This window comes from Rhinopithecus roxellana, chromosome 11 (genome assembly GCF_007565055.1).
Source record: "Rhinopithecus roxellana isolate Shanxi Qingling chromosome 11, ASM756505v1, whole genome shotgun sequence".
Taxonomy (NCBI): Eukaryota; Metazoa; Chordata; class Mammalia; order Primates; family Cercopithecidae; genus Rhinopithecus; species Rhinopithecus roxellana.
The window spans coordinates 95,140,562-95,212,650 of NC_044559.1; the positions used below are offsets into that span (position 1 = coordinate 95,140,562).

General features: G+C 43.5%; 1 protein-coding gene and 1 pseudogene across 4 annotated transcripts; one reads left to right on the forward strand and one right to left on the reverse strand.

The window, feature by feature from the left end:
- Positions 1-9,783: 9,783 nt before the first annotated feature.
- On the reverse strand, positions 9,784-37,185 carry MAP3K8 (mitogen-activated protein kinase kinase kinase 8). 4 transcript variants are annotated; one of them, XM_030940662.1, is made up of 9 exons: positions 36,770-37,185; positions 33,469-33,699; positions 31,622-31,980; positions 23,631-23,798; positions 21,757-22,018; positions 20,520-20,626; positions 13,700-13,852; positions 12,439-12,685; positions 9,784-10,954 (listed from the first exon to the last, which is right to left on the reverse strand). In XM_030940662.1, exons 3-9 carry the CDS (start codon positions 31,955-31,957, stop codon positions 10,824-10,826), a joined length of 1,404 nt encoding a protein of 467 aa, XP_030796522.1. In that variant the 5' UTR covers positions 31,958-31,980; positions 33,469-33,699; positions 36,770-37,185; the 3' UTR covers positions 9,784-10,823. The 4 variants fall into 4 exon arrangements, with proteins under 4 accessions (XP_030796522.1, XP_030796523.1, XP_010355343.1 ...); XM_030940663.1 differs by lacking the exon at positions 36,770-37,185 and adding an exon at positions 36,400-36,519; XM_010357041.2 differs by lacking the exon at positions 33,469-33,699 and having other exon boundaries at positions 36,770-37,184.
- A 30,078-nt stretch (positions 37,186-67,263) lies between these two features.
- Positions 67,264-67,860, forward strand: LOC104657281 (annotated as a pseudogene).
- Positions 67,861-72,089: the final 4,229 nt, after the last annotated feature.

Sequence of the window (72,089 nt, forward strand, 5' to 3'; positions counted from 1 at the left end):
TGGGATTGGTCGTGTCCCTTGACCAAAGGTCGTTGTTCCCTTCAAGGTGGCCTCTTCTACATGAATGTCCTTCTGATTCCAGTAATTACACTCTTCCCTAAATCCCTCCAACCTGGACTTGGTAAAAGCTCTGCTACTACCAGCCCAGAGCTACCAAATTATCCCTCATGCTTCCCTTAGACTGCTATCTCTAGAAAGAGTGCTTTTATGAATAGATTTTTCTAACATTACCTTAATTTGAATGTCTTATCTCTTTTCTTTTGGAACTCTGTATCAGACACAGTTTACACACCTCCTCAGGTTCCCCTGGCCCCAGCTATCTCCCGTGCCCTTGGTTGCTCACTCATGGAGACCCCCACCACCAGCCATCACTCCTCTCAGTGCCACATCATCAGCTGGACTGACAACCCCCAAGTCTCCACCCAGGGGGATGCCCAGCTCCAACACAGCCCCCATTGCTCCCACTCCGATGGGAGTTGTAGCAGCTCTGATGCCCAGGCATGACCAGACCTAGAAGGCTCTAGTCTTTCCTTTCACTGATGGATTTGGAGGAAGTGCTGATGTGTAGCATGTGGAAACTGGCTTTCCCAGCAGCTGTGCAAAAGTGTCTGGAGACACAAGCCAGAAAGACAGGAGAGTGAATACTCACGGGAGAACCCTGACCAGTGGGAGACAGGAGAGAGGAGAGAGAGAGAAAATAGATTCCTCTCCCTTTTCCCCTTCTATGGGCTGTACTGGGACACTGTGTTCTCTATAGCTTCTCTGAAGACAACCCGTGTGACTAAGCAACTAGCCGTGTGTTTTCCTGAAGCCATGACCAGTTCTGGAACATGTCTCCTTTTATTTGCTTCCCCTCCCCTTCTGAGGTGATTCCCTCTTCCCACTTCCCACTTCCCTCTTTCCTTACTCTCACTAACCTGGAATTGGGCCTCCCATGACATGTTAGCAGTTAATTAAGCTTTGCCTGATGCTCAGTTTTCTAGGAAGCCTAGTCCAAGAAAGACTCTTAACTAGCAAAAAATAATTAAATGAATAACAATTAATTAACTTAATTTAATTAAAGAAGCTTGAGGCCAGCCATAGTGGCTCACACCTGTAATCCCAACACCTTGGGAAACTGAGGCAGGAGAATCACTTGGGCCCAGGAGTTCAAGACCAGCCTGGGCAACATCGCAAGACCCTATCTTTACCAATTTTTTTTTAACTAGCAAGTTGTGGTGGTGCACATCTGTAGTCCTAGCTACTTGAGAGACTGAGGTGGGAGGATCCTTTGATTACAGGAGATCGAGGCAGCAGTGAGCTATTATTATGCTACTGTACTCCAGCCTGGACAATGGAGAGAGATTTTGTCTCAGAAAAATAAATAAATAAAAAATTTTTTAAAAGGAGTTTGAGCCGGGCACAGTGGCACATGCCTGTAATCCCAGCACTTTGGGAGGCTGAGGTGGGTGGATTACCTGAGGTCGGGAGTTCGAGACCAGCCCGGCCAACATGGTAAAACCCCATCTCTACTGAAAATACAAAAATTAGCTGGGCATGGTGGCACGTGCCTGTAATCCCAGGTACTTGATAGGCTGAGGCAGGAGAATCGCTTGAACCTGGGAGGTGGAGGTTGCAGTGAGCCAAGATTTAGCCATTGCACTCCAGCCTAGGGAAAAATAGCAAAACTCCGTATAAAAAAAAAAAAAAAAAAAAAAAAGGAGTTTCCCTGAGGCCGGGCATGGTGGCTCACGCCTGTAATCCCAGTACTTTGAAAGTCTGAGGTGGGCAGATCACGAGGTCAGGAGTTCAAGACCAGCCTGACCAACATGGTGAAACCCTGTCTCCACTGAAAATACAAAAATTAGCTGCACGTGGTGGCACACGCCTGTAATCCCAGCTACTCAGGTGGCTGAGGCGGGAGAATGGCTTTAACCTGGGAGGCCGAGGTTGCAGAGAGCTGAGATCGTGCCATTGCACTCCAGCCTGTGTGACAGAGTGAGACTCCGCCTCAAAAAAAAAAGAAAAGGAATTTGAATGCCATAGAGTTAGTTCACTGTATCTACCCATAACTACATCCCACAATTCTCTCTCTCTCTCTCTTTTTTTTTTTTTTTTTTTGATACAAGGTCTCACTCTGTCACCCAGGCTGGAGTGCAATGGCACGATCTCGGCTCACTGAAGCTTCTGCCTCCCAGGTTCAAGCGATTCTCCTGTCTCAGCTTCCTGAGTAGCTGAGATTACAGGCGTGCGCCACCACACACAGCTAATTTTTGTATTTTTAGTAGAGACAGGGTTTCACCGTGTTGGTCAGGCTGGTCTCAAACTCCTGACCTAAAGTGATCCACCTATCTTGGCCTCCCAAAGTGCTGGGTTTACAGGTGTGAGCCACCACGTCCGGCTGTATCCCACAATTCTTGAACCCATTGCAGGTATGGCAACATTCTGTGTCATTGTTCACCTTAATGAGCCGCTCGTGACTTTATTTTCTTGCACCAAATCTCATTGATTCCTCTCCTTTAGTCTCACCTTGATTTTGCATTCATGGTAGAGTCTCTTCTTTATTTTATTTTATTTTTATTTTTATTTATTTATTTATTTATTTATTTATTTATTAATTTATTTATTTATTTATTGAGATGAAGTCTCACTGTGTTGCCCAGGCTGGAGTGCAGTGGTGCGATCTCGGCTCACTGCAAGCTCCGCCTCCCGGGTTCAAGCGATTCTTCTGCCTCAGCCTACAGGTGCGTGCTACCACACCCAGCTAATTTTTGTATTTTTAGTAGAGATGAGGCTTCACCATATTGGCCAGGCTGGTCTCGAACTTCTGTTCTCATTATTAGCCTGCCTTGGCCTCCCAAAGTGCTGGAATTACAGGTATAAGCCACCGTGCCCAGCCGATCCTGTCTTTACAAAAAAATTAACAGTTAACTGAGTACGGTTGTGCGTGCTGGTAGTCCCAGCTACTCAGGAAGCTGAGGCAGGAGGATCACTTGAGCCCAGGAGTTTGAGGCTGCAGTGAGCCGTGATTGCAACACTGCACTCCAACCTGTGGAACAGGACCCTGTCTCAAAAAATAAATTGGGCCAGGCGTGGTGGCTCACGCCTGTAATTCCAGCACTTTGGGAGGCCAAGGCGGGCGGATTACTTGAGGTCAGGAGTTCGAGACCAACCTGGCCAACACGGTGAAACCTCGTCTCTACCAAAATTACAAAAATTAGCTGGGCATGATGGTGCATGCCTGTAATCCCAGCTACTTGGGAGGGTGAAGTAGGAGAATCGGTTGAACCCAGGAGGCAGAGGTTGCAGTGAGCCGAGATCTCACCACTGCACCCCAGCCTAGGTGACAGAGTGGTACTCTGTCTCAAAGAAAAAAGAAAAAAAAATTAATTAATGAATTCATCTAATTGAATTACATACTTCCTCGTAATTTTTGGGAAATAGTCTGTCAAAAAAACAGATGGGCTGGATGAGGTGGCTCATACCTGTAATCCCAGCACTTTGGAAGGCTGAGGCAGGTGGATCATGAAGTCGGGAGTTCAAGACCAGCCTGGCCGATAGAGTGAAACCTCGTCTCTACTAAAAAATACAAAATTAGCTGGGCGTGGTGGCATGCGCCTGTAATCCCAGCTACTAGGGAGGCTGAGGCAGGAGAATCACTTAACCTGGGAGGCAGAGGTTGCAGTGAGCTGAGATCACGCCATTGCACTCCAGCCTGGGCAAAAAGAGTGAAACTCCATCTCAAAAAACAAAATAAAACAAACAAAAATGTAGAGAGCTATGTATAAAGTATGCTACCATGTGCACCTTTGTTGTTGCTTATAAAGAAGAGTGTTATATAATCATTATATCATCACATATGTTTGTGTATGCATAGACTATCTTTGCTAGAAGCAATTGCTTCTGCAGAACAGAATTGGGGAATGTAGAATGTAGGGAAGTGTATAGAGGAAGAGGGACAAGCTGAAGAGGCAAATGAGGAAGGCAAAAGCCAAATCTTTCTGTTCCCTCTTGCTTGCTGGCCAGACCAAAAAAGGACCTTTCAGTTTCAGTAAAAAAATCTGAATTAATTCCTTTGTTCTTTCTCTTTCTTCCCTAAGTAACTTAATTAAGATAGAAACAATCGGTGCTTTCTTGCTCGCTGGTTCTGGCAAGGGCTCACAAATTAGTCCACACAGGGAAACTGTGAGAGATTCTGGGAGCCTCCTAGGCTTGGAATCACCTCCTAGCCCTCTGTCCTTTTGGGAGCAAAACTTGAGCAAGATGCAAATTTCCAGTCAGAAGAAAGATATAGGTAGCAAGAGATGAGTTGTGTGTGTATGCGAGGTTGACACCATTTCCTTTTCCCACAAGCCCAGACATTGACAGAAGACTGTCTTAGTGCCAGCTGTTGTCAGCCTATAGCCTCTCTCTATTATCTTTTTTGTGTGTGACAAGGTCTTGCTGTGTTGCCCAGGCTGGAGTGCAGTGGCATGAGCATGTCTCACTGCAGCTTTGAACTTCTATGCTGAAAACTTCTGCCTCAGCCTCCCAAGTAGCTCGGACTACAGGCACACGCCACTGTGCCTGGCTAATTTTTTATTTCATTTTTTGTAGAGATGGGGTCTCTTTCTGCTGCCCAGGTTGGTCTTGAACTCCTTGCTTCAAGCGATCCTCCTGCCTGAGCCTACCAAAGTGCTGGGGTTATAGGCACGAGTCACCATTCTCAGCCCTCTTTCCATTAGTATCAGTCCCGTGGGCTTACTGTCACTGGAGCATTTGCAAAAAGCAAGAATGAACCAAAAGTTAACTCCACTACAAGCTCCAAGCCTTCCTTCAGTAGTGCCTGTTACCTCTCTTTTTGTTGAAAATATTCTTCTTCCTTCTCATCTACCTTGATGCCTTGGAAGAATGTTAATTAGGCTGAAAAGAGTCAAGTCTATTCAGATTTATAAATGGACCAGTATGAAGATATGCTCCAATGAAATGCTCTCTGAAATTCTACATATATATGGGAAAGATAAAGTGGAATTTCATTAAGCTTCATAGAAGAACATTTAGCATTAATGAATTAAAACAATAATAATAGCCAATATTTGTAGGGAAAGTCCATATATCCTCTAATCTTTAATGTTATTCATGTAATGATACAATTGCTAGGCCAACTCAGGGTACCTTTGTGTAGAGCCGTAATGAGAGACCGCTATGCTCTTAGCTGATTGTGCATTGATTTGTATTTCCAGTTGACCTCCTTGCACAGTCACCAGGATGAACAAGATGTCATTCAATCAGCGATTATGCTCCAGGCAGCCAGCCAGCCAGTTATTATCACCTTTGGTTCTGTAATATGTGGTGAAGCAGATATCTCGAAATTGGTTGAGTGCTCAGAATTTATCCCAACCCTGAAAACAAACACAGCGCATGCTTATATGTGCTGGCTATGAGTGGTAATCTCTCACTGTGATTTTGAAGGGTGACAAAACAGATTTCCCACATTGAGGTTAAACATAGGCAATGTGGGAAGAAATCTGTACTCCAAGTTCCAGTTGTTGAAAATGCAGCTGTTGCTCCCGGAGCTGAGGACCATTGCCCAACAGAACAGGGACATGATTCTCCCTCCTGTCCACACTTGTATCTGCACACCCTGCCTAGAGAGAGCTGAGCACAAATCCGGATGAGGGTGTTTCACAGATGAGTACAAAAATACTTCATGATAAGATCTTATACCTAGAAAACCCTAAAGAAAAAAAAAATCCTACATTTGATAAATGAATTCAGGAAAGTTTCAGGATACAAAATAAACATACAAAAATCAATACCATTTCTTTGTATCAGTAACAATCAAACTGAGAACCAAAGTAAGAAAACAATCTCATTTACAATAGTTACTAAAAAAAAAAAAAAAAAAAAAAAAAAAAAAAAAAAAACCTAGGCATATATTTAACCAAGGAGGTAAAAGATCTCTGTAAAGAAAACTACAAGACACTCCTGAAAGAAATCAGAGATGACACAAACAAATGAACAAATATCCCACGCTAATGGGTCGAAGAATTAATATTGTTAAAATGACGATTCTGCCCAAAGCAATCTACTATCTACTGATTCAATGCAATTCAAAACGCCAATGTCATTTTCACAGAATTTTTAAAAACCCCTAATATTCATATGAAACCACCAAATAGCCAAAGCAATCCTAAGGAAAAAGAACAAAGCTGAAGGCATCACATTACCTGACCCTAAATAATATTACAAGGCTGTAGTAACCAAAACAGCATGGTACTGGTATAAAAACAATTGCATAGATTAATGGAACCCAGAATAGAGAACCCAGAAATAAAGCTATGCATCTATAGCTAACTGATCTTATACAAAATCGATAAAAACATTAAAAAAAGAAAACATATAACATATAAAAAAACATAAAAAAACAAAAACGTGGAGAAATAGGAACACTTTTACACTGTTGGTGGGACTGTAAACTAGTTCAACCATTGTGGAAGACAGTGTGGTGATTCCTCAAGGATCTAGAACCAGAAATACCATTTGACCCAGCCATCCCATTACTGGGTATATACCCAAATGTTTATAAATCATGCTGCTATGAAGACACATGCACACGTATGTTTATTGCGGCACTATTCACACTAGCAAAGACTTGGAACCAACCCAAATGTCCATCAATGATAGACTGGATTAAGAAAATGTGGCACATATACACCATGGAATACTATGAAGCCATGAAAAGGATGAGTTCATGTCCTTTGCAGGGACATGGATGAAGCTGGAAACCATCATTCTCAGTAAACTATCGCAAGGACAAAAAACCAAACACCACATGTTCTCACTCATAGGTGGGAACTGAACAATGAGAACACTTGGACACAAGTGTAAGTAAGGGGAACATCACACACTGGGGCCTGTCGTGGGGTCGGGGGAGGGGGAAGGGATAGCATTAGGAGTTCTACCTAATGCAAATGACGAGTTGATGGGTGCAGCACACCAACATGGCACAAGTATGCATATGTACCAAACCTGCACGTTATGCACATGTACCCTAGAACTTAAAGTATAATAAAAATAAAAAACAACAAAAACAAAAAAAAAAGCTTGGTAAATGACTACTTTGCATTTCCCCTCTCTCTGGCCCAAAGCAAACTTTTTTTTTTTTTTTGAGATGGAGTTTTGCTCTTGTTGCCCAGGCTTCAGTAACTGCAGCGGCGCAATCTCGACTCACTGCAATCTCCACCTCCCAGGTTCAAGCAATTCTCATGCCTCCGCCTCCCAAGTAGCTGGGATTACAAGCATGCACCACCATGCCTGGCTAATTTTTGTATTTTTAGTAGAGATGGGGTTTCACCATGTTGGCCAGGCTGGTCTTGAACCCCTGACCTCAGGTGATTCGCCTGCCTTGGCCTCCCAAACTGCTGGGATTACAGGTGTGAGCCACTGCGCCGGGTGCAAAGCAAGCTTTTGAAACCTGATGCTGATGCCTAAACCATGTTCTTTTAGTCATCATCTTCTTATGCATTGGCGATTCAATGGACATTTAGAAAGCCAGCTCACAGGCAAAAGGTAAAATTTCAAGTAAATACTTGATGAAAAAAGCCTTTTTGGAGGCAGATGGGGATATACATTAAATCGAAGAACCTCCTAACAATTCCAAAATGGAACGTGCTTCCTTTCAGCAGAGAGTGGATAAGTTAGAGGGGCTAGAGTCTTCTCTCACTTGTGTCCCCTTCAGGGCCCAGCACAGTTCCTTGCCCAGAGTTGGTCCTCATGAGACTTCAACTCTCCATTAATAGGCCTGCTCTCCTGCTGGGCACATTCCCTCCTGGGTGCCCATGGGGCATGGCATCAAGCAATCTTTACTCCTGGTCACATTGCAGGCCTATGAAAAATATCCCCCAGGCCCTCCAGAAAACACTGACTTTCATAACTTGCTGTCAATAAAAGACCAAATTGCTTGTGTCTGCCAGACAGTGAGCATGCATCAGCAAGGAACCCAGGGGACTGACAGAATCCCTTCCAGGTCCCACCGTGGTGCTCAGTGACATGGCAGTCATCAGTAGAAACTTAGCACCACGGACACTGGCTGATCCCCAGATGAGAAGCATCTCTCCAAGGCTAGGCAAATTCCCATCAGGTCCAGTAAATTCCTGGTACAGTCTCCATCATCTGCTTCTGAATATTTTACAGACCTCAAGGAAAATACAAAGGAGGTGGTGACAATCAGAAGATAAGACACTAGCACTGGTTGTGTGACCTCTAGCAAGCATGTAATCCCAGCACTTCGGGAGGCCAAGGTGGGCAGATCATTTGAGGTCAGGGGTTCCAGACCAGCCTGGCCAACATGGCAAAACCCCCTCTCTACTAAAAATACAAAAATTAGTTGGGCATGGTGGTGCACGCCTGTAATCCCAGCTACTGGGATTATCGAGGCTGAGGCAGGAGAATTGCTTGAACCCGGGAGACGGAGGTTGCAGTGAGCCAAGATTGTGCCACTGCACTCTAGCCTGGGCAACAGAATGAGACTCCATCTCAAAATAAATAAATAAATAAATCAACTAAGATAAAAGGGGGAGGGGTGTGGGATGAAAAACTACATATTGAGTGTAACATACACTACTCAGGTGATGGGTCCATTAAAGTCTTATAATTCACCACTATATAATTCATTCATGTAACCAAAAACCACTTATACTCCAAAAGTCATTGAAATAAAAAATACATTTAAAAAAATTAGGGGCAGAACTACGGAGGCGCCCATGCAAGTGAGGAGTCCTGAGGCTGAAGCTTTATTAGCTTCATGGTCAATCTGCCTCTGCCCTTACCAGAAGGGCAGAAAAGGAAATTGTTTCTTCTGCAGTGTTAATCTCTCACTTACAAGCAGCAACGTACAAGGGAGAACATGTGTATTGGAGTCAGAAAGGCCTGGGTTCAAATACCAGCTATTTCTTCACTTGCTTTGGGGTCTTGAGGAATGTTACTTACCCTCGCTATGCCTCAATTTCCTTCTCTGAGAAAAAAGAGGTAGCAATCCATATGTCATGGGTATTTACATGGATTACAAGGGATGGCATGTTCTACATAACACATGTAGAAGTGTTTAATACTATTAGCTATGTAGATGATAGACTTCCATTCAACAGTTTTCACTAGATTTGATGTATGTGAGTTAAAGCCACCTTCTACAATGGCTAGTTATTAGCTTGCCACATAGCAATGGACAAAGAGTATGCAAGCATGTATTCAAGGATAGTATAAATGTATAAAAATAGGGTGCAAAATAGAACCACATAACCCTAAACCAGTGGCTCACAATTATTATTTTATTTTTAGGGGGGACAAGGCCTCCCTCTGTTACCCAGATTGGAGTGCAGTGGCATGATCTTGGCTCACTGCAACCTTCACCTTCCAGGCTTCAGTGATCCTCCCACCTCAGCCTCCTGAGTAGCTGGGACTACAGGCGTGCACCATCACACCTGGCAATTTTTGTATTTTTTGTAGAGACAGGATTTCACCATGTTGGCCAGGCTGGTCTCGAACTCCTGGGCTCAAGCAGTTTTCCCGCTTCAACCTTCCAAAGTTCTGGGATTACAGGCACAACCACAATTACTTTTTCTACCTCAGTGTACCAGGGGGATGCAAACCATTCCAGTTGACAATAGCTTCATACAAGAGCAATAGAAAAGGAGTGTGTTAACACAATTTGCAAAGCTCCTGGTATTTTTTGCCTTCTTATGATACACATTTCCTTCCAATCTATATCTCAACTCCTATAGCTCATCCTCAGTCCCAGCTGAGAATCACAGGCTTCACAACAACTAAGGCAAAATACTGAATTTATTCAGTTGATTTGACCAGTCACATTGGACAAAAGTGTTGGGTTTTATTTGCATAATGTAAAACATACTTTACTTAAGACTACTCACATACTTCACAATGTTACAAATACATATATATACACACACATATATGAAAGATTTATGAAGGCATTTGATATAAAACATACACAGTATGCTATTTTAATATACAAATGCTTAAAAGAAAATTGAGTCATAAGAGTTACAAAAGGAGCATCATCAATAATTTACAAAAGTGTTCATTTTTCTTCTCATTCTCATCCTTTGGGATGTACAAAAATTATGTGGTTTACACAGTTGTATCCACATTCAAAACATCATGTTTTGAATGTCTTAAGCATAGCATGTACAGTACAAAATGTTTCCATAGGAACACAAAAGCAACCGTCACTAGTGGCCTGCTGTCAGATGGCTTCTAATTCATCAGTTAGCCATTTTTAAGACACTAGTCCAGCTTATTGCTACGATATTCAAGTTGTTCTATTCACCTAAATTATAATGAATTCAATGTATACCAGAATTTACCAATAAAGACTCAAAGAGTTATATAATATACACCAATATACACAAAACAACTATTCTGAGTAAAATGAAGATTTCATACTTAAATAAGAACCAAGAATAGTAATTTTAGGCTACTCTGTTATCCTTGTGATGGGTATTTTTAAAATTTTGAGCAAAGTGCACAGTGAATGGAACAGTCAGCAGACACGATCCTTCTGTGAACTCTCAAATTCCTTCCTTAGAATCACATCACCTGCGAAATGAGAACCTTGAGACCTGTTGTGTATCAGATAGCTTCACAAGTCAAACACACAGGAGCCACTTGGAGGCACATTCATAGGTCACGAGAGGTCACACTGCTCCTTCAAAACTGGCACCATTCACTGTCCAGGGCCCCTGTGTCAAGGCAGCAGAACCAGCCCCCAAGGAGATCAACGTTGTCTTAACTTAGAGCAAATATGACATGTTTTTTGCAGTGGCATGCCAAAACATGGCACTTCAGCCATATTCAAGTGTTGGGGGTCCCCGAACAAGATTGAAGTAGCCAGCCAGAGCACCGAGGTCTATGTAGAGAGAGCGTTGTCTCTTGAGCATCTCAGATTCCTCAGTGCTTCCTGTGCATGAAGAATCTGAAAAGGAAAACATTAAAAAGTAAGTTACAAGAAAACCTGTCAAATAATAAATACCTGTTCCTTCTGCAGTGAAATAAATCCTTTAGAGCCTAATAAAACAGTGTCTTTTTTTTTTTTTTTTTTTTTTTTTTGAGGCGGAGTCTCGCTCTGTCGCCCAGACTGGAGTGCAGTGGCCAGATCTCAGCTCACTGCAAGCTCCGCCTCCCGGGTTTACGCCATTCTCCTGCCTCAGCCTCCCGAGTAGCTGGGACTACAGGCGCCCGCCACCTCGCCCGGCTAGTTTTTGTATTTTTAGTAGAGACGGGGTTTCACCGTGTTAGCCAGGATGGTCTCGATCTCCTGACCTCGTGATCCGCCCGTCTCGGCCTCCCAAAGTGCTGGGATTACAGGCTTGAGCCACCGCGCCCGGCCCATAAAACAGTGTCTTAAGCGTGAAAGATGGGTCTTTGAACATTATGGATAAGTTCACATAATAGGACATAGAACAAAAAGTTCAAGTGGGAGTCAGTGGAGACAAGAAATTAGTTAGAAATCCTGGCATATTTTTCCAATAGCCAGATCGTTCTCTTTAAATACACAAAAGTCAGACAAGCAGCAAAGAAATATAAACAAGTGCGCCAGGCTTGACATCTGGGTTTGGACCTAAATGGATTAAGAATGCCACAGATTTTTAATAAAAATGGAAACCCCTGTCTATGCATATTCAATGCTCCTGAAATGCATACAGACTTTCTTAAGTTGGAAAAATTTACAACTGGCCAAGATTTTAAGCCAAGGAAGATGGAAATGCAAGTTGACTTCAAACTCAGTATTTTATCTGTGCAGGGCAGTGCCATGATGTTCCCCCACCAAGGACTGGGGTGGCTTAATATAAATGAGTTAGGCTGGGCACGGTGGCTCACACCTGTAATCCCAGCTCTTTGGGAGGCCGAGGCAGGTGGATTGCCTGAGGTCAGGAGTTAGAGACCAGCCTGGCCAACATGGTAAAACCCTGTCTCCACTAAAAATACAAAAATCAGCCAGACATGGTGATGGGCACGTGTAATCCCAGCTAGTCAGGAGGTTGAGGCATGAGAATCACTTGAACCCAGGAGGCAGAGGTTGCAGTGACCTGAGATCATGCCACTGCACTCCAGCCTGGGCAACTGAGCAAGACTCCATCTCAAAAAAAAAAAAAAAAAGGGTGAGTTAAGACAAATGTTGCAAAAAAGCAAGTTGTAGAAAAGCAAGTCAGAAGCATTTTCCAGTGACTGTGCTACCTACACTTGCACTGAAAATCTATTATAATTTGGTGCTAAATTAGCCAATTTAAAAAAAAGAAAAACATGCTTCTGTTAATCTTGCTGAAATTTCTCAAGCAAGGTATGGTACTCAAGAAGTCATTTCCTTTTTTCCAAGTGCTTTCATGAACTACATTGAGGTTGGATGTGGACAGAAACAGAAGGGAAGCAAGGGTGCGGCACACAGCAGGGTGTCCTCACCAGCAATGTTCTCAGGAAGTTCCAGCTCCTTCCTACTCAGCAGCCTCTTGCGCTCAAAGAGGGCAGAGTCCAGACTCTGACAGCGTGGCTGATCCTCTCTGGGCGGGTTCAGGGCCTCATGTTTTAGTAGGTCTGCGGCTCTTGGGCGGTGATTGGGGTTTCTCTCCAGCGCAGCTTCTATTAGCTCTCTCATCCCTGGACTGCAGTCATCTGCAATGTCTTCCAGTGGAGGCGCTTGCTTGTGGATCTATGAACAAACCAGCTCTCTTAGCATCAAAGGTATGGAGATACACCCTCAACAGCAAACGCACGCTAGTAACAGGACCTAGAAAGTAATCCGTTTCCCACCACATGCCCTGCAACAAATGCAGTTCGTGCCCTTAAGCAAGCAAGCTTCCCTTTAATTTATTTTTTCTTTTCCCTTTGAGACAGGGTCTCTGCTCTGTTGTCCAGACTGGAGAGCAGTGGCATGAACACAACTCACTGTAGCCTCGAACTCCTGGGCTCAAGTGATCCTCTCACCTCAGCCTCCCATGCAGCTGGGACCACAGGCCATACACTACCACACCTAGCTAATTTTTTTTTTTTATTTTTTGTAGAGATGGGGCCTTGCTTTGCTGCCCAGTCTGGTCTTGAACTTCTAGGCTCAAGAGATCCTTTTGCCTTGGCTTTCTAAGGTGTTGAGATTACAGGCGTGAGCCACCGTGCCTGGCCCACTTTAATTTCTAAAGGATACCAGGTTAAACCCATCTTCTGGTTTAATGTTGCAAAAGATAAATGCTAGGTTTGAATGTCAGCGACAGCTTCAAATCAGTGGCCCAAAAGTCACTATGTAGTAACAGGGAAGTGTCTGCTCCTGAATTTATCAACAGTAAAATGGGAATTGCATGTTCCACTACAAGCCACGCTGGTGTGAACATTAATAATAAAAAATGTGTTAAGTGTTCAAAGAACATATACAACTTCGGTGGCTGATACATTTACGCTACTCTGATGCTAGTAGCATTGCATTATTACACATAAAATGGAATAGCATAATTATGCCCAATGCACATTTTAGTAAGCTCCCACTAAAATAGCTATGTTTTCTTTGCAAGAATGGGAGCTTGCTTCTACATGGGAAGAACTTGTAGCTACCTGTCATTTCACCATTCCCTCATTCAGATGGGGGTGGTATAGAAGGCAGAGCAGTCCCTCCCAGCCTGCGGGATGCATAACTCAGCCCCTACCCTGCCCCCAGGCCTGGTTGAACCCCACTTACTATGTACAGGTAGGAGGGATAGGCTGAGCGAGGGTAGCGCTTCACCCAGGGCGGGGTGCCCGTCTGCATGTGGATGAGCGTGGCTCCCAGACTGTAGATGTCTGCTTTGGTTGAATGGCCCCTGCATAGGATGACCTCTGGGCTCATGTAAATCTGGAAAAGAAGTGGGAAACATTCAGCTTCATTCCCCTCCTTTGTGTGGGGTTTCATTTCCCTACTCGTTCTGGAAATTGACTCATTCGCCTTAAACTAGGAGAATAATGCGGGCATTCCCCAGGAACCATGCAGCTCTTGCTGGAGGTGTCCCTGCAGTCTGATAAAGAACACCTGGCTGGGCGAAGTGGCTCACACCTGTAATCCCAGCCGAGGTGGGCAGATCAGTTGAGGTCAGGAGTTCAAAGCCAGCCTGGTCTCTACTAAAAATACAAAAATTAGCTGGGCATGGTAGTGGGCACCTGTAATCCCATCTACTTGGGAGGCTGAGGCAAGAAGAATTGCTTGAGCTTGGGAGGCAGAGGCTGCTGTGAGCCAAGATCGCACCACTGCACTCCAGTCTGGGAGACAGAGTGAGACTCCGTCTCAAAACAAAACAAAACAAAACAAAACAAAAAAACACCCTTTTCTGGTTGATCTGGCGGCAAAGAGACTAGAACCAGGAATCTATCTGATACTGCCACTCATCAAAGTTCTGCAGTACACTGATCAGGTGTAGCTAAGTTTTCTACTAAGAGCCAATTCCTTTTATATTTAAATGAACTACAAATAGACTTCTTGATCTGTTTGTTGTTACATTGCTAACTCTCTAAATATCTGCAATGATAAAAGGCGATATAAGTCTATAGGGTATCAACACAAATGTCTTGAAAGGGAAAAACTTAAAAAATAAAGTGTAATATTGTAAAAGTGATTCTAAAGAGTCATTTTTACAAACTATCTGTTATTTTTACCTACCATGTAGCCCAGTGACTAAATATTAAACGCAGCCATATTAACATTGTATAAGTTATTTTTGGTTTCATGAGTCCATGCTGAATAAACGGGGTAGGTTTTATAAATAGTTTCTCTAAGAAGCATTTATTTCTAAACTTAAGAAAGAAACAAAGAGAGGTGGGGCATGGTAGCTCATGTCTATAATCTCAGCACTTTGGGTTTTTTTGTTTATTTTTGTTTTTTTTTTGAGACAGGGTCTCCGTCTGTCACCCAGGCTGGAATGCAATGCAATGGCGCGATCTTGGCTCACTGCAACCTCTGCCTCCTGGGTTCAAGCTATTCTCCTGCCTCGGCCTCCCAACTAGCTGGGATTACAGGCAGTGTGTCACCATGCCTGGCTAATTTTGTATTTTTAGTAGAGATGGGGTTTCACCATGTTGGCCAGGCTGGTCTCAAACTCCTGACCTCGTGATCCGCCTGCCTCAGCCTCCCAAAGTGCGGGGATTACAGGCATGAGCCACCGAATCTCAGCACTTTGGAAGGCCAAGGCAGGAAGATTGCTTGAGCCTAGGAGTTTGAGATCAGTCTGGACAAGATGGAGACCCCCCATCTTTACAAATTAATTAGTTACCTAATTTAATTAAATATTTTTTTAAAAAGGAATACAGCAAACACTGGTGACCAGTTATTTGTATTCATAGCTGCTGCAGATATATAGTAGTTAATATCCTAATTATCAATATTTTGCTTGAAACAGCTTGTACACTGTCTGCCACGTGAATAAGAGAATGGAGGTCAGTATTCCCGTAATACATTTCAGGGTAAGTAAGTAGAGAACTAGCTTACAAAAACCGAAGAAACTGCCCAGTCTCCCCACCCTAACCCTGCTCAACTCCTTCCTACAAGCCACTTCCGGGCCAGCTTCCTTTTGCTCTCAGCAAACAGGTCAAACTGAGCTCCTGTTCTCAAGCCTTCCCTGCAGCAAAGCCAAAGGATTTTCCAGAAGGACTTTGCTACTAATTAGATCACCAAGTTAAAAAATTAATGCACAACATTGTACCTATAGTCAACAATAGTGTATTGTATACTTAAAAATTTGTTGAGAGGGTAGAGTTCATGCTAAGTGTTCTCACCACAATCAAATAAAAAAAGAAAAAGAAATGCAATGGGTATTATTAACTGTCCATAGAGGATGACTATCTTCTCTCCTGTACCCCCTCCTCCCCGCCAATACAGCAAGGATTGGGCTGAGTGCTCACTGCTGGTGTAGGCAACAGGGGTCGTGCAGAGGTGGCTCTGCAGGTTCTACGTGACTGCACGCCTAGGCAGCCTGGGGAGATGGAGCATCTGTAAGCCTGGTGGCCTGGGTGCTGCCCCTCAGGCAGAAACCCTGGCTCAGGGCTCTTGTTCTTCAAGCTCTACCAACTACCAGATAGATCACAGAGCAGCAGAGCATGACGTTCAAGCACTCTGGCGGATTAGAAGGCATGAAATAGCTCTGGTGGGGCCAAGACAGGGCTCTCTGAGAGTTCTGCACCCTTGGGGCTGGGCACCACAGCAAGAGAAAACCTTGATGTCAGCGATCGAATCCTTCACCTCTCAACATGTTTATTAGAAAGGGAAAGAGACCGTATGTGTGCGTATATGTGCGTGTGATGATTATATAGTTAACTTACAAAGGTAAAACCAAGCAGACTTAGAAGGACTTTTCAAAAAGGACCAAGTTCTAAAAGTAATTCTGATTTGTTATTCACATTCACAATGTATTCTTTCTCTGTACCATGTAACTCAAAAACAGTCGATTCTGTGTACACCAGATTAACCCTATATGTGTATTACATGGTTACAATAGAATGCTCTGAATACCGATGCTTAGAGAGAGAAATCAAACAGGGGTAAGCAGGATTTGCATTTGGGAGCTATACTGCAGACATCAGAAACTGTCTATGACTGTGCAGTAGCCACATGATCAAATTCTAACATCAGCCAATCTGCACAGTTGACTGACTAATTCGATCTCCTAGCTCTTTAAGTAGGAAGAGTAAAAGCAAGCTTGTTGAAAGGTTTCATTGGTGACTTCACAACTTTGTTCATTACCAAACTTCAACTTGTGTGTATTAGGCAGATAGTAAATGCAGGCTGATTAGAAGAGGGTTTATATTTATAAACATCGAGGCTCAGTTTTGCACTTCACAAAAAGCAATTTGGATTTGCCAAAAATAACCTGATCCAAATACTACTCAGGAGTAAAATATGTTATTATCTCACATCCATGCATTCTGCTAGACAGCCCCAGAAAGAACACTTCTTTCTCCAATGTTGCAAAATGTTCAACTTCACCACACTGCCAGGAAGAGAAAAGTATTTTCCATCTTTCATACCATAAATAGTTTGTTTCTTAAACTGGTTCCAGGAAAAAGGGTGGTGGAATATTACATATCTGAACTCCTGACTAACGCCAAATATGCTGAAACATTTTCCAAAGAAAACATGTCGTAAGCATTAAGTCTTATGAGATTTCACATTTTGGTAAAGTTTTCTTAAGATCTAGGGACTAAGCATTCTTAAAAACAAACAAACAAACTACAGTTTCCTTCTGAATATTGTTCTGCTCAAAGACAAACTATCAAGAATCCCCGCTTGAGCATTTTCAATAATAACTTCGGTAATATTTGCAAAAGCAAGGATTTCTTCTGTTGCCCCGGAGAGTCTTGGCTTTGAGAGAGTTGAGAAAGCACTTACAGAATCTTGTTTTTTTTTTTTTTTTTTTTTTTTTTAGGACGAAGTCTTGTTCTACTGTCCAGGCTATGGGTGCAGTGGCATAATCACAGCTCACTGCAGCCTCATCCTGGGCTCAGGCAATCCTCCCACCTCAGTCTCTTGAGTAGCTGGGACTACAGGCATGCAGCACCATGCCATTTTTACAAAAAGTAAAGTTTTCGTTTGTTTGTTTACTTTTTGTAGTGATGGGGTCTCATAATGTTGCCCAGGCTGGAAGAATCTTGGTTTGAAAGGAAGATAATTTTTTTGTTGCTGTAATCCAGTTCAGTGCAACACGTATACTAGCTAAACTAGACGAAGGGTTGTCATCTGATTGAACACCAAGACTGACCTGGTAACCTTGACATAGAGGTGCAGTCAAAGACCCTCTCTCTATTTCCTATGGGCACTTCCAGCAAAGAGAAGGGCATGGGGCTGAGTGGCTCAGGCAGTGAAGCGTCCCCGAGCAGTGGTGAGGGGCCAAGGAGGCAATTTTACACCCATTTACCTTCCTGCTTGCATCCAACCTTGTGCCCATCACAATCAACTGTGAACTAAACTGTTGTGCTTTCTTTTCTCCCTTCCCTTCCCTTCCCCTCCCCTCCCCTCCCCTCCCCTCCCCTCCCCTCCCCCTTCCCTGCCCTGCCCTCCCCTCCCCTCCCCTCCCTCCCCTCCCCTCCCCTCCCTCCCCTCCCGCTTCCCTGCCCTCCCCTCCCCTCCCCTCCCTCCCCTCCCCTCCCCTCCCCCCGTCCCCTCCCCTCCTTCCCTCCCCTCCCCTCCCCCTTCCCTGCCCTCCCCTCCCCTCCCCTCCCCTTCCCTCCCCTCCCCTTCCCTTCCCTTCCCTCCCCTCCCCTCCCTTTCCCTCCCCTTCCCTTCCCTTCCCTCTTTCTTCCTTCCCACTCTCTCTCTCTCCCTCCCTCCCTCCCTCCCTCCTCCATCTTCCTTCCTTCCTTCCTTCTTTTTTTTTTTCAAAAGAGATGAGGTCTCACTATATTGCCCAGGCTGGTCTCGAACCCCCAGGCTCAAGCAAACCACCCCCACCTCCTTGGCCTTTCAAAAGGTTGGGATTACAGGTGTGGGAACACCAGGCCCATCCCTAAACGGTTGCTCTTTCAATAATTCAGGTAATTTAAAGTAAGTCCCCCTACCAAAGAGTGAGGATTGGTACCACTAAGGCTTGCTCCTCATTGCCTTGTCTCATGCTTCCTTGTTGGTGCCCACAAGAACCTGCCACATAGCAGATGCTCAACGGACACTTGCTAATTGAATCAACCAGCCAGCATAATGATGTGCATGTTAAATATATTATTTGGAAGCCCTCGAATGAATTTTTCAGAATCTCATTTACAGTCAGGAAAGAAAGGCTTTTCTGGGTCGTTTTTTGCTTCACAGATGAGTTAAACATGAGTGCTATTTTACATATTTAAATAAGATACATTTATGCTCACTACTTGAGGTTTATTATAGGATTCCTAGGCTCAAAGAGAGGCCTTTAGAGTCCTCATAAATATTAATGACCATGATAATTAAGACTGTCATTGAGCCAAAACTCAGTGATATTAGTTATATCAGTAATATATTTTAATAATGTATGTAGTAGTATATTTTTTTAAAGTTATGTAGCAGTTAGACCTTAGGGTTAGACCTTAGGGTTAGACTTAGAAAGAACTCTGCTTCAAGTCCAGAGTCTGTCACTGAGTGACTCTGGACACTTTATTTTAATCTCTGCAAACTTATTTCCTTTATTGTGAAATGAGAATAACAATAGAATTTGCTTACAATAATGGTATTTACAACAACTGGGTTGTTGTAAGGATTAAATAGCACACTGCTTTTTAAGGGCTAAACTTGTTATAAAGTTAACTATAATTCTACAATTATTATGAAAGCTGAACTGTGGGCCAGACACGGGGGCTCACACCTATAGTCCCAGCACTTTGGGAGGCGGGAGGATCACTTGAGGCCAACAGTTCAAGACCAGCCTGGCCAACATAGTGAAACCCCCATCTCTACTGAAAAAACAAAACAAAACAAAACAAAAATTATCTGGATGTGGTGGCACACACCTGTAATCTCAACTGCTCAGGAGGCTAAGAAGCACGTGAACCCAGGAGGTGGAGATTGCAGTGAGCTGAGATCATGCGACAGAGTAAGAATTCTGTCTCAAAACAAAACAAAACAAAACAAAACCAAAACCAAAACCACACAACATAAAGCTGAACTGTGGATATGATCTATTTGCGGGGGGGGTTGGGTTTGAAACAAGGTCTTGTTCTGTCTTCCAGGCTGGAGTGCCCATGGCTCACTGCAGCCTTGAACTCCTAGGCTCAAGCAATCCTCCCACCTCAGCCTCCCAACTAGCTGGGACTACAGGGGTGTACCACCACACTGAACTAATTTTTTTTTTGAGATGGAGTTTCACTCTTGTTGCCCAGGCTGGAGTGCAATGGCGCAATCTCGGCTCACCTCAACCTCTGCCTCCCGAGTTCAAATGATTCTCCTTCCTCAGCCTCCCGAGTAGCTGGCATTACAGGTGCCTGCCACCACGCCCAGCTAATTTTGTATTTTTAGCAGAGACGAGGTTTCTCCATGTTGGTCAGGCTTGTTTCGAACTCCCAACCTCAGGTGATCAGCCCACCTCAGCCTCCCAAAGTGCTGGGATTATAGGTGTGAGCCACTGTGCCCAGCCCTAACTATTTTTTTTATAGAGATGGGGTCTTGCTATGATGCCTAAGCTTGTTTCAAAGTCCCGGGCTCAATTAATCCTCCCACCTCAGCCTCCCAAAGCACTGGGATTATAGGCATGAGCCACCACACCGGGCCAATATGATCTATTTTGGCATTACGTTGTTTATAAATGTTCTATGTTATATATATCAACATGTATATTATATTACAAATACTACTATGTATTATAAATAACACAGCAAAAAATAAAATAAAAAATCAAGTGCTAAACTTAGTACTTGACACAGAGCAAGTGCTCATTAAACGTGTTCCAAGGATAATAATGATTTAATGCAATGGATTTCTTTCCCTTCTTTGTCCTTCATTCCCACGATAATTCTAGAACAATTTTTCCTTTTTATTCTTAATAAAATAGTAACCCTTTTCATGTGAATATAATTACCTCTGTTCCTCGGAGGTCCTTAGGAAAATAGACATCTTCGGTCATTTGAACACTTAGGCCAAAATCCACCAAAACAGCTTTTGTGGACATGAAAACAATGTTGCTAGCTAAAATGAGAGGAAATTTTTTTAGGATAAAATTTTTTATATATTCATAAGTCAAATGAAAACATTATCTCAAACAATAATGAATCTCAAATCAGAAAAGACTGAAACGCTTCCTCTAGTGAGATGGGTGTATTATATTCAAAAGGGGAGAATGCATCTCAAGATTTTAGGTGAAAATCACTTCGGATCCATCAGGAATTCAGCCAATGTGGGTATGAATGATTGTAGCCATTAATAATGGTCAAGAACTTGAGTTTCAAACTCTAAGACATAAGCATATTGTTGTCAAGCCACTTTTCTAAAGCAGAAAAGTAAAATACCCATTTTTTTTTCCCCAGTAAAAGTTATGCCACTCTAATTTAGTACTGGCTATTAAAGGTTTACCTATTTCCTCATCATATCAGACTCCCAGAAAAGTTATCAAAGTTGTGTTTAAAGGATTATTGTTACATTGGTATACAAAATGAAAGAGGTATTTGTTTCTCAAAAATACTTGTCTCTGTGTTTGTATGTTTTTAAGTAAATTGCATTTTTTTGGGGGGGAGGGGATGGAGTTTTGCTCTTGTCACCCAGGCTGGATGGAGTGCAATGGCGCCATGTCAGCTCACTGCAACCTCCGCCTCCCAGATTCAAATGATTCTCCTGCCTCAGCCTCCCAAGTAGCTGGGATTACCGGCACCCAACACCAAGCCCAGCTAATTTTTTTTTTTTTTTTTTTTTTTGGATTTTCAGTAGAGACAGGGTTTCACCGCATTGGCCAGGCTGGTCTCCAGTTTCTGACCTCAGGTGATCCACGTGCCACAGCATCCCAAAGTGCTGAGATTACAGGCATGAGCCATCACGCCCAGCCTAAACTGCAATTTTAAAAGCCTTTTTAACAGAGTAGTACCTAATAGGTATGTAGGTATAACTTTTCAACAACTGTTCAAAGTAATCGTTCCATATGACTTGGAAAGCTCTAGTAACCCCACATGATTCTAAGACATGTCTCTGGAGAAGGAAGATGGACGGTGCTCTGAGGGAGTTTTCCACCCTTCACGGAGGGTCTTCAGATTACAGGAAGGAGCTTGTTTGTCTCCTGAATAACTAGTCTCTTTGAGACAAAAAGGTATATGTCCAAAGATACTTACGTTTAATATCATGATGGATTACTTTCTTTGAGTGTAGAAAATCAAGTCCCTTGAGAACATGCTTTGTCACCCAAATAATTTCAAATTCTCTCATTGGTCCACAGCTCTCCAGTTTCTCCAGAACAGACCCTCCCTCGCCTGCTTCCATAAAGAGATGGACAGTTTCACCCCACAGGACTGCGCCATACAGCTCTGCGATGTTCTCGTGCCGGAAGCAAGCCTGGATCTCCACATCAGATGGCTTAAATTGATCTACTGGGATCTAGAACACAAAAATACGAGCGAGATTCTAAACAACCCCAAAGTCATCTTAAAAATATATAATATAGGTCAATGCAAAAACCAAAAGGCAAATAAATGCCCTCAAGAATATTCTGCCCTGTGTGAAAATGGACTGCCCAGTTACAATACTGTTCGCCTCAGATCTGCCTTTAACTATGTTAGTCAGCTTTCAGTATAAAATTCAGAACAAGAAAATAAAAAACAAAATAATGAGTTATTATTTTCACTTAGAAGTCAGAAATCCATCCAATGTTTTCAAATTATGAATGAATCAAAAAAGATATAATTTCCCACCTATTAGACAACAGTATCTATGGTACCTAGATTTTAGGTTATATTTTCAATATTTCAGTTTGTTGTGAGATAGTATGAAGTGTTTGTTGCCACAGTTCATACTCTATTATAGCAACGTATTTAAAATAAGCACTGGAGCTGGGCATGGTGGCTCATGCCTGAAATCCCAACACTTTGGGAGGCCAACGTGGGCAGATCACTTGAGGCCAGGAGTTCAAGATCAGCCTGGCCAACATGTCGAAACCCCGTTTTACAAAAAATACAAAAATTAGCCAGGCATTGGTTGTGCATGCCTGTAATCCCAGCTACTCTCTTATTACAATAAGAGAGACCAAGACATAATATTTGGCAATTATTTATTTTATTTTTTGTTAAATCAAAAGTGAGTCCATTTTTTGTTGTACTTTTTGAAAAATTAATTAAAGCAAAACAGACATACAAAAAAGTGTAAAAATGATGGGTCCAACTCACTCAATGAATTATCAACTGAATGTACAAATGTAACCCCCCATCTAAATCAAAATGAAAAACCACGTCAGGCCAGGTGCGGCAGCTCACGCCTATAATTCTAGCACTGTGGGAGGCCAAGGCAGGTGGATGGCTTGAGGTCAGGAGTTCGAGACAAGCCTGGCCAATATGGCAAAACCTCGTCTCTACTAAAATACGAAAATTAGGTGGGCATGGTGGTGGGTGCCTATAATCCCAGTTACTTGGGAGGCTGATGCAGGAGAATCGTTTGAACCCAGGAGGTGGAGTTTGCAGTGAGCCAAGACCCTGACACCGCACTCCAGCCTGGACAACAGAGCAAGACTCTGTCTCAAAAAAAAAAAAAAAAAAAAAAAGAAGGGATAGGGTCTTTTTAATCATTGATGTATTTGAATTCAGCCTTTTAAATCTGCCTTCCTGAGAAGGCTACCTCCTTCCCAGTTTCTGCCTCTGCCTGGACCCCTCCGCAGTTGAATGAAAGAAGCACCTAGAATTGCTCCTACTTTGCAGGATGGCTCTTCTCTACCTCTCTCCAAGAGTGATGATGCTATTTATCCAAATCAGTGCTTTAAAAACCAGCACTTTCCTTGTAATCATCTAGATTAAAATCAACTATGCTCCTAAACAGAGATTTTGGGGCTGAATGGCCCCAAGTAGCCAACGAATTCAGAAAAACAAATGCTTTGAGGCAGTGCACCCTTAGATAAGATCCAATCAAAGGATAAAAATCTTTGGTTAATGCAAATGGACAAACAAACAAAAGCCAGAATGCCAAACACACAGTGTGGGTTATCAAGTTACATAACACATACCAGTTTACACGCCATTCTTTTCTTTGTCTTTATATCTTGTGCCAAGTATACCTTTCCAAAGGCTCCCCGAGGAATAAAATCAGAACCAATATTCCTGTAAGTCAGCTTCCAAGGGATCAGGAGAACATCAGAGTCTATTTGGTAACGTCCATTTTGAGGAGTGATGACCTACAGCAAAATAAAAATGTGAGAGGGTGAGAACTTCAGTCAAGTTGGCTTTTTCTAAGTTTCCATTAGGAAACTGGTTATTTTAGCAGCATTCTGATACACAGTTACGAAATTAATGTCACCGTGCTTAATCCTACCAACTGTACAGACCTATATTTAGAGCTTGAGGAAGTCAGAGAGAGCATGTAACAGACACAGGTGCCTGGTCAGACTTGGTCATATTTCCACCTACTCATGAGTAATTAATTGCCAAATAGAACTTTAAAAATTATTTATCTAAAAAAGCATGACTATGGCAACCAAAAGGTTAAAAATAAAGATTGCGTAAATACAAACCGTGCCTGCAGGTTGACTTGTTTCTATTAAAATTTGCGAACCTGTTAGTCCGCATAGCTATTACTCACACATGATGCATACAGAGAAAGAGCATCAGAATTAACTGATGATCATGGAAGATTTTGGAAAACCACAGCGTATGCCAGAGCTATGAGTTGACAATGCTATGCAAATTAAGTGAGGGCTGAATTACTTCTCATCTACTTACTCACTTAATATCTATTGCATGCATTGTATCTATTGTGTGCAAAAAAGTTTCTAGGCACTGCGTTTGGTGCTGCGGAGGCAGCCATGAACAAGAGATGGCTGATCCTTGACCTCCCAGGGTTCACGAGCAAGCTGACTCTTAGAAGTTTTGAAACTAGTTGATTCAAAAATTGAGAGACAGCTGGGAGCAGTGGATAACGCCTGTAATGCTAGCACACTGGGAGGCTGAGGCAGGAGAATATCTTGAGGCCAGGAGTTCAAGACCAGCCTAGGCAACATAGCGACACCTCATTTCTACAGAAAGAAATAAAAACACAATATAAACTTTAAAATAATAAAACAAAAATTAAGAGGTCTACTCTGATAGCAATGTGGGTTCAAAGGCACATGAATTTGTCAAAACTCGTAAAATTGGACATTTAACATCTGTGTATTTGGCTATATATAAAATATATTTCAATTTTTAAAGAGGAAAAAATTAGAAGAGAAAATAATTATAATCAAAATTAAAACAAAATAATATGGTAGTTCATGGGAAATGCGATCTGGAATACCTGCCTGTAACATGTGTTCTTTCAAGGGATAAATCGCCTCAGTACCAGTTTCTCCTCAATGTAATCAGTAATATTACAGCTTCTGATTCGGAATTCAGGAATTATGAAACTTCTTCTTCTTTTTTTGAGATGCAGTCTTGCTCTGTTGGCTAGGCTGGAGTGCAATGGAATGATCTTGGCTCACTGCAACCTCTGCCTCCCAGGTTCAAGGGATTCTCTCATCTCAGCCTCCTGAGTAGCTGGGATTACAGGTGTGCACCACCATGCTCGGCTAAATTTTGTATTTTTAGTAGAGACGGGGTTTCACCATGTTGGCCAGGCTGGTCTCGAACTCCTGACTTTAAGTGATCCACCTGCCTTGGCCTCCCAAAGTTCTGGGATTACAGGTGCGAGCCATGGCACCTAGCTCAGGAATTGTGAAACTATTAAAGGACCTTAACTTATTTCAAGTAACAGAAGAAGCTGAACAACTAGGTGCGGTGGCTCCCGCCTATAATCCCAGCACTTTGGGAGGCTAAGGTGGGAAGACCGCTTGAGGCCAGGAGTTCAAGATCAGCCTGGGTGATACACTGAGACCCCATTTCTATTTTGTTTAAAATTTAAAAGCAGCAGCAGCAACAGCTGAAGGGAATGTGACAAATCCCCAAATCTACCACATGGGAAGAGAATGAACTCCTGATTCTTTTAAAAGAATTTTGTTTAAAATTCAAAAGCAGCAGCAGCAGCAGCAGCTGAAGGGAATGTGACACATCCCCAAATCTACGACATGGGAAGAGAATGAACTCCTGATTATCTGCAGATGCGTGGGACTTCTCACTTGGGACACGGCTACAGAAATAGTTCTAGTAACTGTAAGGGCCATTCAGTCAGCTCCACCACTGCTAAGTTTAGCTACACATCCCACAAACAGATGTGTTCACTATTAGTCAGGGAATAAAGCAGAGACTAACTCTAATGCTTAGAAATATGAAGTCATTAAATTTAGGAACGATTTACTGGGCGTTTCTGCTGTGTGAGACCCTGTGCAGGGCCCTAGAGCTAACATGAGTAAGTACAGACGGCGGTCTTGCCTTGTTTGAAAGATGACTTCCTTTCAAGAAGTATGTCGCCTCTGGTTGCTGGAGGCCTCTTTTGCAGCATGCTGAGAACATGATGGATTTAGTCCCTTTTGACATTTAGACACTCAAGAGCACTTGCTGATTTTCTCTTTCTTGTCATTAAATATTTACAGGCCTGATTTCAATGCACCCTCCAGTGAACCATCTCTGTGTTTAACTCACTTTCGTGAAAGTTTTATCAACCTAAATTTGTTGTAACCCAATTTAGGTTTTTTTGTTTGTTTTTGTTTTGGGACAGAGTCTCGCCCTGTCACCCAGGCTTGAGTGCAGTGGCTGGAGTGAGTTCTCCTAGGCTGGCCCTGAATTTCTAGTGTAATATGCAAGTCCTGACCAGTTTGTAGTTCTGCAAATGCCTGGTTCTTCCCCTAGCCCCGGATCCCCTGTACTTAACTTTCTTTTTTTATTTCGTTTTGTAATGGAGTTTCGCTCTTGTTGCCCAGGCTGGAGCGCAATGGCACGATCTCAGCTCATCGCAACCTCTGCCTCCTGGGTTCAAGTGATGCTCCTGTCTCAGCCTCCCAAGGTGCTAGAATTACAGGCATGTGCCACCACACCCAGCTAATTTTGTATTTTTGGAAGAGATGGGGTTTCACCATGTTGGTCAGGCTGGTCTTGAACCCTGTATTTAAATTTTAGATGGGTGTTTTTCTTCTTTCTAGGGGCCCTTATAATTTTTTTTTTTAAGACAGGGTCTTGCTCTGTCACCTAGGCTGGAGTGCAGTGGCCCCATCACAGCTCACTGAAGCTTCAACTTCCCAGGCTCAAGCGATCCTCCCACCTTGGCCTCCCAAGTAGCCGGGACTACAGGTGTGTGCCACCTCACCTGGCTGACTTTTTTATTTTTTGTGGAGATGGGGATTTCACTATGTTGCCCGGGCTGGTCTCAAACTCTTGGGCTCAAGTGGCCTCAGTCTCCCAAAATGCTGGGATTACAGGCACGAGCCACCACACCCAGCCCTATCAAACCATCTTAGGGAACTCAATGCTGCTTATCTCTGCCAATTCTTCAACTTACCAAAATCATCTCTAAGGGCAGGCATTATATAAGCACATTTTCTATTTCCTCATCCAGTTCACTGTCATTTATACTAAACAACACTGGGCCAAGAAGCAGCATATTGAGAAAAATTTTTAAGTATTATAGTAAGAATAAATTCCACAAGTGACCTGTGTGATATGCTACTATGAAACAGACATGGTATTGATCTCTAGTCATGCAGGCATATTATCTAGCACAAAGGCCAAGCTAGCTCTGTCCTACTCTGCTGATCACAACGAATGGATCCTCACATTCAAAATATGGCCCCAAGATAGACAGCAATACCAACTTGAGTTCATAGCGTCCTGCCCAGATGATGAGAAAAGTTAACAGCACAATTCATGAGAAGTCATGGACACAGTTGGAAATGCATGTGAAAGAAGAGAGAAGATCTGGGGCACACGCAATTTGAAAAATTTTGGAAGGACTCTCATAAGGAAAAGGTGTAACAATTGTATACAACAGTAACTCCCACAAGGCCTTGCGTCCACTTAACACTCACTATGTGTAACCAGGTCATGTGTATTCATTAATTGCTCCAAATATCAAACCTATGGAGTGTCATGATGTTATCCATTTTATAGATGAGTAAACTGAGGAAAGGACGGGTGAAATGACCATCCCAGGGTCACACAGCTAATCCGTTTCAGAGCTGAACTACATAACACAGGTACTTTAATTCAGGGCCCATCATCTTCAAAACTGCTCATCATATGTACTTTTTTTAACGGCCAACAAGTAGGGCTTGCACTAAATAGTCAGAGATGAATTTTGGTTCTATATAAGGAAGAGAACTTTCTTACAGTCAGGACTGGACAAATAGGAAACTGTGTCCCAGTGTGTAATAAGCTCCTTGTCACAGTAGATTTTCAAGAATAGACCAAAATGTTCTACCAATTATTGGAGATGATGAACAGGGTTATTTGAATACTAGACAGAGGGCTGGACTCAAGTATCTTAAACGCTTTTTCAACTCTGAGAAGCCATAACTCCATGACTAAGCCCTAAGGAACATCTTCAGCATTTCACACTTATAGATATAAAGTTGTAAAAAAGTGAAGGAATGGGGTCCTTCAGTCGCCATAAAACCACCACAAAGTTGAGTGTTTGGAACCCATTTTAGATTATTTGTTCCCAGACCAGGTTATAAATCAGCGTGGATTCTAAATAACATGCAGCACTCTTACCCAAAGCAATTCCCAGGTTAGGCTCCCAAAGCTTCTTCCCCAGGTCTTGCTGGATGTTGGTGGGATCTTTAACAAAAATTATTTTTAGTAAAATCACCCACACACACAATCACTGAACATGACTGTGCTTCAGGATACTTTTGTAATTCCTGGTTCTGCACCCTGTCTAAAAAACTCTATGGTGTTGTGGTTGTTGGCTGCCTGAACACATCAGGTCTCTATGTCTCTGGGTCTCTGCACATGCTGTTGGAACCCTCTCCACTTCATCCCGCTGACTCCAACTCAACGCTTCAGACCTCAGCTTAGGCATCAATCCTTCTTGGAAGGCTGTGCTGACATTCTCCTTCCTTCTACCACACTCATGGCTATGTAAGGTATCCTGCCTGTGCACTGCCAGAGCAAACAGGGTGCAGGTATGCTGGGAAGCAGCACATTCTACTATAATTGCCTATTTAACTGCATCCTGCACGCACTAGGCAGCAAGCTCCCAGAGGCACAGACTGTTCCATACTATCTCTAGCACCTGACGCACTGTAGATGCCCAAGCTATGTCTAGCAAATGAATAGGTAAATACTTGAATGAAAGTTTCCCCATCCCTACGTAGATACACTGTATAGATGGATTTTACCTAGGAACCAATCGTGTAACAGATAATCAGCTGCTATTTTCCTAAAGCCGAGAGTTAGAGAGCAGCAAATGAAGCCCAATGAGTAAAGTTTTAATAGGGTAGTGGGTGGAAGATGATGGGAACAGAAAGATCTTGAACATTGGGTGGTTCCAATGTTCCATGTGAGGATGAAAGGGAGCTGAAAGCAAGCCTTGCCTCCCTCACTACTGTCTTGAAGTGACTATGTTCAGAGATGACAGTCCCAATCCCTAGGCTATCATTTATGAATCACGGAGCTCGGATGGGTTACCTAGCAGGCACAGCAATGTAGTCCATCTTTAATGTGAATGGCAGGAAAGTCAACTGCAGTCCCCCAGAGCCATCAACCACTGGGTCGATTTGCCTAGTGAGGCCATGTCTACGATCCAATGGATTTTAAGGTCCTCCTCTTATTCTATTCTGTTTTTTAGTCTTCTTGTTTTATATGTTATATTCTTGATCATTTTTAAAATAAAAATCTTTTTCAAGTTTTTCAAGATCCCTGCCTTTACTTACATATTTGTTTACTCTTAAAATTTTTCCTGGCCAGGCGCAGTGGCTCACGCCTATAATCCCTGCACTTTGAGAGGCCAAGGCAGGTGGATCACCTCAGGTCAGGAGTTTGAAACCAGCCTGGCCAACATGGTGAAACCCCGTCTCTACTAAAAACACAAAAATTAGCCAGGCGTGGTGGCAGGCGCCGGTAATCCCAGCTACTCAGGAGGCAGAGGCAGAAGAATCACGTGAACTCATGAGGCGGAGGTTGCAGTGAGCCAAGATTGCGCCACTGCACTCCAACCTAGGTGACAGAGCGAGACTCTGTCTCAAAAGAAAACAACAAAAAAAAATTCTCCTTAATTATGTACTTGTTCATTTAAAGAGCATAGGACCCATGGCAGGTAATGACAACATTTTACTCAAACCCTTTGCTGATACAATTTTACCCGCCTCTTAATGTCTTAGTCTCTCTCCTTTTTAGGATTAACTTTTCTGGTCCCACTCCTAAAAGACTTCAGAAGGCTATTTTTTTGTATTTCTTCTAATTTTCCTGAATTTCTTTCTGTACATTCCCAGACAGGCCAGGCGAATAGGCAAACATACCTAAGTCTTTGCATGTTTACAAGCAAGAATAATTTGTTTTTTTCTGCATATTTTCATTTAAAATACTAATTTTTATAGAAGGAGCAGGATTTAAAAAAAATAATTCCCATTTTAACAAATAAATACGTTAAAAATGAGAGAAATACATAAACAATTATATTTCTCGGTATAGACATATATATAACTTTGAACCCGAGTTCTCCAACTATCCTTTAGTTGAGAAAATCAGATATGGCTTCTAGTTCAAATGATTACCTCTCATTTATAAAAGGAAGAAATATTCTGAAGGTAAAGTACTTAGTCGACTATTAAATAGAGCTTGATAGATCCAGACCAAAGCAGTCACACAACAGTGCAAAATATAATCTTGCTCCATGGTGAGCTATGGTTGAATATGACTGGCTTCTGACAAAACAATTCACTACATACCTGACCTAAATTACTGTGTTGTTTTTAATTAAATGAATGTGGTATGCAAAGAAAAACAAAATAATTAAGTACTTTGTCTGGACTCCATACTCACTCAGCACTGCCTTTCCCCCCACATTAGCCATTTTGCCATTTAGATACACCAAAAGAAAGGGCGTCACTTTCATCCATAAGCATATTTTGTAAGTTACCACCTACTCCTTTGCAAATTATTTTTTTTTTAAATATTAGGTTACCTTTAGCCAGCACCTACGTTCACCTCTGACATACTAAAAGCCTGACAGAATCCCAGGCACACCTAAACACACCACCTGATCTACTATTAGGGCAACAAAACGTTGCCACAATATTTTGCATGATTTGCATACTTGCGATGATTAAGCAAATATATCATTTGCCATTCATACTTTGCCAATTAAAGAGAGTGAATCTGTGGATAGCTATTTACTGCCTACATACTACATTTTTGCAGAAATGAATTAATAACATTTCAAGATGTGACAAGAAAGGAACAAATAATTCAACCTTCAAGAAGATTAATTAATGACAAAGTGTTTTTTCTCCACTCAGACGAAGAAGTCTCATTAAGCCTTTCTTTTCTGCATAACTGATGAATAAACTTTTTAGTGAATTGTTAAATTAAAACACATTCTTCTTTGTTGTTGTTGTTGTTGAGACAGAGTCTCACTCAGTCACCCAGGCTGGAGTGCAGTGGTGCAGTCTCAGCTCACCACAGCCTCCACCTCCCAGGTTCAAGGGATTTTCGTGCCTCAGCCTCTCAGGTAGCTGGAATTACAGGTGCCTGCCACCATGCCAGGCTAATTTTGTATTTTTAGTAGAGACGGGGTTTCACCATGTTGGCCAGACTGGTCTCTAACTCCTGACCTCAAATGATCCACCCACCTCGGCCTCTCAAAGTGCGGGGATTACAGGCGTGACCCACTGTGCCCAGCCTAAAATACATCCTTCTTAATGACCTATTTGTAGAAATACTACTAAAATATGATCAAGAGTCTTTAAATAGAACTTTTAATGAAGACTTTTTTTGCATCTTTAACATGGAGGTACTTCTTACTGATGATTACATTTTTTAAAATCATACCTGGCAGCCCATCTAAACCAAATTCAAACACCACTCTGCATTAAATGAAGCTGCAGTAGGAAAGCTGAGCACACAGCACCCAACTGATCGGAAAGAAACGTACCATGTTTAATAAAATTCCAGATTCTTGTGGTCGCTGTCCATAAAAATGCTTTGCAGTGTTGGATATATGGTTTGCAAAAGCAAGCAAATCCTCCACGGTTCCATATCTGACTGATGACAACCATGGTACCTCTTGGCCACTAAGCAGCAGAGACTTAGAACGCTCATCGTTTTGATTGCTGTCTTGACACATGGTCATTAGACTGGGTTCATAAACTGCTGGCTCTTCACTTGCATAAAGATTTTCCATAATGTCTATTACATCGGACACATTTAAATGTTTAATTAATAAATCAATCTCTTCTTTATTGTCACTTCCAGTGCTCATGTACTCCATTACTGTTGCGCTTTCTGGAGAGTCTAGGAAAGAACACACAAATCTTTAGTTTACGATATTTGTATTTGCATTCAAGACCAATGGGAAACTAACATACAAGGATTGGCAACAGGATTTTATATGCTTTTGTTCAGAAAACGAGGGTTTTGTGTCAACTGTGTGTGTGAATTCAAGTTGACAGTGCAGAAAGGGACCTAAGATAACCTTTAGTCCAGCTCACTTTGCAGAGGGGAAACCTGAGACCCAGAGAGCTTACTGAGTCAGTGATATCAGCTACAGGCACTGAAGACAAACTTTCACTACGCATACACACGAATCAAGAGCAGTTCAGGAATCTTTGAAGACCTCAGGCTTCCGGCTCTTTAGGGCTTCCAACTTTACACAACCCAGCTATTCCCCCAAAGTGGCACCCTCCCTGCAAGAATCGCTATGGCTTTTTTATGCCTCTGGTGACTTGAAAGAAAAATAACTTCTTTACTAAATGCAGGAGCTAACTTGGCAAATAAAACTCAGGACCTGAAAGCCAGAAGCTGTAAAAATGGATTTCAATCTAAACAAATTTGATGGCAATAGGTCAAGTTTCAGGAATGATTCTTATGCAAATGAGTTAAACAGCTAATTGGAAGGGTGACAGGGAACCTTGTTCTCCCAGCGATGAGTATGAGAAAGATGACGATGCATTTAACCTATGATTCAGCTGTCCTCCCTTAGGACCAGAATTCTTTAATAGTGCAAAGCAAACATCTTGAGGGTCCCAGAAGATTAATATATCTAGATAAACGGCCCTCTAGAAGCTGTGAGTAGTAGAAAGAAGCCAGGAAAGTCAAATATATCATAAGCAAGGCCAAGTGACTATATTAACCAAAATTGCATTTCAGCTCTTATATACAAATCAGCTGCCACACTTGGAGATCTGTACATGAGAAAAAGAAAGTAAAGCAAGAGTAAAAACTGACGTTGTTACTCAGGATTTTAGAACAACTCTGTTCTGAAGGAGAAAAGACAAAAGCTCTAAGAGAATTTCAAGGCACATTGGTCAACTTAAATCATCGATTGCACTCCCAAAAGCACAGCCTCTTTCTGAAAGGTATTTCAAGTTCCGAAAAGCAGAAGCCTTTAACACACAGGACACTCAGGGCTAAAGCCACACATCTCTGATCAACCTGGAGCTTCATTTCAAAGCTCCAGGAAATGCTCCACTGCAGAGCCACCTGCATGCATGACCCAGCCATCTGCCTCTCAGTGAATTTCATTTGACAAAAGAACCATGCAATTTAGTGTCATCATTCACTTACTTGATGGTCATTTTCTGACGTATGAATTGTGTCTGAGGAAAGTGGTCTAGCATCCTGCAATCCAACATTCCTCTGGTCTCAGACTGCTTGGAGTCAAATCTCATCACCTCCCCACCACACTCCCATTTACTGCTTGCATGACGTTGAGCAAGTATCTTAACCTCTCTCAACCTCAATTTTCCCCATCTGTAAAATGGAAGTAATAATAGCACCTACCTCATGAAGTGGTCGTGAGGATTAAAAGAGTTCAAGCTCATAAAGTGCTCAGTGCAGTGTCAGGGGCATGGTAAATAAGCTGTGTCATTTTTAGCTGCTTTATATGCATGAGAGAGGAAAGTACTGAGTCAGACTCCTGGCTTTGCAGATACTGCATTAGCTTCCTTTCTTATCTGCAAATGAGATGTGGCTACCTATTCCCCTGGCTTCTTCGCAGTAAGAAGATTGTATCTAAAACAAGACATAAAGAGAGAGAGAAAAAAAGGCAGAAACCCATGAAATGCTTTGATGGCTGTTATCAACACAGTGAAATCTAGAGTGAGGGGGCAGCTTCCCCTCCCGAGATCTTGTACATCTTTGAGGGAGATTGTGATTCAGGTTCTTGGAGTCTACTGAGTTAGGAAAGGAACTTCTTAGATTAACGGAGGAACATTTGACTTCGGTTTTACTGAGCCATCTAGTTGCAGTTTCTGCTTGTCGAATTTACTGGAAACACAGAAGTTAAAACAAAAACAGCCCAATTTGGGGCCTCAGGGGTTGAAAGGATCCAAGTCTCCTGGACTTATTTATCAAATGGATGACTTGACAGAAAAACAAAAGTTCTCAGTACTAACACGACTCAAGAAAGAAAGAGGAAAAATGTCCACACAGTTCAAATTCACTCTGCTGATCCGGGAAGACAAATTCTAGAGGTTAAAAAAAAAAAAATCAGTAGTAGTATTCTTTTATTTTCGTCTCGCTCTGTCACCCGGGCTGGAGTGCAGTGGCCAGATCTCAGCTCACTGCAAGCTCCGCCTCCCGGGTTTACGCTATTCTCCTTCCTCAGCCTCCCGAGCAGCTGGGACTACAGGCGTCCGCCACCTCGCCTGGCTAGTTTTTTGTATTTTTTAGTAGAGAAGGGGTTTCACAGTGTTAGCCAGGATGGTCTCGATCTCCTGACCTCGTGATCCGCCCGTCTCGGCCTCCCAAAGTGCTGGGATTACAGGCTTGAGCCACCGCGCCCGGCCGAGGGCTGGAGATTCTAAAAGACAAATCCTGAAAGAGCTGTAATACAAGGTTTTGGTTTTTAAATCCTGCAGAAAGTCTCAAGCATTTATATGTAAAACCCAAGAGCTTAAACACACACAACCACACCCCTAAACTCTGAGTTGCCTGGAAAGGGGAGAGGGAGGGAAGCAGGACCCGGGAGGTGGAGGAGTGTCTGACGCTGAGACTTTTCTCAGTGCCTGCATTAACTCCTTAGCAACACAGGGCCCCTGTCACGCAAATCTATGCTCCCCAGAAACCCTGCTGACCAGTTCGCCTGCTAACTGCTCCTGCAAAAAGCCTCAGCACTTTCCAGCCTTAATGAAGCACACAATAAGCTAATGGTTTCTGAGTTATTCATGATCTGTAGCCACCTAGAGAAAGTTCAGATTGTGAAGGTATTCTTGTTTGGCAATAAAGACGTTTAGTATAAGATGATTTCTCCTTTGACACAGTTTACAATAAAAGTCCTCATAAAATTCCTGCTTCCCAACCAAACAGAAAATTATGCCAGCTTTTGGAATTGGAGAGATGTGCAAATACACTCAAAACTAGTTACACTGAATTATTTCAGAAATCAGCAATAAAATCACGAGGAAATTCTGTTCCTAAACATTAACATAATACTCTTGGCTGCCTCCACATACATAAACAAAATGTGAGTGTTTCCTGGCAAGTGTGAATGAAAATGGCCAACGTACCAGCATATGCTTCTGCCTTACAAAGAATGACTATTCCTTGTGTTATTTCCCATTGAAAATATTTCTTTTAGGCCGGGCGCAGTGGCTCATGCTGGTAATCTCAGCACTTTGGGAGGCCAAGAAGGGTGGATCACCTGAGGTCAGGAGTTCAAGACCAGCCTGGCCAGCATGGTGAAACCCTGTCTCCACAAAAATTAGCTGGGCATGGCGGCGGGTGCCTGTAATCCCAGCTACTCAGGAGGCTGAGGCAAGAGAATCGCTTGAAGGTGGAGGTGGAGGTTGCAGTGGGCCGAGATCGCGCCATTGCAATCCAGCCTGGGCGACAAGAGTGAAACTCCGTCTCAAAAAAAAAAAATTATATATATATTTATACTAATATATCTATCTATCTATCTATAGATAGATAGATAGATAGATATATCCTGCCAAAATAGTATATTCTCCCTCAGGGCACATCTCTGATTATGTTTTTGTTCTCAAAAAGCCCCGGAATTATGCATTTCAGGAGTATAGAAGGAAGGACCGCCACTCTGCTTCAAAACCTCTAGATGCCTCAACGTTCCCATTTTCTTTACACGACAAAGTCCTTATGGGCCATCTGCCAGACGTCCTGCACACAAACCTCAAACCTTCGGAGAGAGTTGGGGGCGTCAGCTGGAAGTGGATTACACATTCCTTGGCACATACGACTCAGGCTACAAGTATGTAAAGCAACTGCAAGAGCCTTTCTGTCCCTGTTTTTATCAAGAGCAGCCTTTTATCTTGTCTTCCCTAAAGTGAAATAGACAAGCATCGCAACGTTTCACTCTTAAAGGCAGCGGGTGACTTCCCCTGTTAACTATGGGGGCAATCCCTGGGCGTCCTTCTCCGCCTAGAGCTAGAAAAATTTCAGTCAGTCCTGATCATGCATTATAGCTCGAAAACAACTTCCGTGAAAATAACTTTTTTTTTCTCCTAGTATTCTTTCTTAGACCAAAAGCCCAGCCTTCGTGTTCTGCTATGACTCCTTTAGTCACGGGATACAGTCCAGGTTACAAACTTGAATTTAGTTCCAGCCATTCACAAGTCTCTGGGCTCCGCCAGCCCACACTCCCACTCCCTTCCTCCTGGTTCTCTAAGTCAAGGGAGCCTAAAAAGCTTGTAAATTATCAAAGCACCCAGCATTTGGGAGGGTCGGGTCCTCCAACCTCCGAGCTGCACTCACCGGGTCTGGGGCAGGGACAGAGCGGCCGTCCAGGCGGTGTCGGCGGCGGGAGGCGCGGTGACAGCGGGTCCCCGCTTCCCCGCGCACTGCCCAGACCAGCACTACCCTGGCCCTGCGGATCCGGGAAGGAGGAGGAAGGGGGAGGAGTCGCGAGTCTGCACCCCGTGAGACCCTTGCGCAAGGTGCTTTCCAGCTGTGCCTGGTGCAGCCGGCGACCCGCGAGCGCAGCTGTGGGCACGCCCCCACCTCTTCCCACGCCAGAGTTTTCCCCTCTGCCGGGGGCACCCTCCATTTCTGCATGGGAATCCCCGGGGAACCCAGGCGGGACGCGACCCGAAAGACACGCCGGAGACCCCCAACCCTGGGTTACCTGCGGCCTTGGCGCTCCCACGCCGGCCAAGCGCTCTAGCCGCGGCCCCCCGAAGGTTCGGTGCGATGCTGGCTGCAGGCCCGTGCAAGCCGGGCACGCCGGGCCACCGGGATCCGGCGGCGGCAGCGGCAGAAGCAGGAGCCAGGGCGCCGGACCCCAGAGCGTGGCGCGCAGTCCAGAGCCGAGAGGACAAGTGAGCCCCGCGTCGCCCGCACTTCCAGACCGCCGTGCTCTGCCCCTGACTCACGGCGTCTGAGCCGGCCCAGGGGCGGCGCAGCGGACGCCAGCCACCGCCTCCCCGACTTTTCCATTTCCCCTTTCTCTCCGTAAACAGAAAGAGACTGCCTAGTTGCAGGGGAAGCCAGAGCCCCCGCACTGGGAAATTCCGCGTCCACCCCCCCGCTCCCCGCCGCCCCTCGTTTGCCCTCTGGGCGCCCGGGCGGGGCTGGAGGCGGGACTAGGGAGGAGCGGAGCGGCACGCGGGGAGGGGCGCAGGAAGTGAGCTGCGGCTCGAGTCGAGAGCCTGGGATGTGGACGAGTTTTCCCCCCGGCCTGGTGACCCAAGGCGTCCTGGTGGCGGAGTTGCAAGAGGCGGTTGTGCCCTTTCCTGGTCCCCAGGGAAAGTCGTATATCTTAGTGTACTCGCGCCCTCCGCGCTTCTCTGGAGTCCCAGGGTCCGGCAGGAGGGCACGCTCCCGGGGGGCGGAGCGGGGGAGGGCGGTCACCAGGCCATTTGCCGCGCGCCCCATGCTTTGGGGTGGGGACAGAGGCGCCTCGTGCCCTCCCAGCCGTGCTGCGTTAGGCCGGGGAAGCTTCGGGGCTTCTCGGAACCGCGACTGTGGGTCCGATTACTAGTAGCACGGCCCCGCCTCGCCCAGATTTCGCTTCAAGTTCACACACACAGAGGGCAATGGCTCACGCACACGTTCCAGCTTAGAGATTTCCAAGAGGCTGCCTCAGGGTGGGCCCGGAACCTGGGTGCTGGGCGCTCGGCTGGGAGCCTGTGCACTCCGACAGCAGAACCTGGCTTTCTTCTTTGTAGTCTTTATTAAAATTGGTTATTTTTGTAGCACCGCCTCGTTAGGAAGCGTACCTGTACTGATCTCCCTCCTCCGCCCACCCCCTCAGTCCTAGCTGCTCATCTGGGGTTTTCCTTCTTGAGTGGCAAGCGTTTACTCCAGGTGTAACCGGAAGAGAGTTCTAGAGAAAAGCGCCACTCTCCCGAAATCCACTCCGCGGGACATTCCCAATACCCCGCCACCCCCTCCCCTTACATTTCCCACGTATCAAGCACCCACTAGGAGCCAGGCATTCGGCTAGAGCGCGGAGAGCGAGGGACCATGTGAGGAGGACATCTTCTCTCTCTGCCCTAAGGCCCAGGAGGTGGGGTGCCCCAGGCACAACTCAGATTCAAACGCGGTCACACTTCAAGTCCATGCCCTTTTCTTCACAGTGCCCAGGTACGTACTCCCGCTGCAGTTTCTAAATTGCCGTGCGCAGTGGCGCACGCCTGTAATCCCAGCGCTTTGGAGGCCGAGGCGGGAGGATCCCTGGAGGTTAGGAGTTGGAGAGCACCTGGGCAACATAGCTACCCCGTCTCTACAAAAAAATAAAAAATAAAAATTGGCCAGGCATGGTGGTTAACGCGTGTCATCCCAGCTACTCGGAAGCTGAGGTAGGAGGATCCCCTGAGTCCAGGAGTTCGAGTCTGCTGTAGCTATGATTGAGCCACAGCACTCCAGCCTGGGCGATAGAGCGAGGCCTTGTCCCAAATTTAAAAAATAAAACAAAAAGATTTTTTGAGACTGAGTTTTGCTCTTGTTGCCCAGGCTGGGGTGCAATGGGGCGATCTCGGCTCACCGCAACCTCCGCCTCCGGGGTTCAAGCGATTCTCCTGCCTCAGCCTCCCGAGTAGCTGGGATTACAGGCATGCGCCGCCACACCCGGCTAATTTTGTATATTTCATAGAGATGGGTTTCTCCATGTCGGGCAGGCTGGCCTCAGACTCCCGACCTCAGGTGATCCGCCCGCCTCAGCCTCCCAAAGTGCTGGGATTACAGGAGTGAGCCCCCGCGCCCGGCCAAAAATAAAATTTTTTTAAACGATTTGCCTTGGACCTTCTCTAGAGCCCTCCACATTTCTGCTATGGAAAATGAATTACAATTCCAACCCGAGGATGTACTGAGAGAATTGCTGGAGGAGGTAGGTTAGCTGAGGTGACAAACTAGGGGCTTTTTGCAGGACCTTAACTCGCAGACAAGCCCAGGTAGCTAATCCAACATCGAGGGCCGATTGACTGGACACTGTCATCCCCCAAGTTATTTTAAACACGAGAGCGATTTAATTTATATTCATTCACCTCATGAAGCAGGGCGTTTGCCATTCCCTCCAAATATCCAGGCAGTCCCTTGCGCCTAGAGGAGAACCACTTCCTGAAGCCTCCGCCTTTCTGATCTTGGAGCGAGGGAAGGCAGCTTCCACCAACGCGGCAGCATTGACCCGGCAGAAGCAGCCTGGGCGAGGGTTGGGGAGGAGAAGCCCCGCTCGCCTGAGCGCCGGATGGGTGAAATTTGGCATTGGCTCAAGCGGGTTATCCCAGTCTCAGCTGAAGCCGAAGTTATTAGTACACTTTTGGCCTTTTCGCTGGAAACCGGGTTAGCACAGGTTGTTACCTCTGATTGTAACGTGAGAAACTGGGAGACGTCTCTTTCTCTTCTGCCGTGTTTAGACAACAAAGGATGATCTTTACAAGAGTTTTAAAAATAGAACCATGGAACCACTCCCCTCCCTACCCGCCTTGAGTGAGCTCATTAAAACCACACCTAATCTTCTGGGAACTGCATTATTAGCCTTACTTCCTACATAGAAGTCTCCCAAATAGAGCTGCATTTTAGAGAGCTCGTGAAATGGCTGGTCTAGCAGGGTTCTCTCTTGTTTCTGGCTTAAGCCAGAGTAGGTTTCATCTGTTGGGGTGAAATAGAAGGTTTTAAACTTTAGAAAATATTTGTAAAGTTTTTAACAAGGTGGCCAAAAGGGAGAGAACAGCTGAAAAGAAATAAAACGTTTGTGGACTTCTTGTTTGTTTGTTTGTATGTATGTATGTATGTATGTATGTATGTATGTATGTGTATATATTTGAGACAGGTTCTGGATCTGTCGCTCTGGCTGGAGTGCAGTGGGGCGATCTTAGCTCACTGCAACCTCCACCTTCCTCAAGTGATCCTCCCACCTCAGCCTCCCAGATAGCCAGAGCTACAGGTGCATGCCACCACACCCGGCTAATTTTTGTATTTTGGGTAGGGTTAGAGACGGGGTTTTGCCATGTTGGCCCGGCTGGTCTCAAACTTCTGAGCTCAAGCGATCTGCCCGCCTCAGCCTCCCAAAGTGCTGGGATTACAGGCGTGAGCCACCGTGCCTGGACTCCTTGCATTTTTCTTGGTCTGGCTTTTCGTTTTTTATGCAGGCTTACTAAAACAATCCTGCTCTTTTAGGAGCAAGCTAAGTGAGTTTTAAACCTACCAATGAGAAGTCCATTGAGCCAGAGTGCACACAACCGTAGGGGGTTATTCTGGAAGCGATCCTAAAGCACATTATGAAACAGCTCTCTAGAAGCTGTTTGAAGCAAGCAAAATGCATTTGCAAATGAAGTTGTAACCGATTGCAGTTTACCTGAAGAGGCTTGCTCCAACTCACAGGTTGGGACATTAATGGGTTTGTAATTTGTAATTGGGAAATCCAAATTATTTTACTCACAGAAACAAAATTATTAACAATGGGTAGGTAACCCTGTTGGCCTATTAACCTATGTAACCACAATTGTGCTCTAGACTAATTAATATGATATGGGGCATTGTTTCTCAGTTTTTTAAGTTAGTAAAATATGGAATTTTGTGAATAAAATAAACTGCAATAAATTGGGAGCATAGCTATAGGTCGCTTGGTGAAAATATGTTGTTTTTTGTAAAAAAAAATAAAATAAAATACAAAGTATTGAAGGAAGATAATTTGAATAAAGCTTTAAATGAGATATTTTTAAAGTTAAGAGGAACTTGAGCCTGATGTCATGATCATAACTTTTTCTTTATGGTTTCATGTTGAAACAGCTATACAAATTAAGATGTATCAATAACAACTTATTTATACTTTTGATAATAACCTTCAGGTGAGAAGCTGTACAGACACATAGCTAATAAATTTACAACTATTATTATAGTCTTAAGTTGTAAACAACTTGAAATTGGATTTTAAAAATCCAGTAACTCTTTTTTTTTTTTCGTTGATATGTGTAAGTTTCTTATGATGATGTGAGTGGATTTCAGATATAATTGAAGTTTTTATGGCCGGGCGCGGTGGCTCATGCCTGTAATCCCAACACTTTGGGAGGCAAGGCAGGTGGGATCACCTGAGGTTGGGAGTTCCAGACCAGCCTGACCTACATGGTGAAACCCTGTCTCTACTAAAAATACAAAAATTAGCCGGGTGTGGTGGCTCATGCCTGTACTCTCAGCTACTTGGGAGGGTGAGGCAGGAGACTCACTTGAACCTGGGAGGCGGAGGTTGCAGTGAGCCAAAATCATGCCATTGCACTTCAGCCCAGGGGACAAGAGTGAAACTCCATCTCAAAAATAAAAAATAAAATAAAAATAATTAAAGTTTTTCTGGTGTTTTGTTTTTCTTTCTTTCTTTCTTTCTTTTTTTTATTTTTATTTTTTCCAGACACAGTCTTACTCTGTTGCCCAGGCTGGAGTGCAGTGGCACGGTCTCAGCTCACTGCAAGATCCGCCTCCCAGGTTCAAGCAATTTTTCTGCCTCAGCCTCCTGAGGAGCTGAGATTACAGGTACGTGTCACCACGCCAGGCTAATTTTTGTATTTTTAGTAGAGATGGGGTTTTGCGTGTTGGCTGGGCTGGTCTCAAACTCCTGACCTCAAGTGATCCACCCACCTCAGCCTCCCAAAGTGCTGAGATTACAGGTGTGAGCCACCACACCCGGCGAATTTTTCATATTAAGAGTTTCAAGCGGAACATGGTGGCTCCCGCTTGTAATCCCAGCACTTTGGGAGGCCAGGGGAGGATTTCTTAAGCCCAGGAGTTCAAGACCAGGTTGGGCAACATGGCAAAATCCTCTCTCTACAAAAAAAATAAAAAATAAATTAAAAAATTAGCCAGGCACAGTGGCATGCACCTGTAGTCCAAGCCACTCAGGAGGCTGAGGTGAGGCAGAAATGTAAAAATAAATATGCATGCATTCACTGTAAGAAAAGTAACAGGTATTAGCCGGGCATTGTGGCAGGTGCCTGTAGTCCCAGCTACTCGGCAGGAGAATGGAATGAACCCGGGAGGCAGAGGTTGCAGTGAGTCGAGATCGCACCACTGCACACCAGCCTGGGCGACAGATAGAGACTCTGTCTCGAAAAATAAATAAATAAATAAATAAATAAGAAAAGTAACAGGCAAGGCAAGGGTTAAAAAGAAAAGAACAAGTTTTAAGTTTTCCTGTGCCTAGCAAGCTCACTTCAAAGGACAGTTATAAGATAATGCTGTCCAGAAAGCCAAGGCCAAGGGAATGGGCTCCAGACAACACCCCCCTCCAGAGCAAGGTTGAAGGAAAAAAAAAAAAAAAAGAAGAAAAAGATAAATTATTTTACTGTTACTCCCTTCCCTGGTTTCTTAAGCATGATTATGTTTTACAAAAGTCTGTATTTAGCCAGTTCTTGTTTTTCTTTTGACGCAGCTACAAGGTCACCAGCTGTGCAATGCCACAAGTTATGCTAAGTCAACAGTTGTGCTGTAGATTACGTGACCTGTCACTGTATGATTGATTGCTTTTGTTTGGCTTTTGTAAGTTTGCTTATAAAAACCCCGCTCAGTCTTTGTTCAATGCTCAGCTTTTTGGATGTGAATCCACTGAGCCGGTGCGTACCTAAAATAAACAATCCTCCTGTTCTCCATACCGGTCTCTCTGGTCCTCAGTGTCCTGCAACAGAGGAGGGGGGATTGCTTGAGCCCAGGATGTTGAGGCTGCAGTGAGCTATGATCATGTCACTGTGCTGCAGCTTAAGTGACAGAAAAAAAAAAAAAAAAAAAAAAGTAGGGGTGGGATTTTCAAACTGACAAAGTAACATGCAGAAAATGCATGCATCCTTAGAGCAGTTAGCTTGGATACCACTGAAAAGGCACATCGGCCCAAAGAATGAAGTATCTAATGGAGGCAGAGATTTAGGGTTGCCTTTTCCACTGTGGGAACCGATAGCTCCACCCCATGCCCCATCCCTGCCACTGACTGCTCCTTGGACTATGGCCATCTGCTCCAATACCTAAAACATAAACTCCTGCCTCTAGCACAGACTGGGCCCTCTGTTCATGACCACGCAGTCATGAGAACCTGTTCAGCCTCACTTAGCATCTTGAGGTGGAGCAGAGCCATCCATCAGACCTGTGGGGACCACAGGGTGCTTCATTAGATTCTGCTGTCCCCCAGCAACCCTCTAAGACAGCCCAGGTGAGATTGCAAAGACACCAGGCCCTGGAACCACAGGCCCACCTGCCTGCCTTAAGGAATAGAGATGAGTATGTATAATGCGTTCATGGTACAGCAATGGGCAAGGTTATGCCCTCAGCTCTTACAACCCTCTTCCCTTCCCATCCACCTTAGGACTATGGGGGAGGAATGCAGACAAGGTTGAAAGGGACAGTCTTCTCCATCCTCCTCCTTTTGCCTTCTCCTCCCCTTTGGGAGCATTTCTGGGCACACCAACTTTTGCCTTTACTGTGTAAAGTGAAAACAGCAACTCAGCAAGGGAAATGGGGCCCCAGGCAGAGATGAGGTCCTCCTGTGGGGTAAGGGGAGAGAAGTCCCCAGTAACCCTAGGAAGGGAAGGGGAGTTCCTAAATTCACTCAGCTGTGGCTGTTGTTTATCTTGAAAGCTGGGTGTAAACTGGGCCTGTGTATGAACCAAGACCATCTGTTCTCATGTGCAGAAAACTAAAATGTAGGTCTCTCAAAGGGCCTAAAAAGCACTATTCTGTATGCTAAGTGTTAAGAATTTTATTACTTAGTGTTGTGGCTTCCCCAAATTTGAGGTTCTTGAACGGCACTTTAAAAACAGAAACTATTGGTCTGTGCTCCTCTGTTCCACCTCCCAAATGGAAACTCCTTGTGGAGCGTTTCTTGATCATGGCCTTCCGAAATGACCACAAGGCATAGGACTGCTAGCACTCAGGAACTGTGAAGGTTCTGTCCTCAGTGCACATGCAGTAGCTTTCACTTGCCCCCCGCCACCTTTGTTCCTTTTTTTTTTTTTTTTTTTTGAGACAGAGTCTTGCTCTGTCATCCAGGCTGGAGTGCAGTGGTGTGATCTCAGCTCACTGTAACCTCTGCCCCACAAGGTTCAAGCGATTCTCCTGCCTCAGCCTCCCGATTACCTGAGATTACAGGCATGCGCCACCACACCTGGCTGATTTTTTGTATTTTTAGTAGAGATGGGGTTTCACCATGTTGGCCAGGTTGGTCTCGAACTCCTGTCCTCAAGTGATCCACCTGCCTCGGCCTCCCAAAGTGCTGGGATTACAGGCATGAGCCACAGCACCCTGCCTCACTTGCTAAACTTTTACAGGGGGAGAAAGACTCAGCAATCATGCTCCCTCCAACTCAGTGTCTCTCTAAACTGCCTAGAGCTAAATGCTATGGTGTAGCCCCAGTTGAGTTGGTGGAGATTTCCCATATGCAATCTTAAGTGCCTCCTCTCACTCCTTTACATATTAACCTCACAGTCCTCTCTCCCCGCAGTACAATGCAGGGCCTGAAAATACTGCACAGCGAAGGCTCTGCCTGTGAAAGGAGGGAACTGCTGTCAACATATTGTTTGGGCAGGGGGAGGAACTGGTTAAAAAAAAATATGTACAATCTGATCCCCATCCTGTACATACAAGTGTAAATGCATAAACAAAGAAAAAAAGGGCTGGGCATGGTGGCTCACCCTGTAATCCCAAAGTTTGAGAGGCTGAGCTGGGAAAATCACCTGACCAGCCTGGGCAGCATAGTACTACAAGCAATTGCCAACAAATTCAATTTCCTTAGTGTGGGGGAGGGGATATTACTTGCCTTTCTTAATTAAATCTGTGGATTAAAGCCCATCAGAACTTTTTTCCTTTTTAAAACAATATTTTAAATATTTATTTATTTTTTTTTAAAGACAGGTGTCTCATTATATTGGCTAGACTGGTCTGGAACTCCCAGCCTCTTTTTTTAGAGACCCCATCTCTGAAAAAAAGACTTTTTTTTTTTTTTTTTAATTAGCCCATGTGGTGGGGGTGCCTGTAGTACCATATAATCAAGAGGTTGAGGTGAGAGGATCGATTGAGCCCAGGAGGTCGAGACTGCAGTAAGCTGTGATCAGGCCACTGTACTCCAGCTTGGGTGACAGAGCAGGACCCTATCTTAAAAAACAAACAAACAAACAAAAAACATGTGTGGCCAGGTGCAGTGGCTCATGCCTTCGTGCCTGTAATCCCAGCACTTTGGGAGACCAAGGTGGGCAGATCACTTGAGGTCAGGAGTTCAAGACCAGCCTGACCAACACGGTGAAAACCTGTCTCTACTAAAAATATAAAAATTAGCCTGGTGTGGGGGCGCATGCCTATAATCCCAGCTGCTTGGGAGGCTGAGGCAGGAGAGTTGCTTGAACCTGGGAGGCAGAGGTTGCAGTGAGCCAAGATTATACCACTGCACTCCAGTCTAGGTGACAGAATAAGACTGCATCTCAAAAAAAAAAAAAAAAAAAAATGAACGAAAGAAAACTAGAATATTATACTCTTCAAAAATAATTTATCTTTTTGAAATGGTGTTTTTCCCATGCAGTGCTTTGGGAAGTGGATTTAAAAAGATGTGGCATTCTTATCTTCATGTGAGACTTTGTTTTAAGCTGAGTTAAACACATTTTGTTCCTTGGTTTTTCCTTTCTTAGTCCCTTTTTGTGCTGCTATAACAAAATACCTGAGACTAGGTAATTTATAATGAGGAGAATATATAAAGAACAGTTCTAGAGGCAGGGAAGTACGAGATCAGGGCACTGGTAGGTTGGGCATATTTGGTTGTCTGGTGAGGGCTGCTCTCCCCTTCCGTGATGGTGCCTTGTTGCATGATGGAATGTCAAAGGACGATGGAGCCACTGCTCCCTGAAGCCTCTTTTATAAGGGCTTTAATCCCATTCCCAAAGGAAGAGCCCTCTTGGCTTAATCACCTCTTAAAGATGCCACCTCTTAATCCTGTTGTCAGAAGCTTTTGAACCAGAGCAACTCCATCTTGAATACAGCTGAGTAAAATAATGCTGAGACCTACTGGGCTGCATTCACAGGTTAGGCATTCTAAGTTCCAGGATGAGACAGGAGGTTGGCACAAGATATGGGTCACAAAGACCTTGCTGATAAAATAGGTTGCAATAAAGAAGCTGGCCAAAATCCACCAAAACCCAGATGGTGACAAAAGTGACCTCTAGTTGTCCTCACCGCTTATTACATGCAAATTACAGTGCATTCACATGTTAAGAGACCCTCCCATGAGCACCGTCACAGTTTACAGATGCCATGGCAATGGCAGGAAGTTACCCTATATGGTCTAAAAGGCAGAGGAACCCTCAGTTATGGAATTGCCCACCCCTTTCCCCGAAAACTCATGAATAATCCACCCCTTGTTTACCATATAATCAAGAAATAACTATAAGTATCCTTAGTAGAGCCCCTGCCCTGCCTATGGAGTAAGCCATTCTTTATTCCTTTACTTTTTTTTTTTTATTTTTTTTTGAGACAGAGTCTCATCCTCCAGGCTGGGGTTCAGTGACGCGATCTCGATTCACTGCAACCTCTGCCTCCCAAGTTCAAGCGATTCTTCTGCTTCAGCCTCCAGAGTAGCTGGGATTACAGGCGTGCATCACCATGCCAAGCTAATTTTTGTATTTTTAGTAGAGACAGGTTTCACCATGTTGGCCAGGTTGGTCTTGAACTCCTGACCTCAGGTGATCCGTCCACCTTGGCCTCCCAAAGTGCTGGGATTACAGACGTGAGCCACCACGACTGCCCCTTTAGTTTCTTAATAAACTTGCTTTCTCTTTACTCTATGAACTTGCCCCGAATTCATTCTTACATGAGATCCAAGAACCCTCTTTTGCGGTCTGGACGGACCTCTTTCCAGCGACACTATCACATTGGCAACACCTGAATCTTGGAGGGGACATATCCAAGCCATAGCAGTTATGCTGCAGTACTAAAAGCAATTGCTAACAAATTCAATTTCTTTAGTGTGGGCAGGGGAGATTGCTTGCCTTTCTTAATTAAATCCATAGATTAATGCCCATCAGAACTTTTTTCCTTTTTAAAACAATATTTTAAATATTTATTTTTTTTAAAGACAGGGGTCTCACTATATTGGCTAGGCTGGTCTGGAACTCCCAGCCTCTGGCAATCCTCCTGCTTGGCCTCCCAAAATGCTGAGATTTCAGGCATGAGCCACCACGCACCCAGCCCAGAAGGATTTTTTCCTTAATACTTAGATGCTTTGATTGATCAATTTCATAATAATGAAGCATCATCATACACTCTGACGGTGTTAGAAATGCTATTAAGTCCGGACATGGTGGCTCATGTCTATAATCCCAGCACTTTGGGAGGCCCAGGTGGGCGGATCCCCTGAGGTCAGGAGTTTGAGGCCAGCCTGGCTAACATGGTGAAACCCCGTCTCTACTAAAAATACAAAAGTTAGCCGTGTGTGGTGGCAGGCGCCTGTAATCCCAGCTACTCAGGAGGCTGAGGCAAGAGAATAGCTTGAACCCAGAAGGCAGAGGTTATAGTGAACCGAGATTGCATCATTGCACTTCAGCCTGGTCAACAAGAGCGAGACTCCATCTAAAAAATAAATAAATAAATAAAAATTTTTTGAAAAACATTAATAGCAGCTGCATTTTGAGCATGTAGTATGTTCCAGGGACTCTGCTAAGCCCTGTAAATGGATTATCTCCTTTGACTGTCACGACAGTCCTGAGGAGGGTCCTATTCTCTCCATTTACGGGTAGGATTTACATGAGTTTAAAGAGGTTAAGTGTCCAGGGAAACCTGATTCTAATCCCTGTCTAACTGACTCTGAACTCAAATAAACAACTTCCTGCATCTACAGGCAGGGGCTCTGCCTCCTGCAGCAAAGGCAACTCTGTATGCAGCTGGTGTTTGTTGCTGCCCATTGGAGGATAACAGGGTTGCCATGCACCGGTTGTGAAATGCCTCAGCCTGCTCTCCCAGCCCAGCTTCTTTTCCTACGCGGGCTGAAGACGTCAATGAATTTCAGGCAGTTTGCAGATCTAATGTTTTCATCTTTGATCTCTAACTCAGGGAAGGGGCTGTCAAGGAATTTCAGCTATTTCCTGGGAGTAGGGATGTGAGGGAGAGCTGAGCTCAGGACACCTTCGAAATAGAACACTAGTTTTGCTTACCCTTAAAGTAGTCCTGCCTTAATTTCTCCAGGTTTGCAGGAACACAGAGACATGCTGCCTCCTCTCACCCAGAGATGCTGAGGAAGTTCTGGATGGGACAATAGGAGGTGGGAGGAGGTATTGCTGGGGCTTCAGGCCTGTTTCTACAGTATTCCCAAGAATGCTTGAGGGAGAGGGAGGCATCTTTCCCCATTTGCCCAGCCAGCTCTAGTACAAATCCCAGTCTTCAGGCCAACACTTTACCTACAACAACGGTTCCCGGCCCAGAGACTCCTAAAGACAGTGGCCTGCTGCAATCCCTTGTTAAGGCCTTAACCAAAGCCAGCATTAAACAGTTCAGGGATCTGTGAGAATGAGTTGTTAAACATAGCCATTATCAAAAATAAAATTCCTGGCTGGGTGCACTTTGGGAGGCCAAGGTGGGTGGATCACTTGAGCTCAGGAGTTTGAGACCAGCCTGGGCAACATGGTGAAAGCCCATCTTTAGAAAAAATACAAAAATTAGCCAGGCGTGGTGGCTCATGCCTGTGGTCCCAGCTACTTGGAAAGCTAAGGTAAAAGGATCGCTTGAGCCCAGGAGGCAGAGGTTGCAGTAAGCTGAGATCGCACCACTGCACTCCAGCATGGGCAACATAGTAAGAACCCGTCTCAAAAATAAATAAAATAAAATTTAAAAATTCCAAGAAAGTAAAGTATATATTAAAGACAAAGATAATAAATACAAACACTCACCACTTCCTGATAATTGTGATACATTTGCCCCTTCTTGAGGCTCTCCGGGTTACTTAGGTCTGTCATATCTGGGTGGTGGAAACACTGCATAATGATGTACCTCTCTTTCCAACATTGCATTCTGTGGCCTCACACTGGTAACCTGAAATACGTCGTGGTGGGAGGATTTACATCACAGAGACCAGCAAATACTACACATCAGGGCAGGGCTTTCAGAAAGCTGATTCTTAAATATTTACTAGCACACCACTGCCAATGGGCAGAGTTTGTATTTTCTGGTACTTCTGACCTACTTTAGGCTTTCTAATATTTATTTATTTATTTAAGACAAGGCCTCTCTCTGTCACCCAGACTGGAGTGCAATGGTGATCACAGCTCACTGCAGCCTCAAACTCCTGGGCTTAAGCAATCCACCGTCTTCAACCTCCGGAGCAGCTAGGACTACTGGCATGTACCACCATGCCCCGCTAATTTTTTTTTTATTTTTACTGTTTTTTTTTTTTAGAGAAGAGGATCTCACTCCATTGCGCAGTCTTGTCTCAAATTCCTGGCCTCAAGTGATCCTCCTGCCTCCCAAAGTGTGGCTTTTTTTTTTTTTTTTTTTTTTTTTAAGACAGAAGAAAAGGCGTGATCTCGGCTCACAGCAACCTCCGCCTTCTGGGTTCAAGCAATTCTCCTGCCTCAGCCTCCCAAGTAGCTGGAATTACAGGAGCCCGCCACCACATCCAGCTAATGTTTGTTTGTTTATTTATTTATTTATTTATTTATTTTTTTTTTTTTGAGACAGAGTCTTGCTCTGTCACCCAGGCTGGAGTGCAGTGGCACAATCTTGGCTTGCTGCAACCTCCACCTCCTGGGTTCAGGCAATTCTCCTGCCTTAGCATCCCAAGTAGCTGGGATTACAGGCTCCTGCTGCCATGCCCGGTTAATTTTTGTATTTTTTTTTTCTAATAGAGATGGGGTTTCACCATGTTGGCCAGGCTGGTCTCAAACTCCTGACCTCGTGATCCACCCGCCTTGTCCTCCAGAAGTGCTGGGATTACAGGCGTGAGCCACCGTGCCCAGCCGCCTAGCCCTTTTCTGATGTATAATACCACATCTGCCTATCTTCTATCTGAATAGCAAAATCACAGGCAATAAATGGTGACTGTGGCCTCAATTCATTAGTCGAGGCGTTACTGTAGCTCCATCCTTATTCCAACAACATAATCAAGGGAAGAGGAGATTATCTGTCACCTGTCCTGAGGGGCAGGATGTTGCCTTATGATAGCCCTTCATGGGCATGGCCAGCCTGTCGGGGGGGCAGTGAAGGGGACACATTCACTCAGAATCTTAACTCCATGCTGATGATGGCTTGGTTTTAAGATCAGTGATTCCCATTTGCCTCATAAGTATCACCTAGGAAATTCTCATTCAGTAGGGGTAGGCTTAGGCCCCTCAAATCTGAACTTCAGAAAGCAAGAGGGGAATGTTCCTGGGAAATACTCACCAAGTGAAAAGAACACTTTTTAAATTCAAATCTCTGCTTCCCCATTTTCTGTCCATGTGACCTTGGGCAAGTCACTTAAACTCGGGGAGCTTTGGTTTCTTTATTGTATAACAGAAAAAAGAAAAGCCATCTTGTTTTCATTTTACTTTTCATAATATCAAAACCTCTTAACCTACAGCTCTAACCATAGGAGAAAAGTGAAATCGTGTATTGCATATATTTATACTGTACTAAAATGCTTTTGAAAAGCATACTTATTTACTCAGTTAATATCCCTGATGCAGTGACCCTGAAAGTTGCTGTTACAAGGCTTGCTTTGTATTTGAGGAATCTGAAATTTGGAGATTAGTAACTTGTCCAAGATCACTCAGATAATACACATGGCCAAAATTCTAGCTCAAATATATTGCCTTCAAAATTATATAGCCATTGGATTATTATATTCTTAGACTTAGCAGGTGCTAAGTCACCCACTTATTCAAGAGACACTTACACATATCAGTGGGCTCCAGGGATTGCTATAGGTACTGGAGATACAGCCTGCATTACTCATGGGCTGCTGTCAACCATGAAGCCACTGGCCAGCCCTCCTCACTTCTGCATGCAGCCCTGAGTTGACACCAGGTTGCCTCCCACATCCTTGTTTGCTTGAAACCCACCACCATGAGTGGTTCTAGCTAAGTAAACTGCTGCCCAGTCGGATCCCCCAGTTTTATCTGTCAGATCCAAGATTCACAGAGCAAAGTCTGGGTGCAGAGACCTCCTGGCAGAAGGAGATACTGGAATATTGACATGTATCTTCTTGGCTCTAGTTAGTTACATTTGAGGAAACTTCAGATGCTCCCCATCCTGATGCACAGATTATAGCTCTAACTGCTCTCAGAAGAACAGCAATTTAGATAGCATACCAAGAGTTTATACTTTTTAAAAGCTTAAATCTGATTTCAAAACAATTCCTGTTTACTAAAGACTTGCTAGAAAATAGGGATAATGAAATTTACCCACCAATCCCAACACTCAGATCAAAAATAATTGCCGTCAACATTTTAGTGAACATAGTTCTGATTTTGTAAAGCACAGATATTAAGATTTTGTAACCTTTATCTCTGGTATCTGCTTCTAAAATCAGCTTTGCAAGTGAGAAGAAAAGAATAACCACTACATCGTTTAAAAGACAATTCTGCTACTTCATCTGTTCATTCAACAAATACTTGAGTGTGTAGTGTATGCCAGCCACAGTTTCAGGTGCTGGGGAGCAGCAGTGCACAAAACTCGATGGCCTTCGTGGAGTCTAGAGTTTAGTTAGGGAGAGAGAGAGAGAGACACTGGACAAATAAATAAACACACATAAGTGCACAATTTATGACACGTTTCAAGAAGAAATGAACAAAGTGAAGGAAGTGAACGGGATGGGGAGACATACTTTTGGACTAGAACTTACTTAGGTCAGGGAGAATATTTCTGAGACTGTGACACTCACATAAACATAATGCTGCAGATTATAGCAACCTGGTATAAGTCAAAAGTCACTGTGGATGAATAAACATTTGTCACTTAAGTCGATGTTTCAATTTTCTTATTAATTGATATGGATAGATCTTGCCACTGCATTTCAGCCTGGGCAACAGAGCGAGACTTGGTCTCAAGAAAAAAAGAAAAGAAAAGAATATTGTAAAGAAATGTTGCTTTACATAGTCCTCATAAATACGCCATAATCAAATACAATCAATTACACAGTATTTGAACCTGTTTTAGTCCCTGGTGGAAAGTCTGAGGTAAAAGAAAAAAACATGAGCTTTAGTGTTATATAACATCCAGATGCCAATTTTTTTCTTTTTTGGCCTGATACTAGTTGTTGATTTACAAAAGCTATTTAATCCCTTTGAGCTTTAGTTTCCTTGATTATGGGAAAAAAATAAAAGGCATAAATAGAGTGAAAAAAATTAACCTCCTTGATGCTGGAGAAATAGAGTAGCGCTTGGTGGTGGTTGGATTTTTCTTTCAACTCAATAGGGCTCTGTTAGTAGCAGAAACCCCACATGGAGGTTTCTCCAGTTCCTGGAGAAACCTGGGTAACCAACTCAGCAGGTTGAAGTCTTATCACTGTGGTTTTTCTTTTTAAGGTATGGAAACTTCCGGTTTCCTTTTGTGCCTCTTTTATTTCACTTACTTTATTGCATCACAAGCTATGTGGTAGTGGTTTCACTTTTACCATGTGAACTGGATTATCCCACTGCAAATCTCCCTTGAGTTCTTGGAAAAATATCTAACATTGATAAGAAACAGGAAAATTTTAAGAAAATACCCAACTAAGGAACTATTGAATGTTTGACATAGTTTGCAGAGACTTTAGGGAGATCTTAACAGGTTCTTTTTTTTTTGTTTTGAGACAGGGTCTCCCTCTGTCACCGAGGCTGGAGTGTAGTGGCATGACCTCGGGTCACTGCAACCTCCGGCTCCAGGGTTCAAGCGATTCTCCCACCTCAGCCTCCTGAGTAGCTGGAATTACAGGTGTGTGCCACCACAGCCTGGCTAATTCTCGTATTTTTAGTAGAGACAGGGTTTCACCATTTTGGTCAGGCTGATCTCAAACTCCCTACCTCAGGTGATCTGCCAGCCTTGGTCTCCCAAAGTGCTGGGATTACAGGTGTGAGTCACCTCCCTTGGCAACAGTTTCTTTCCTTCTTTCTTTCTTCCTTTCCTTTCTTTCCTTTTTCTTTTCTTTTTTTTTTTTTTTTTTGATATGGAGTTTAGCTGTGTCACCCAGGCTGGAGTGCAGTGATGTGATCTCAGTTCACTGCAACCTGCACCTCCTGGATTCAAGCAATTCTCCGGCTTCAGCCTCCCGAGTAGCTGGGATTACAGGCACCCGCCACCAGGCCCCACTAAGTTTTTTTTTTTAGTAGAGTTGGGGTTTCACCATGTTGGACAGGTTGGTCTTAGACTCCTGACCTCTAGTGATCTGCCTGCCTTGGCCTCCCAAAGTGCTGGGATTACAGGTGTGAGCCACTGTGCCCTGCTAACAGTTTCTTTAGAAAGGTCAGTTTAAAGGCCTGTTTTTGTGTCTCAGGGAACTACACGGAGTGTTTGTTTTTTAATATACTGGGACAAAGAAGAGCAAGCCTAGTATTTAATGTCCTGAGCCTTACAGCTACGCAGCTGCCCAGGCGGGCTTTTCTTTTCCTAACGCAGCTGGATTGCCATAGACCAAGGAGAAGTCTCTTGACCCAGGAAGAAAACATGGGTTCTGTCCCCAGGAGTGGAGTCAGAGTATTTCCCAGATGCTGGTCCCCATCCAACTAGAGGCTGTTTCCTCTGCCTTGCAACCACTGGCAGGTATAGGCACTTCTGCCCACAAGACAATCTGGCAGCAGTAGCACTTCCTAAGGGAGCCAGTGACAGATGGCTCTGACATGGTACAACAGCCTGCAGAGGAAAGAAACATGGGACAGCAATCTCTCTTCTCTATTGTCTCTTCCAATGACACTTTCTTTCTTCCTTTCTTATTTTGAAGAAAAGAAGACATGAGTTAGTATCAAATGTGGCAGGAATTGTGGGCCAGGTGCGGTGGCTCACTCCTGTAGTCCCAGCACTTTGAGAGGCCAAGGGGGGAAGATTGCTTGAGCCCAGGAGTTCAAGACCAGCCTAGGCAATATAGGGAGACCCTGTATCTACAAAAATAAATGAATAAATGAATAAATAAATAAATAAACAAATAAATAAAATTAGCTGGGCACGGTGGCGCCCACCTGTAGTGCCAACTACTCTGGAGGCCGAGATGAGGGGATCGCTTAAGCCTGGGAGTTCCAGACTGCCCTGCACTCCAGCCTGGGCAACAGAGCCGGACCCCATCTTAAAAAAATGAAACAAAACCAAAAAAACAAAGAATAGAAATGAGAGATGCTGTACTTGTACAGGTGACTGTGCATCTGAATTCATGGAATTATTGGGGTCTAAGTTCATAGAACTCATTATTAAAGAGGGGATCACAGTTGAAAATCACATGTAAGTAAATTAACAAAGCTCTCTGTAATCTAAGTCAAAAATTAATATGAAGCAAACAGAAAAAAAACATTCGCTTGGTCTGCATGGAGAAAAGTGCTTAACTCTAGCAACAACTGGATTTGATGAGGTATTTTTCATGTGGTAAAACATAGGACTATGTGTTGTGGCTCATGCTTGTAATTTTAGCACGTTGGGAGGCTGAGGCAGAAGGGTCCCTTGAGCCCAGGAGTTCGAGACCAGCCTGGGCAACATAGGTAGATCTTGTCTCTATAAAAATAAAATAATACATGAAATAAAATGAAAAAAGAAAACCACATCCTTATCAGAAAATTAAATACAAAGAGTGGGCATGGTGGATCATGCCTATAATCCCAGCACTTTGGGAAGCCAAGACTGGAAGATCTCTTGAGCTCTAGAGTTTGATACCAGCCTGGGAAACATGGAGACAATCTGTCTCTACATAAAATACAAAAATTAGCCAGGCATGGAGGCTCGCTACTTGGGAGGCTGACAGGGGAGGATCCCTTGAACCCAGGAGTTCAAAGCTGCAGTGAGCTGTGTTCACCATTGCACTCCAGCCTGGGTGACAGAGTGAAACTCTGTTTCAAAAAAAGAAAGAAAAGTAAATTAAAAAGTAAATCTAGAATTCCATGAATTATGGGCACACATGTAGTGATGATCTTCAGTAATGGTTCTCATGCTTTAGCTAAAACCATTTATAAATGCTAAACATTGTTTAAAAAAAAAGTACAGATTCCTGAATCTCACTTCTAGATATTCTGATGAAGTAATTTTAAGGGTATAGCCCAGAAATCTATATTTTAGTAAGCTCACCGAATACTTCTGACTCACGAGTCAGTTCCCTGGACCAACTTTAGAAACTATAGTCTCCCAAAAACAGAAAGAAAACTTATTTGGGAATATACAAAGCCGAACTGCAAGAACATTAGTGTCAGATTCCAAAATCCAATGTTCACACTTTAAAACATTTGCCTATGGGCACTGGTACATGACTTTCAGTCTCACTGATCCTTCATCGTCTCCATAGCAACAATGACTTAGAAAAGGAAATCACAGAGGAAATAAGAAAATTGTTAATGCTACTTTTTTTTTTTTTGAGATGGAGTCTCACTCTGTTGCCCAAGCTGAAGTGCAGTGGCATGATCTTGGTTCACTGCAACCTCCGCCTCCTGGGTTTAAGTGATTCTCGTGCCTCAGACTCCCAAGTAGCTGGGACTACAGGTGTACACCACCATACCCAGCTAATTTGTGTATTTTCAGTAGAGACAGAGTTTTGCCATGTTGGCCAGGCTGGTCTCAAACTCCTGGCCTCAAGTGATCCTCCTGCCTCAGCCTCCCAAAGTGCTGAGATTACAGACAGGTGTGAGCCACCGCACCTGGCCAAAATAATGAAGTGTTTCATAATGACGATGTCTTACACTAGATAAAATATTCTATTAATACCTGTATCCTAGGATTTTCTGGGTGTTAACTGAGCCAAGATACCTAAAATGCTTAGAATTATAAGTGGCTAATATTAACATTAATCACTTAATAAATGTAATATGTTAGCTGGGCGTGGTGGCATGTAGGTAGTTCCAGCTACTCTGGAGGCTGTGGCAGGAGGATCACTTGAGTCCAAGAGTCTTAGGTCACAGTGACCTATGATTGTGCTTATAAACAACCACTGCACTCCAGCCTGGGCATCATAGTAGACCCTGTCTCTAAAATAAATAAATAAATATATGTATGTGTGTGTGTGTATATATGTATACATACATATATGTGATACATGTATAAACATAGATCTCCTCATGTGTTACATACTATGTAATGTGTTATATATAACATGCATGTTTACATATATTACATATAATGTTTATATATTGTTACATAAAATATATATCATGTAACATAAATATGATATGACATGTAGCATATAAATATGATATATACATATGATATATACCTATATGTAACACATATAAATAGAGATCTATATTTACATATATTACATATAAATTACATTACATATAATATGTGCAGTATAATACATATAATACATATATAACATATAATATAAATTATATGTAACATATGTATAAATAGAGATCTATATTTATAATCTAACAGTAGTCTAATCTGTGGATAGATTACAAATGGACTAGTCCCCTCCTCACATTGAAACTGTAGATTGCTTCTAACTTTCCTACATACACGGCATTGAATATTCTTGTATGTACCTTCATGTGCATCTCTAATTCAGATAGATTTCTAGTAATGGAATTACTAGATCAAAAAACCTGAACAAATTTAAGGGATGGACCTGTAATCATAACGATTAGAAAGTCAGTCAAATCTGTGTTGGAATCACCACTTATTCTATGACCTTGGTCATAGAATTTAATTTTCTCAGTTTTCATAACCATAAAATGGGGATAATAACATTCACAGGCATATTGTGATGTAATTAGACACAACACAATACTGGCACACAGTATGTTCAAAGTAAATGTAAGCTATTTTTATGAGGACATTTGAAACAGGAGGGCATTGCTTCATCCTAGCATTGGTGAGAAAGCACTAGACTATGGAAACCATCAGTTTTCAACAGTGACTCCATGTGGCCGTAATAGAAATAGCAGTGGCAGAAAACGCATGTGTTGTCAGAAATGACCACATTTATCAGTTCTTTCTTTGGTGTTTGTTAACAGGACTGTCCATTTGCATGGCCAAAGCCTGTGCCTGAAATTCTGTTTTTTTTGTTTTTGTTTTTGTTTTTTTGAGACAGAGTTTCGCTCTTGTTGCCCGGGCTGGAGTGCAATGGCGCGATCTCGGCTCACTGCAACCGCGGCCTCCCAGGTTCAAGCGATTCTCCTGCCTCAGCCTCCCGAGTAGCTGGGATTACAGGCATGCGCCACCACACCTGGCTAATTTTGTATTTTTAGTGGAGATGGGGTTTCTCCATGTTGGTCAGGCTGGTCGCCAACCCCCAACCTCAGGTGATCCGCCCGCCTCGGCCTCCTGAAGTGCTGGAATCACAGGCGTGAACTACCGCGCCAGGCCATGAGATTCTTGAATAATCTGATACAGAGTTCAGGAAAGAGATAATGGGCCCTGGCAATCTGTATATGAGGATCCGAGTGATTGCTTTAAATGTTTTTTTTTTTTTGTATTTGTTTTTGTTTTTGTTTTTTTTTAAGATGGAGTCCCTGCCAATCTGTATATGAGGATCTGAGTGATTGCTTTAAATCTTTTTTTTTTTTTTTTTTAAAGATGGAGTCTCTTTCTGTTGCCCAGGCTGGAGTGCAGTGGTGTGATCTCAGCTCATTACAACCTCTGCCTCCTGTGTTCAAGAGGTTCTACTGCCTCAGCCTCCCAAGCAACTGGGATTACAGGCATGTGCCACCACACCCGGCTAATTTTTGTATTTTTAGTAGAGACATGTTGGCCAGTCTGGTCTTGAACTCCTGACCTCAGGTGATCCACCCGCCTCAGCCTCCCAAAGTGCTGGGATTACAGCGTGAGCACAGTGACTGGCCTATATATTTTAATATATTGCATATATAATATATTGCACATGTAATATATTGTGACACACACACACGTGAAGCAGCTTGTAATGATTTCTAAGGAAACAACATAAGAACAGTCTATCTCTCTGCATAATATAACCATGAGGAGTCACTGTGGCAATTTTATTTGTATCTTATATTTCCCAGCAAAATCTAAGAGTGAATCTTAGTCAATGGTTGAGATTGGCATGCTGATGTAGTTCATGAGATATATAGTTCATGAAAGGCCTCCTGACTTGACCTGCTAGAGAAGTTAGGAGGCCCAGAATTTAGAAATACAACCAGAAGTGATTACATAACAAGCATGTTGAATACATTAAACAACTGGCTTGTCAGATGATGAATATACACATTTCACTCATTTTAGTTCAGAAAACATGTCAATCTTAAGCAATTCCATGGTTTCTACAATCCACTCATAAAGATTACATCAGAGAAAAGACGATTTTAAAATAAGCTTTTGGCTGGACATGGTGCCTTCTGCCCGTAATCCCACCACTTTGGGAGGCCGAGGCAGGTGGATCTCTTGAGGTCATGAGTTCCAGACCAGCCTGGCCAACACGGAGAAACCCTGTCTCTACTAAAAATACAAAAATTAGCTAGGCATAGTGGTGCACACCTGTAGTCCCAGGTATTTGGGAGGCTGAGGGACGAGAATCACTTGAACCCAGGGAGCAGGGGTTGCAGTGAGCCGAGATTGTGCCACTGCATTCCAGCCTGGGCAATAGAGCGTGACACCATCTCAAAAAAAAAAAAAAAAAAAAAAAAAAAAAAAAAAAAAAAAAAAGAAAAATATATTAAATTTCTTTCCTTTTTTTTTTTTTTTTTTTTTTTTTTTGGCGGAGTCTTGCTCTGTCGCCCAGGCTGGAGTGCAGTGGCCGGATCTCAGCTCACTGCAAGCTCCGCCTCCCGGGTTCCCGCCATTCTCCTGCCTCAGCCTCCCAAGTAGCTGGGACTACAGGCGCCCGCCACCTCGCCCGGCTAGTTTTTTGTATTTTTAGTAGAGACGGGGTTTCACTGTGTTCGCCAGGATGGTCTCGATCTCCTGACCTTGTGATCCGCCCGTCTCGGCCTCCCAAAGTGCTGGGATTACAGGCTTGAGCCACCGCGCCCGGCCTTAAATTTCTTTCCTAATGACAGGTGGTAGGCTTCTAGTAGAGGGAGGACTAGAACCCAGTTCTTCTGATTCCCAGGCCAGTGCCTTTTATACTATATCCTGAAGATCCCCTGATCTTTACTTAATACTTATGGGTTATCCTTTCTCAAGATGCTAGGCTAAGCCACAAGGAACAGAACTATGAAATTTTCTCCTTGGACTTAAGCAATGAATAAATGAATGGAATTAACATAAACATATATTTTGGCTTCCCTAATATATAAGTAGATCTTTCTGCATGTATTGGTCTAAAGCCAGTAAAAGAGGTTTGTGAGATTTCCTTTTAAATGTGAACTGAATGGCTGTGTGAAGTCAACTGTTTGGTTACTAAGGGCAATTTATCCATAGGAGTTTCTCCTTATTTAGACAACATAATGTTCGTGGAAGCTGATCATACAAATTGGATCATCCTTGTTATATCCAACTAATAGTCGAGAAGCAAGGGGTGAAAAGCACTCAGGATACAAAACATTGCTCCAAGAATGCAATTCTCTGCAAACCTGGTTGCTGTAACTGCCTGTTTTTTAAATTGAAGGCCACCCGGTCTGTGTGCCCAAATTGCAATTTTTGCTTCCCAAATAAGACTTTTTAAATGTAGAAATTCATCTCTGTATTTTATTTGACTCTGACATGTTCAATCATTCACTGAACAGTCAGGCATTTGACAAAGGAGATCAAGAAGTCCTGGCTGGGTGCGGTGGCTAATGCCTGTAGTCCCAGCACTGTGGGAGGCCGAGGATAGAGTTCGAGACCAACCTGACCAACATGGTGAAATCCCATCTCTACTAAAAATACAAAAATTAGCCGGGTGTGGTGGCGTGCACCTGTAATCCCAGCTGCTTGGGAGGCTGAGACAGGAGAATTGCTTGAACCCAGGAAGCGGAGGTTGCAGTGAGCCAAGATTGAGCCATTGCACTCCAGCCTGAGTGACAAGAGCAAAAATCCGTCTAAAAAAAAAGAAAAATAGAAGTCCCCAGCATTAGAGCTGTGCATCTCACATAAGAGCGAAGGAATCTCTGGCAGTCAGGGCTGGGGGAAGGCATGAGAGTGTAGGACTTTTAATTTTACTCAGCCAATTTGAAGAGAAATGTAAAGTAATTTAACTGTATAGTTAGGAAAAGTGTCATTGTTATACTGCAACAAACATAGAAATAATGGAGAAAATGCAAAATTTTCATGATTTTAAAAATAACACAGTTTCCCAGAATTTGCAAGATTGTGATAGTTCATGTGTTTCAAAACTGTCATGTAGTTGGGATGACAGGCATCCGCCACCACTCCTGGCTAATTTTTGTATTTTTTGTGGAGAGACGAGGTTTTGCCATGTTGCCCAGCCTGGTCTCAAACTCCTGGACTCAAGCAATCGACCTGCTTTGCCTCCCAAAGTGCTGGGATTATAGGCGTGAGCTACCGTGCCTGGCCCAATATATTTACTTATTTATATATTTAGCTTTTATTTTTATTTATTTATTTTGGAGACAGGGCCTCACTCTGTCATCCAGGCTGGAGTGCAGTGGCGCAATCTCAGCTCACTGCAACTTTCGCCTCCAGGGCTCAAGTGATTCTCCTGTCTCAGCCTCCCAAGTAGCTTAGACTACAGGTGTGTGCCACCATACCTGGCTAATTTTTGTATTTTCAATAGAGATGGGATTTCATCATGTTGACCAAGATGGTCTCAAACTCTTGACCTCAAGTGATCTGCCTGCCTTAGCCTCCCAAAGTGTTGGGATTACAAGCATGAGCCACTGTACCTGGCCCAATATATTTATGTATTTTTTTATTTTTATTTTTGAGGCAGAGTCTTGCTTTGTTGCCCAGGCTGTAGTGCAGTGGCACGATCTCAGCTCACTGCAACATTTGCCTTCTGGGTTCAAGTGATTCTCCCGCCTCAGCCCTTGAATAGCTGGGATTATAGGCACAAGCCACAATGCCCAGCTATTTTTTGTATTTTTAGTAGATACAGGGTTTTACCATGTTGGCCAGGCTGGTTTCAAACTCTTGACCTCAAGTGATCCACCCTCCTTCGCCTCCCAAAGTGCTGGGATTCCAGCTTTGAGCCACCGCGTCCAGCCTTATATTTATTTTTAATGGCAAAAATAATATATTGATACATGCTTGTTTTAAAAATATTTATAATTCAGACTTATATGGAGTAAAAAATTTGAAGTCTTCCCATGCCACAAGTACTCTCTAGACAAGTACATCCCTCCTTAGAATAGGGAAGAGAGTTCTGTAACATGTCTTTACGAAAGTTTATATAGTGAATCACTTATGTTTAAATTGTTTCCATTCTTCTGCCATCACAAAAAAAAAAAAAAAAAAAATGCTGCAGTGAATATCCTTCTACATATGCCATTGCATGCTTGTGAAAGTCTGTCTATAAGCTGAATTCCTAGAAATGGAAATGTTAGATAAAAGGCATGAATATGTATTTAAAATTTACATGGTTTAGAGGCCGGGTGAAGTGACTCACACCTGTAATCTCAGCACCTTGGAAGGCCGAGTTGGGAGGATTGCTCGAGCCGAGGAGTTCAAGACCAGCCTGGGCAACACAGGAGAAACCCCATCTTTACCAAAAATGCGAAAATTAGCCGAATGTGGTGGCCTGTGCATGTAGTCCCAGATACTCAGGCGGATGAGGTGGGAGGATCACTTGAGTCTGGGAGGCAGAGGTTGTAGTGAGCCGAGATTGTGCCACTGCACTTCAGCCTGGGGACAGAGCCAGATACCATTTTAAAAAAACTTAGCCGGGCATGGTGGCAGGCACCTGTAACCCCAGCTACTTGGGAGGCTGAGGCAGGAGAATCGCTTGAACCCAGCAGGAGAAGGTTGCAGTGAGCCGAGATTGTGCCACTGAACTCCAGCCTGGGTGACAGAGCGAGATACTCTCAAAACAAACAAACAAACAAACAAAAAAACAAAATTTACGTGATTTTCAGTGGCTTCCTAGTATATCACATTAAAAATGGTCCCAAGTAGGCCATACACAGTGGCCCACACCTGTAATCCCAGCACTCTGGGAGGCCAAGGCAGGTGAATCACCTGAGGTCAGGAGTTTGAGACTAGCCTGGCCAACATGGTGAAACTCGATCTATACTAAAAATACAAAAATTAGCCAGGCATGGTGGTGGGTGCCTGTGATACCAGCTACTTGGGAGGCTGAGGCAGGAGAATTGCTTGAACCTGGGAGGCGGCGGTTGCAGTGAGCCGAGATCGCACCACTGCATTCCAGCCTGGGCAACACAGCAACGCTCCGTCTCAACAAAAAAAAAAAAAAAAAAAAAAAAAAAGGTCCCAAGTAAAATAACTGTTGCAATAGTCTTCAGGGAATCATAACAAGTCAGCAGTTGAACCTGAACTTTAATTTTTGATTATAGACTACAACCCTGTTGAGTATGTGCCATACAAAAATGGACTCTGTTTAAAAAGAAGATGAGGGGAAGTCCTATGATGCTATGCCATCAGGTGGAATTTCCTTGGGCAAATACTTTACTATTACGATGAACTGTGAGTGATTCATTTAACAAATATACCACCTGCCTAATCATCCCATTTAGGCCTTACATCAAGTCCATTTCCTCTACTTGGGAACTAGACTCCATCCCTTTCCAAGACTTACACAAAGACATAGCTCAGCAGCTTTCTCTTCTCTCTTCGATATCACTTATTTTCTATTTATCCTGGATAATTTTGATCAACATACAAACATGGTGTTTCTTCACACCCCATTTCTTTATTCACCTTTATAGTAAGATCCCTAAAATCATTTTCAGTGCTCTGTTTTAATTTCTCTTCCATTTGTATTTGAATCTACTCCAGTAAGGTTTAAATGCCCATTTCTCCATCAAAAATATTCTTATTAAGAACATCACACCCAGGAAATGACTCAGAGCAAGAGGACAGCTTCAATTCCCTATGATTTCATCTCCTACATAGTCAATCAGCACTCCTGGCCCACTGGCTTCCCCCCACCCAGCAAGTTGTCCTTAAAAACTCTGATCCCCAAATGCTCAGGGAGACTGATTTGAGTAATAATAAAACTTCAGTCTCCTACACAATAAAAACAAACAAACAAAAAATCAGAGGCTGCTGGTGGTTGCTCACACCTGTAATCCCAGCACTTTGGGAGGCTGAGGTGGGAAGATCACTTGAAGCCAGGAGTTGGAGACCAGCCTGGGCAACATGGTGAGACCTATCTCTACAAAAAATTTATTTATTTATTTATTTATTTATTTATTTATTTATTTATTTATTTTAAAAAAGAACAAAGTGACCTCTATATTTCTTTTTTTTAAATAAATTTTATTGTATATATTTGAGGTTTGCAACCTCAAATCCCACCACTTTGGGAGGCCGAGGCAGGTGGATCGCTTGAGGCCATGAGTTCCAGACCAGCCTGGCCAACATGTGGAAACCCTGACTCTACTAAGTGTGTATGTACTAGGATACATATAGACAGTGAAATGCTTACTATAGTGAAGCAAATTAACATATCTACATTCTCACAATTCCTTTTTTGTGGCAAAAGCAGTTAAAATTTGCTTATTTAACGAAAGTGCCTAATTTTACTAACTGTAGTGCCTGCTGTACATTAGATCTCTAGTTTATCCTACATATCTGCTTGTTTGTATCTCTTTTTTTTTTTTTTTTTTTGAGATGGAGTCTCTTTCTCTGTCACCCAGGCTGAAGTGCAGTGGTGTGATCTTGGCTTACTGCAACCTCCGCCTCCTGGTTTCAAGCGATTCTCCTGCCTCAGCCTCCCAAGTAATTGGGACTACAGGCGCGTGCCACCATGCCTGGCTAATTTCTTGTATTTTTTGTAGAGACAGGGTTTAACCATGTTGGCCAGGCTGGTCTCAAACTCCTGACTTCAAGTGATCCACCCACCTCAGCTTCCCAAATTTCTGGGATTACGGGCGTGAGCCACTGCCCCCAGCCTACTTGTTTGTATCTTTTGACCTACATCTCTCCATTTCCTCCCCACCCCAATCTCTACATTTCTTGCACCAATTTCTCTATAGCACTTATCACTACTGACATACTATATATTTTACTTTGATTTGTTTATTGAATTTCTCTCTTCACTATAGGTTAAGCTCTATAAGAAGAAGGATTTTATTGTTTTTTTTTCATGGTTGTATTCCCAGAATCTACAGCATTGCCAATAATAATAAATTTGTCATTTTTGTTGAGACAGGGTCTCGCCCTGTTGCCCAGGCTGAAGCGCAGTTCCATGATCGTGTCTCACTGCAACCTCCACCTCTCTGGCTCAAGTGATTTTTCCTGCTTCAGCTTCCCGAGTAGCTGGGAAAAGAAGCATGCACCGTCATGCTGGGCTAATTTTTGTAGTTTTGGTAGAGACAGGGTTTCATCACCATGTTACCCAGGCTGGTCTCGAACACCTGGGCTCAAGTGATCTACCCAAAGTGGCTTCCCAAAGTGCCTGGGTTATAGGCATGAGCCACCATGCCTGCCTGATAAATGAGTAATAGTTGTCCCATATATAGTTAAATGAATTAATTTATGCTTATATTCTGCTTGAGGAAAGACAGACAGCAAACAAACATGTAAAAATATATAGAATGTCATAGTAACACATTCTATGGAAAAAGAGCAGTTAGGAGAATGGAGAACATCATGCCATGCTTAGAGGTAAAAGGGTTGCTATTTTATAGAGTGATCAGAAAATGCTTCTCTAATAAGGCAACATGAACTGAGGCCTGAAGAAAGAAAGGCAGTAAGCAATACAGGAGAGTACACGTCCAGGAAGGGAATACAGTAAGTGCTAATATCCTGAGGTGGAAATTTTCTTGGATGTTTGAGAAATAGAAAGGAGATTAGTATAGCAAGAGCAAAGTAGTTGAGGCAGAGAGTGCCAGGGAATGTGCTAGAAAGGATGTAGGAAGTGTGTTCACATCTGGTTTTGCAAGCATTTAGCTTTTAAGCCTGGGTAACATGACAAAACCCCATCTCTAAAAAAAATTCAAAAATTAGCTGAGTGTGGTGGTGCACATCTGTAGCTCCAGCTACTCGGGAGGCTGGGGTGGGAGAATTGCATGAGCCCAGGAGCTGGAGGCTGCAGTGAGCCGAGATTGCACCACTGCACTTCATCCTGGGTGACAGAGGGAAACACTGTCTCAAAAAAAAAAAAGAAAGAAAGAAAGAAAAAAAAAAAAGAAAATAATTTATCTTTTACTCAAGTGGGAAAGAAGCCCCTGGAAGGTATAAAAGAGAAGTGTGGCATGATCACAAAACTCTAGCCAGTGTGCTGAGACTAGAATAGAAGAAGCATGGGATAGAGATGCAAACCAGTTAAGAATTTATGACAAAAATGTAAGTAAGCTGAATGCAGCAACATATGAAAAGGTGATATATCATGACCAATTGGGATTAATCCCAGGAAGGCAAGGTTGGTTTAACATCTGAAAATTAACCAATATAATAGATTTTATTAACAGAATAACAGACAAAACCATATGATCATCTCAATGTAAGCCGAACATATTGCCAAAATTTCATGATAAAAATTCTTAACAAACAGAAAAGAAGGAACTTCTTCAACCTGGAAAAGGGCATCTACAGATCACCCCAGCTAACATCATGTGTAATGGTGAAAGGCTGAATGCTTTTCTTTTAAGGTCAGGTACAATACAAGGAACTGCATTCCAACCACTTCTATTCAACATTGTACTAGAGGTGCTAGCCAAGGTAATTAGGCAAGAAAGTGAAACAAAGGCTTCCAGATTAGAAAATAAAAAGTAAAATTATCTTCATTTGCAGATGACATGATCATTGTATTAGTCTGTTCTCATGCTGCTTGTAAAGACATACCCAAGACTGGATAATTTATAAAGGAAAGATGTTTGACTCACAGTTCCCCATGGCTGGGGAGGCCTCACAATCATGGCAGAAGAGCAAGGAACATCTCACATGGTGGCAGGCAAGAAGAAAATGAGAGCCAAGCCAGAGGGAAACCCCTTATGAAATCATCAGATCTTGAGAGACTTATTCACTACCAGGAGAACAGTATGGGGAAAACACCCTTATAATTCAATTATCTCCCACTGTGTTCCTCCCACAACACGTGGGAATTATGGGAGCTACAATTGAAGATGAAATTTGGGTGGAGACACAGTCAAACCACATCAATTTTTTTCTTCTTCCTCTGCTTTTTTTTTTTTTTTTTTTTTTTTTTTTTTTTTTTTTTTTGAGGCAGAGTCCCACTCTGTTATCTGGGCTGGAATGCAGTGGTGTGTGATCTAGGCTCACTGCAACTTCCACCTTCTGGGTTCAAGCGATTCTTCTGCCTCCGACTCCTGAGTAGCTGAAATTATAGGCACCTGCCACCATACCCAGCTAATTTTTGTTTTTTGGTTTGTTTGTTTGTTTGTTTGTTTTTTGAGACAGAATCTTGCTGTGTCACCCAGGCTGGAGTGCAGGGGCGGGATCTTGGCTCACTGCAAGCTCCATCTCCCAGGTTCAAGCCATTCTCCTGCCTCAGCCTCCTGAGTAGCTGGGACTACAGGTGCCCACCACCACGCTAATTTTTTGTATTTTTAGTAGAGACGGAGTTTGACAATGTTAGCCGGGATGGTCTTGATCTCCTGACCTCATGATCCACCTGCCTTGGCCTCCCAAGGTACTGGGATTACAGGTGTGAACCAATTTTTGAATTTTTAGTAGAGACGGGGTTTCACCACGTTGGCAAGGTTGGTCTCAAACTCCTGACCTCAGGTGATCTGCCAGCCTCGGCCTCCCAAAATGTTGGGATTACAGATGTGAGCCACTATGCCCCGCCATATCAATCTTGTATATAGAAAATCCTAAAGAATTTACCAAAAAAACCCTATTAGAACTAATAACTGAGTCAGCAAGGTTGTAGACTATGAGATCAATATACAAAAATTAACTCAATTTCTGTACATGTGCAATGAATAACCCCAAAACGAAACACAGAATATAATTCTATTTATAATAGTATCACAAAGAATGACAATAATTAGAAACAAATGATGGGCGCGAGCCCATCCTCCCGCCCTGCCTGTGCGCTGCCCGCGTATGGAGCTGCTGTGCTGCGAAGGCACCAGGATCCGCAGCCTCCAGGGAACCAGCGTGTCCTGCAGACCTTGATACGCTTGGAGTAGTGCTACGTGTACCGCACCTCCTACTTCCAGTGCGTGCTAAGGAACAGCAAACCGCACATGAGGAAGATGCTGGTTTACTGGATGCTGGAGGTGTGTGACGAGCAGCGCTGTGAGGAGGAAGTCTTTCCCCTGACCCTGATCCACCTGCGTCGCTACCTGTCTTGCGTCCCCACCAACCCGAAAGGCGCAGTTGCAGCTCTTGGATGCGGTCTGCATGCTGCTGACCTCCAAGCTGCGCAAGACCAGGCCCAGGACCATGGAGAAAATGTGCTTCTACACCGACCAGTTGCCGTACTGGGAGGTGATGGTCCTGGGGAAGCTCAAGTGGGACCTAGCTGCTGTGATTGCTCATGACTTCTTAGCCCTCATTCTGCACCAGATCTCTCTGCCCCGTGAACAACAGGCCTTGGTCAAAAAGCATGCCCAGATCTTTTTGGCCCCCTTTGCTACAGATTACACCTTTGCCATGTACCCACCATCCAGTTGTGAAAACAACACAGATGCCTGTTAACTGATGAACAGATAACCATATGTGATATATAGCAATACAATGGAATATGGCTTGGCATGCTGGCTCACACCTGTAATCCTGCACTTTGGGAGGCCGAAGTGGGAGGATCACTTGAGCCCAGGAGTTCAAGGCCAGCCTGGGTCACAAAGTGAGACTCCTTCTTAAAAAAATAAAATAAAAGAAAATAAAAAATAGGCCGGGCGCGATGGCTCACACCTGTAATCCCAGCACTTTGGGAGGCCAAGGTGGGCGGATCATGAGGTCAGGAGATCGAGACCATCCTGGATAACATGGTGAAACCCCCGTCTCTACCAAAAATACAAAAAATTAGCTGGGCGTAGTGGCGGGAGCCTGTAGTCCCAGCTAGTAGGGAGGCTGAGGCAGGAGAATGGCGTGAACTCGGGAGGCAGAGCTTGCAGTGAGCTGAGATCAAGCCACTGCACTCCAGCCTGGGCACAGAGCAAGATTCCGTCTCAAAAAGTAAATAAATAAATAAACAAATAATAAAATAAAATAAAATAAAAAATAAATAAAACAATAGAAGAATATTATTCAGTCATAGAAAGGAATAAAGTGCTAAACACACTATAACATGGATGAACTCTGAAATTATTATGCTAAATGAAAGATGCCAATCATGAAACACCACATGTAGTATGACTTCATTTATGTGAGCTGTCCAAAATAGGCAATTCCGTAGAGACAGAGAGTAGATAAGCAGTTGCTCAGGGCTGGAGGGAATGGGGTCATTGTGGGTGGGTGGTAACAGCTAAAGGACACAGGATTTCTTTTGGAGTTGTTGAAAATGTCTTAGAAATGATTGTGGTGATTTTTGCACAACTCTGAATATACTACAAACAACTGAATGTAGTACACCTTAAGTAGGTGAATTGTACGATATATGAACTAAGTCTCAATAAAGCTGTTACAAAAAAGTAATAAGAAAAAGAAACCCCAGCCATAAAAAAGGATGAGTTTGTGTCCTTTGTAGGGACATGGATGTAGCTGGAAACCATCATTCTCAGCAAACTATCGCAAGAACAGAAAACCAAACACCGCATGTTCTCACTCATAGGTGGGAACTGAACAATGAGATCACTTGGACTCTGGAAGGGGGACATCACACACCGGGGCCTATTATGGGGAGGGGAGAGGGGGGAGGGATGCCATTGGGAGTTATACCTGATGTAAATGATGAGTTGATGGGTGCTGACGAGTTGATGGGTGCAGCACACCAACATGGCACAAGTATACATATGTAACAAACCTGCATGTTGTGCACATGTACCCTAGAACTTAAAGTATAATTAAAAAAAAAGAAACCCTGTACCAGAAAACATAGGTTTAATTCCCATCTCTGCTCCTGACTGCCTGTGTAACTTTAGGAATGTTACTTAACTTCTCTGTGCCATATAGTTTCCTAACAAACAAATAGAGGAGAACAATAGTTTCTGCCTTACAGGGTTGTAAGGTTTAAAAAAGTCAGTATACATAAAGCACTCAGAACCTGTGCCTGGTTTAAAAAAGTGGGGGAGGGGTTACATCACTTATTATACTGTAAGTTATCACAGAAGACACTGCACAAATACTTTACCACCACCCCCAACGGCCCCCAAGACTCCGGTATTGTAAATAACAACACAAACACTACAAAGTTATCTTTTCTTTGGAATTATTCAATGGATTTCTAGAAATCAGGTTCCATATTTATTTTTAAATCATAATCCTTGTTCAATTATTTTTCCTGATGCCATTTTATTTATTTATTTATTTATTTATTTATTTATTGAGACAGAGTCTTGCTCTGTTGCCCGGGCTGGAGTGCAGTGGCACAATCTCGGCTCACTGCAACCTCCACCTCCTGGGCTCAAGTGATTCTCCTGCCTCAGCCTCCCGAGTAGCTGGGACTACAGGTATGTGCCACCACACCCAGCTAATTTTTGTATTTTTAGTAGAGATGGGGTTTCACCATGTTGGCCAGGTTGGTCTCGAACTCCTGACCTCAAGTCATCTACTTGCCTCAGCCTCCCAAAGTGCTGGGATTACCAGCATTTATACAAATTGCTTAGAACTTTCCTCTTTTATGAGTTGGAGTGAAGGAATGTAGTCAGTTCAGTTAGTAATGCTTCCTAGAAACATGGAGAAATTGTGCAGGAGAGGGGGAAAAAAAAGACAAATGCAAAACTGAGCCAGTTGTATATCATTGTATATGCATCCAAACCTATAAGGATGGTAACATTTTTGTGTTCAAATCCCATCTTTTGTAGAGGACAAAACAAGCACATTGGAAGTAGACTTGGGGTCTAACTTCTGAGCCTTGTTCATTTTCCTCTTCTGTAAAATGAGAATAAACTGCGACAAGTAAGTTAAAGTCTGTGAAACAGGAATACTACTTAACCCATAAGCAAATACTACTGGAAGTTTTGAATGAGACATTCAAATGCTTAAATTCTGACCATGTTACATTTTGTGTGTGTCAAGGTTAGGTAATTTGTGTGTGTCTAGGCTTCTAACTCTTAACTTAGTGCTCCTTCCTCATGAGCTTGCTCTCTGGCTCTAGTTTCTTTCTATTATTATTATTATTATTATTATTATTATTATTATTATTGATTTTCTTTTTTTGGGACGGAGCCTTCCTCTGTCGTCCAGGCTGGAGTGCAGTGGCACAATCTTGGCTCACTGCACCCTCCGCCTACGGGGTTCAGGTGATCCTCCTGCCTCAGCCTCCCAGGTAGTTGGGACTACAGGCATGCACCAGCACGCCCAGCTAATTTTTGTATTTTTAGTAGAGATGGGGTTTCACCATGTTGGCCAACCTGGTCTCAAGCTCTTGACCTCAGGTGATCCGCCTGCCTCAGCCTCCCAAAATTCTGGGATTATAGGCATGCATGAGCCACTGCACCTGGCCTCTGTGACATTTTGGACTAGATAGACCTTTTTTTCTATCTAGTTCTTTACCCCAATGCGTGATAAAGGTCACAATGTCAGGCTAAGGCTTTCTGTTAAAGCTCCTGGCTGTCATGTAGTGGGAGAGGGCGGAGCTGAAATCAGGATTGTGAGATGTGACTGAAACGTCTGCTGCAGCTCCAGGTGAGAGAGGCCCAAGACCTAGCATGCCAACAAAATCTTCCAAGATCTGGCCAGCCAAGCAAGCTTCTACTTTCTTGATGTGCCCCCCGACATATAAAGATCACAGCTTTTGCCAGCCAAGGTGGCTCATGCCTGTAATCCCATCACTTTGGGAGGCCAAGGCAGGAGGATTGCTTGAGCCCAGGAGTTTGGGACCAACTTGGACAACATGGCGAGACCCCATCACTACAATAAAAAATACAAAAATTAGTCAGGCATGGTGGCATGCACCTATAGTCCCAGCTACTCAGGAAGCTGAGGTGGGAGGGTTGCTTGAGCCTGGGAGGTAGAAGCTGCAGTGAGCTGAGATCACACCACTGTGCTCCAGCCTGGGTAACAGAGTGAGACCCTGTCTCAAAAAAACAAAAACAAAAACCCACAGCTTTTGAAAAGAGATGGAGTGACAAAGATCACAGAACAAAGAGTTAATAAAAAAACCCGCGTTGTTCTTTTGTTAAGAACAACCAGGGCTGGGCAGAAATGAAGCCATTTCCCCTCTCAGATGATTGGACACCTCACCTTTTAGGGGCAGGGTCTGGGTGGAAAGAGGGAAGAAGCTTCCTTCAAAACCAGCTTTCAGAAAGTTGGATGCTTTTTGGAGAGGACTGAATTTGGATTAGGTATTCACATGCATTTCTGCCCTTTACAGTCATTTCATAGAAGCTAAATCATTTCTTAAAACCCATGTTATTTCCACCCCTTCCAAAAGGAGCTTTATCTTGTAAACTGAGCATCTACAAACCAATCCTATAATGACTTGATTAGTCCCAGGAAATCTCCTGCCTTTAATCCTTTTCTGTCTCATCTCCTGGTGCCAGGAAGGGCCACCATAGGACCCTCCCAGGTCTGGAGGTGCCCCCCTCACTGTCACTCTCTCCTCCCCTGTCACCTGCTAGCCCCTGAGGCCTTCTGAGTGATGGGGAGGGCTTGGCCCAGATCTTTATAGGGAAGAAGGCAGGAGACCCTTCCCTAGGTCAATCCCTGGGCAGACCCCACTTCCTTCATTTCCTCATTCTTTCATCCAGTTAACACATGCTTAGTGCATCTCATATGCCAGGCACTGTGCTTTGCACTTCACTCTGTGAGCTCTGATAATAGGG

Coding starts and splice junctions, on each gene's coding strand:
- MAP3K8 (XM_010357040.2), bottom strand. CDS start 36,691: ATGGAGGGTGCCCCCGGCAGAGGGGAAAACTCTGGCGTGGGAAGAGGT. Junction 31,981..36,399: donor CTGTCCCTGCCCCAGACCCG/GTGAGTGCAGCT, acceptor GTTCTTTCCTAG/ACTCTCCAGAAAGCGCAACA. Junction 10,955..12,438: donor ACTTCCTGAGAACATTGCTG/GTGAGGACACCC, acceptor TTTCCTTTTCAG/ATTCTTCATGCACAGGAAGC.